Consider the following 72,089-nt stretch of genomic DNA (forward strand, 5'->3'; position numbering starts at 1 on the left):
GATTTGAATAGGAATGGCTCCCATAGACTCAAGTGTTTGAATGCTTGGCCCCATAGAGAGTGGCACTATTAGGAGGTGTGGCCTTGTTGGAAGAAGTATGTCACTGTGGAAGTGGGCTTTGAGGTTGCATATGCTCAAGCTGGGCCTAGTGTGGAATTTACTTCTGCTGCCGGCCTGCAGATCAAGATGCAGATCTCTCAGCTCCTTCTCCAGCACCATGTCTGTCTACATGCTGCCATGTCCGACCATGATGATAATGGACTAAACCTCTGAAACTGTAAGCCAGCCCCAGTTAAATGCTTTCCTTTATAAGAGTTGCCATGGTCATAGTGTCTCTTCACAGCAATAGAAACCCTGACTAAGACAGGGCAAAAAGGGCTTATTTTAGTTTATGGTTCCACAGCACTGTCCATCACTGGGGGAAGTCAGGGCAGGAACCTGGAGGTTAGGAACTGATGCAGAGGCCATGGAAGAATGCTGCTTACTGACTTGTTCCTCACTGATGGACTGTGATGTGGTAATGTACGCTGAAAGAAACCCTTTCCTCCCCAAGTACTTTTGGTCATGTTGTTTTATCACAGCAATAGAAACCCTAACTAAACAGAAATTGGTATCAGGTCATGGGGAATTGCTCAGACGGACCTGACCATGTGTTTTGGGGAGGATTGTGGTGGCATTTGAACCCTGGGCTAGAAAAGCCACTGAGTGCTCAGAGCTTAATGGGCTGTTATGGGAATTTACAAGATAATGCTGAGAGCATCACAGAAGATGAAGGCCTGTCTTGTGATGTTTTGGAGGGAAGCAAAGATTTTACTGGGGCTGTTTGTGTGATAGAAACTCTAAGACAGTACTGTATTTCATGAGTAAGGCTCACAAGGAATTATCTCCTCAGCTGCAAGGCAGTTCATTTTCACCACTTAAAAACAATCTGCTCCTTAGAAAGACAGAGACTAGTAAATGTTGTGGAATATTATTTTAAAGTGTGTTGCATTTTTCCTACTGCTTTTGTTAATAATGCAAAGATATGTTTTATTTGTTTGATTAAATAAAATTAACCTGAGAGGAGGAGGCTCAGTCAGCAAGTAGCTGACACCACGTACTAGGGAGGAACCATGAATAGCAAGGGTTTTTAAGTGGGAGTTGAGAGAAGGACACTGAGTTTTTTGGAAGATGCCAGCAAAGGGAGAAGGTTAGCTACTTGCTATTCATCCTCTCTAAGTGAGCAGAATTCCACCTCAGCCTTTGAATCTTTAATTCTTTAGAGGGATAGAGATTTAGGTAAGTTCACATAGTAGCTTGGAAAGAGTCAGTGCCTAAGGGAACAGAATCCCTTCTAGCTGCGGCCCTTGTGTAGTTGCAGTCTCTGATTAGGACAGTCCTTGCTTAAAAGGGAGCCACAGTTATAAAGAAAAACAACAACTAAGAGCATGAGTAGTCAGGGGCTACAGAAGGTCACATCTAAGTCCTAAGCATAAGACCCCAAACTTCTGAACACTAGAGGAAAACAGGAAATGTGTTAAAGCCTTGATGTCAATCTTTTTTTTTTTTAAGTTAGGACTTGAAAGTACAGGCAATAAAGCCAAAACTGACAAATAGGCTTATATCAAACCAAAGTGTTTCTTTATAGCGAAGGTAACACACTGACTGACAAGATGGAGGAAGGCATTTGCAGTCTTCTCTCTGTAAGGGATTGATTTCCAGAACGTAAAAGGTGCAAACAATAGTAGATCCAGATGACATTTCTAAAAGAAAGAAATGAATGCAGTCAGTAAGAATATCTTTAAAGGCTAGGTGTGGTAGTGCACGCTTTTAATTCCAACACTTGGGAGGTAGAGTCAAGCAGATCTCTGTGAGGCCAGCCTGGCCTACACAGAGAGTTCCAGGCTAGCCAAGGCTACATAGTGAGAACCTGCCTCAAACAAACAAGAATAGTTTTCAAAGTGTTCAGTGGTTGTAGACATGGCTCAGTGGTTAAGAGCAGAGAATCCCAATCTGGTTCCCAGCACTAAGTAGGGTGTTTGACAGTTATCTGAAATTCCAACTCCAGAGGATCTGATGCCCTCTTCTGGCCTCTGAGGGTACCTGCTCTCACCTGTACATAACCCCACACAGACACACATATATACATAATTAAAAATAAAATAAAAGGACTGGAGAGATGGCTCAGAGGTTAAGAGCACTGGCTGTTCTTTCAGAGGTCCTGGTTTCCCAGCAACCATATGGTGGCTCCCAACCATCTGTAATGAGATCTGGTGCCCTCTTCTAGCCTGCAGAGACACATGCAGGCAGAACATTGTATATATAATAAATAAGTAAATCTAAAGAAAAAAATTTAAGCGTTCAACATCACTAATGGAATTGAACGTTCCGAAAAAGAATCTGTGCCTTCAAACTGAAAGCCTCTTCAAGACTGACAGACTGATTAGAATTTCAGTAATTGTGGAGAGTTTAGATTGTTGAAGAACCAGAGCAAAATGTTGAGGATCCAGAGTAAAAGTATAATTGATCTCAGACTTTCTTCAGCCCCCTAAATAGCCATTATTTACCCACTCTGTGTTGGGCATAACATTCTGTGGCTGATAGGTAAAAACCCTTTTGGAATGTGTTAGCTTAAAATGGTAATAACCACCAACAAAGAGCTAAGAATACTGCCGTGAACATCTGTTTTGTTATAACTGGATGTGGAGGTTTGAGTAAGAATGGCCCCCAGAGGCTCATATATGTGAATGCTTGGTCACCAGGAAGTGGAACTATCTGAAGATTGTAAGAATTAAGAAACACAGTCTTGGGGTGGGGATTTAGCTCAGTGGTAGAGTGCTTGCCTAGCAAGTGCAAGGCCCTGGGTTTGATCCTCAGCTCTGGAAAAAAAGAAGAAGAAGAAGAAGAAGAAGAAGAAGAAGAAGAAGAAGAAGAAGAAGAAACACAGTCTTTCTGGGGCAGTGGTGGTGCATGCCTTTAATCCCAGCACTTGGGAGGCAGAGGCAGGCAGATCTTTGTGAGTTTGAGGCCAGCCTGGTCTACAGAGTGAAATCCAGGAAAAGTGCAAAGCTACACAGAGAAACTCTGTCTTGAAAAACCAAAAAAAAAAAAAAAAAAAAAAGAAAGAAAAGAAAAAGAAACAGTCTTGTCAGAGGAAGCGTAGCCTTGTTGGCGGAAGTGTATCACTGTGGGTAGGGTTTGAGGTTTCAAAAGGCATGTTAGGCCCAGTTCTCCCTTTGCCTATGGATCAGGATCAGGATGTAGCTCTCAGCTACTGTTCTAAGAACCTGCCTGTATTTCGTCACACTCCCCACCATAGTGATAATGGACTTATCATTTGAAACTGTAAGCCAGCCCCAATTAAACGCTTTCTTTCATAAGAGTTGCCTTGGCCATGGTGTCTCTTCCCAGCAATGGAACACTGACTAAGATGCCAACCTACTTGATGTACCCACTAATGAGTTGGAGGCAGAGAATGACTACAAGGAAATTATCTCCTGGACACAGCAGGGCAGCAGCACATATGAACTCTCAGCTGTGTGAAAGTATACACCAGACCTGTGCATGCTCCAGCATGGAGAGGGGAGGTAAGCATGAAGTCCCACCCCTAACTGAAGAGCTACTGGCAACAATAGCTTCTGGGACAGGGAGAGTCAGGTTTTTTTGTTTGTTAAGAGTATAGCCCCTGATAAGGGGGACCTATAGGGCCCTGGCTCCCATTTTGGGTAACTGTTGCATTGCTTGATGATCTTGACCTTGATATCCTCCCTATGCTAATTCCCTGAGAGATTCCACCCTCCTGAATGCTTAAGGGAAGCTCCTTGTCTGTGTATCCAGCATAATGGGCATTAACAGCTTAGATGCAAGATTGTAAAACATCAGAATCGGGGGTGGGGATTTAGCTCTGTCGTAGAGCGCTTGCATTAGATCCTCAGCTTAAAAAAAAAAAAAATCAGAAGTGAACTTCCACCCTTCGGGGTTCTCCCATTGTGCTGTAAGCTTGTATTTAAGACCTCCTCCCTCCTTCAAAAAATGGCATTCGGCATTAAGAAGAAGAGGAGGAGGAGGAGGAAGAGGAAGAGGAAGAGGAAGAAGAAGAAGAAGAAGAAGAAGAAGAAGAAGAAGAAGAAGAAGAAGAAGAAGAAGAAGAAAGAAGTCAAGATCATGATGGGGAAACCCACAGAGACAGCTGACCAGTGCTAGTTGGAGCTCACTGACTCTGGACTGACAGCTCGGGAACCTGCATGGGACCGAACAAGGCCTGCTGAATGTGGGTGACAGTTGTGTGGTTTGATCTGTCTGTGGGGTCCCTGGCAGCAGGACCAGGACTTATCCCAGATGCATGAACTGGCTTTTTGGAGCCCATTCCCTGTGGTGGGATGCTGTGGATATCGCTCTGTGTAAATAAAGTTCTGATTGGCCAGTGGCCAGGCAGGAAGTATAGGCGGGACAAGAGAGAAGAGAATTCTGGGAAGTAGAAGGCTGGAGAGAGACACCGCCAGCCGCCGCCATGAAAAGCAACATGTAAAGACACTAGTAAGCCACGAGCCATGTGGCAAAGTATAGACTAACAGAAATGGGTTAATTTAAGATAGAAGAAGTAGATAACAAGAAGCCTGCCACGGCCATACAGTTTGTAAACAATGTAAGTTTCTGTGTGCTTTCTTGGTTGGGTCTGAGTGACTATGGGACTGGTGGGTAAGAGAGATTTGTCCTGACTGGGCCAGGCAGGAAAACTTCAGCTACAGTGGGATACCTTGCTCAGCCTTGATACAATGGGGAAGGGCTAGGCTCTCCTTCAACTTGGTATGCCAGACTTTGTTGACTACCATGGGAGGCCTTACCCACTCTGAGGAGTGAATGGGGGTAGAGTGGGAGGGAGGTGAGGAGGCCTCCTACTCTATATATATATAAAGAGTATAGCCCCTGATAAATTAGCCGTACACCAGTGGAAGGTCACATATCTAAGAGTATATGGGCAGTGCAGATTGACCTTGACTGGATAAGGGAGAAGAAGGATGAAAGTTGGGTGGATAGGGATCTAGGAGAAGTTGAGGGGTAAATATGGTTTTAAAAAAAATGTATCATATGACATTCTCAAAGAAGTAATAAAACAGCACAGAACAAAAACCAAATGAACAAAAATCTAGACACCCTTCTCAGCTCTTGGAATAATGGCATTTCTTTAAAATATAATTCACTTGTCAAAAAGGGTAGGGGGGTCCCAAGGATTGATGAATGATGAGTTATAGTAACAGAAAGATTTATAATTCATTATTTAAAAAGAGAGAACCCACGCCTGCACGCCTGCACGCCTGCACGCCTGCAGCAGCAGTCACTGTAAATTGTCTCAATGTCACCCCAGGCCCCGTCCTTGCCTTTCCCTGATACGTGGAACAGGAAGCTAAGTGACACCTTTCCCGGCTTCCTTTATAGCAAGAACTGGCCTGATGACAGGGGAAATGTAAAAGTGGACGATCACTGGGGTGCAGTGGATGCAGGGGTGTCTAGAGCGACCCATTTTTCACACTGCCAATAAGAGGCACAGGTATCACTGATCAAAACCATACCTCTTATACCACCGTTTCCTTTCTTCCTGCAAGTGGACAAGACAGATGTTCAGAAATGCAGCAGGTGGTCTGCAGCCACAATGGGGCAAGCCACTTTGCAAAGCATGAGGCATACCAAGAGAGTAATTGGAGTTCCTCGTGGTACCAACCTGCCATGCTCTGACCCTTGACTGTGCATCCCTAGAATCCTGTCTCTTGGGACACTGTCACTTTGGAATCATCGTTCCCTAGCCATTCTGCTACTTGCTACCAGTTTATATTCTTGGTTAAAAAAAAAAAATGGCCGCACAATAACACAAAAAGCAGAAGGCAGCTGCTGGCCAATGGTGCTGTTATTTAAATCATTTCTAATTAAACTTATTGAAGAGAAAATTTAACATTCTTTTTTCAAATCAAGTTTATAAAGTCTGGTATCGTGTCCTCATTTCAAGTAGCCAATGGCCAAAAATTAAGAATAAAGAGAAATAATTAGGCATTTATCCTACCTCTTCTTTAAAGAAAAATATGTATATGGGAGGTTATGCACATGACTGGGGTACCTACAGAGGCCAGAAAAAGGCACTGGATCCCTTGAACCTGGAGTTGTGAACTGCCTGATGCAGGCGTTGGGAACCAATCTTGGGCCTTCTGTAAGAGTGAGACCTGCTCCTAACAGGTGAGCCATCTCTCTAGACCTTGTCCCATCATTTCTGTATTAACTGTAAGTCAAGGCCATTAAATAGTTAAGAACAATTTTCAAAATACGGCATCTACTGATGGAAGGTACTGGAACAGATGTCACCATTTAGCAATCTGGAGTGAAATGAGGGAGCTCAGAGTTGCTATCTTTACAATTAATGAAAATCTGGGAGGAACCATTGTAACAAAGCAATGACAAGGATAAGATCTGAATTCTCTATCAAAATGTATAAGTACCTTCCAAAGGAAGGACACTGGAGCTTTCTAGAGTAGTCCTCTCCTGCTCCCCTCCCTCGCCCAAATCCACACTGGCATCTGACCAACCTTTTAAATCTCACTTATAATTGATAAATGTATGTGTCAGAGAACATGGTGACTGATACAGTTCAAGTTGCAATCAGCTAAATAAAATCATGGTATTTTGGAAGGTGGAGACAGCCTCTGAGATGGAGATGACCTCTATCTTAGTGACATTTCCTGTTACCGTAATAACACATATCTGACAGAGGTAACTTAAGGGAGAACGGGCTTATTTTGTTCCATTTTGGGCACAGCCCATCATGGTGGGCAGAGGAAGGCAGCAGGAGCTTGAAGTAACTGGTCACATCACATCTACAGTCAGGAAGAAGACAGTGATAGATGCTGGTGTTAATTTACTTTCTCCTTTTTTATATGGTGCCACTCATAATGGATGGGCCCCCTACAACAATGAAGTGTTTCAAGATAATCCTCTAAAGGCAGACCTGGAAACCTCTTGATGAATCTAGAGATCACCAAATTGACAACTGAGACTAATTAACACAGCCTCTAAATTAGAGAAAACCTCTGAGATGGAGAGGACCCCCGAGATGGAGAGGGCCTTAGATGGAGAGGACCCCCCACCCTCGAGATGGAGAGGACCCCGAGATAGGAAAGACTGCTGAGATGGAAAGGACCTCTGAGATGGAGGGGATCTCGAGATGGAGGGGACCTCCTAGATGAAGAGGGCCTCTGTAGTTTGCAGGAGAGCTTCTAAGATGGAGGGGACCTCTCTATGTTGAAGATAGCCAGGAAGTGTCCAGGTTTAAGTGAAGAACCCCATGACTCCATAATGATGAGTGTGGAGGCCAGACACCTCTTCTTTAAACCTCACCTTATCCCTAGGATTGGGGACTATCAACAAGAATGCCCATAGTCCCATGTCTTAAACTCCCTCATGGATTTTAACTCTAAAGAGTCAGAAGAAGTAGTTATTATTTAAATTTACTTTCCTTTTTCGAATATGAGTCTGGGTATACTGCAAGCACTGACTATAGGAGACTTGATGTTCCCTCACTGAAGGATCAATGTCTGATTATTTCCTCTGTTCTTAATATCTAGCCAAATTCCTACTATAAAGTAGGCATATAGTAAAATTGGTTTTATGGAACTGAATACTTTTAGGGGAGCTGTTATTCAGTAACCAGTCCGTTGAGTCTATTCAGAGAAGGATTTATAGGAAGCATAAAATGCCACTAAGTTTGGCTGGTTCCACTCTGTCTTTTCTTTCTTATCCCTTGGTCAGTACCCTCTCTACTGCCTCTGCCAGGCTATACTAGGGGCCTAAAGACAGGTTCGTAGAATGATGCCCTCGTGTGTGAACAGGAGCCGTAAGCCAGGCCCACTGGAACAAGGTGCCTGCTCTTTAATCTCTACAAGGGGGAAGCAAGGACACCAGTGTCCTCTCCTCAGGACTGAGCAGCTTTCCTGTGAGTTAGAGAAGCACCCCCATCGCCACACTGGTCTTCTGGAGTCAGTTCACTGTGCCAGGACTGGCTCCCCATTCTGCAGTAATTCATTCTCTTGCCGTTTTTTAGAGATGACCCCTATTTGCACAAAGGAACACACAAAACTAAAGGAGCTCAGCAAGACAACTCCTTTCATTAAAAAGGTGTACCAGAACCTAGGCTAGGCTAGCAAGCACACTGGGGCCAAAATGGTTTCTGTCCTTTATCCCCAACATAGGTGATGACTGTGTCTCATCCCATTGGTGGGAGCTCAATTTCACAACCTGACAAAATTGGCTAATTGGTGCAAAGGGGAAGGCTGAGCAATTATGAGTCTCTGCTGGGCTAACTAACTTTAATTCAAACAAACAAACAAACCAACCCTAACTTTTCCCACCCAGTGGGTACAGGCTGACATCACTAGCCAGCAATGGCTGCCTTTGCATCACCTAGTACCATGGTAGTCTCGATGTTACTATGGCAACCAGACAGTGCAGAGCCTCTGTATTTTCATTCTCTGTTGTTGGTTTCTTAAATGTGGATATTTTCTGTGCCACTATTTTCTTAGTTTATTAGTGATATCTTTCTGTCTGAGGCTTGCTCCTCTTGCATTTGAAAAACAAATTCATGGGACCTACAAGATGACTCAGCAGGTAGTACTTGCCATGTAAGCCTGATGACCTGAGTTCGACCCTGGCTGGAATCCACGAACAGGTGAAAGGGGACAACGAACTCCATGAAGTTGTTCTCTGACCTCCACATCATGCACAACACACACACACACACACACACACACACACACACACACACGCACGCACGCACGCGCACACACACGCACATATTGGGTATGGAGGCACAGGCCTTTAATGCCAGCACTGTAGAGACAGAAGCAGGCAGTGTAAGACCAACCTGATCTATATAGCTATAGCGAGTTGCAGGCTAAGTAGTGAGACACTGTCAAAAATAAATAAATAAATAATAAATAAATAACCAAAAATAATAATAAAGAAAACAAACAAGTTTGTGAAAAGTGCTATAAATTATAAACCATAGGAGATAGAAACTGATTTTTGGCATTAAGTGATTTTAAAATTTAGAATCCAAGAGAGTTTTTTTTCTTTGAAACAATATATAGAAAAATAAAATGGTTAATTAAAACAAGATTGGGGCTGAAAATGTAGCTCAGAGGTCCAGTGTTGGCCTAGCATGTGTGGGTTCCTGGGTCTAGTTCCCAGCACAGAAACAAAATGAACATATATATAAAAGAATGCGGTACTAGAATCTTGGTGTGGGAAGAGGCCAGCAGAGGGTAGCAGGGATGTCTCTTGCACTTTAAATGGCCATTGGGTGATCTGTAGGCCCTTTGAAGTTGAGAAGCAGAGTGTGCAGGACAAATGGCTAGTCCTCCTCAGTAAAGCCACTACAGGAATGAAAGGTGAGGGCCAACGAGTCCTCATGAGAAGTCTAAAGGACATGGCAACCAGCATAGAAGGTGGAGCCACCTGTACCCTGATTTTAGCCCCAGAGCAGAGTGGTGATTCCATCCAGTAACCCAACCGTAAAAAGGAAGGATTGGGGGCAGGACTAGCGATACATACATAGTGATATGGTTGTTTCTGCTTTGCTGTTTTGCTTGTTTGCTTTGGGTGTTTGTGTTTGTTTTTGTTATCTCCCCCAGACAGGATTCTCTGTGTAGCCCTGCCTGTCCTGGATCTTGCTCTGTAGACCAGGCTGACCTTGAACTCACAGAGATCTACCTGACTCTGCCTCCTGAGTGCTGGAATTAAAGGGGTGTGCCACCACTGCCTGGCTAGTTCTAGTTTTCTCTCTCTCTCTCTCTCTCTCTCTCTCTCTCTCTCTCTCTCTCTCTCTCTCTTTCTTTCTTTCTTTAGCTGAGGATCGACCCAGGGCCTTGCGCTCTACCACTGAGGTAAATCCCCAACCCTCTTTTTTTTTTTTTTTTTTTTTTAAGACAGGGTTTCAGGCTAGAGAGATGGGTCATCAGTTAAGAGTACTGACTGCTCTTCCCTAGGACCAGGGTTCAATTCCCAGCACCCACATGGCAGTTCACAACTGTCTGTAACTCCAGGGATTCTGACACCCTTACAGACATACATGCAGGCAAAACACCATGCACACAAAATAGTATATATATATAAAGACAGGGTTTCGGGTTGGGGATTTAGCTCAGTGGTAGAGCATTTGCCTAGCAAGCACAAGGCCCTGGGCTTGAGCCTCAGCTCAAAAAAAAAAAAAAAGACAGGGTTTTGTTTAGCCTAGGCTGCCCCCAGATTCTCTATGTAGCCAAGGATGGTCCTGAATTTCTGCTCTTCCAGCTTCAACTTCCTAAGTACTTGAACTGCAGATACGTTTTTTTGCTTGTTTGGTTTTTTGTTTGTTTGTTTGTGTTGGTGTTTTGTTTGTTTGTTTTTGTTTTTTGAGACAGAGTCTCACTATATAAACCAAACTGGCCTGGAACTTGGAGATCTATGTACTTTTGCCCCCTGAGTATTGGGATGAAGTCTTTATTAATTTTTTCTTTTTCTTTTCTTTCTTTTTTAAAAGTCCTTACAGTTTGAGCCTGTAGCATCCCCCCAGTGGCTGGCATTCTGACCCTGCTCCTGGGCTGCTGGTGGTATTGTTTGGAGGCTGTGGACTCTTCAGAAGGTGGTACCTGGCCGGCAGAAATAGAAACAACAGCATACTTGCATCTGGTTCTGCACTGGTTCTGCTTCCTGGTTTCCTACAAAGTGAATGGTCTCTGTCAGTCACCCCAGCTGCCACATGAGCTTTCTTCCCTGTCTTGGGACTAATATCCCCTGAAACTGTAAGCCAAAGTAAACTGCCCTCCATTAAGTTGCTTTGTCAAAAAAAATCTGTCTCAGCAACATAGAAGAATCAAGAGTAGACACAAATACTAAAACTAGTTAATAGATGTAATAGCATCACATGATTAGTTTCAAAATAATCCAGTTAGTGTGTGGAGTAGATGAAAGAATGGGATGGGAGCAGAGAAAACTAAGACAGTGGTTGACCATGAATTGAAAGAATGGTGGGTATATGGGGGTTTGTTATACTGAACATGTTAAATGTACTTGTCTTTGAGTAATGATTTGAGATATTCAATCTTTTCTTACAAACATGTAATGGCTGTGTGCCTGCTTATCCTCAGGTGTCCTCCTCTCCCTGGATGTTAAAATTCCTAGCCACTCCCCCCATGACTGCACATGCGTTAGCAAGATGCTTAGTCAACCCAAGGGCTGAGGTCCTACATAATCCCTGTGCTGCACGATCATGTAATCTATGCACGTGCATGGCGTAGCTATGTAAACCCATATGCGCATGTGCAGGGGAACCTATAAAAGGAGGTTCCACTTACCCCTCCCCTGTCTTCCTGCAAGATCCTTCCATAGGGCTAAGCACCCACTTCTGTTCCCTTCCGTTAATAAACTCTTACAGTGGGTTTTGTTATACCGTATGATTTTGCATAGTAAACAGCACTGCTTAATGAGTAACACTGGGTCCTTAGTTTCTCTTTTCTGGCCACTTTACAAATCAGCCATTTGGGAGTCGTCTGTGAGACTGGACTTCAGCCTCTGAGGAAACAGTCAAGTCTCCCCTTATGCTGAGGATGAAAGCCATAGGCCATCTTGGTGCTGCACGCTTGCTAGCCCAATTTTGGTCACTGTGAAGGGGCCCCAAAATAGCTTGACCCACACAGCAGCCATGACAGGCTCAGGGGCCTAGACACAGCTTCTGTGACAGTCTTACTGGCAGGCAACACCGGAATCCAGGAGAAGCCTTAAGCTGATACCACCCAGGGATCTACCCAGGGGTGAGGAAGTACTTGACCTCCCAAACATTCCAACCATTAGATAAGGCAGCCAGATGTCCCAGAGTCTAGCACACACCTGTTTTTGTTTTACAGATACCTAGACAATTGTCAGCCAATCAGGGTCCTGGACCTGGAAATCCCCTTACCCCAACCTCTGCTATGAAAAAAAAAAAAAAAAAAAAAAAAAAAAACAAACAAACAAAAAACTCTGCCCCACCTGAGTTCAGGGCTCTTTTCTTTCACCGCTGTGCCGGAAAGACAGAGGGACCAAGCTCCCGAGCTTGAAATAAAGGCTCTTTGCTTTCACATGCGGGATTCAGTTTCCGTGATGGTCTTTTGGGGGTCCCCGCCATCTGGGCATAACAGTCACAGCACACTCTTTTCACAAAATAGAAATTGCCTTGCCTGGCTACTTTCATTCTGTTCATGTGTTTCTTTGTGTGACACCAAGCTTGCTCATTTCCAACAAAGGGAACATTGATAAGAAGGCATTAGGACTATATGTTTGCTTGTTTATGTCTTCATTTCTTTTCCACTTGCTATGAGAACTTGCCCTGATTAAAAAATAATAATAATGGCCGGGCGGTGGTGGCGCACGCCTTCAACCCCAGCACTCGGGAGACAGAGGGAGAAGGATCTCTGTGAGCTCGAGGCCAGCCTGGGCTGTAGAGTGAGTTCCAGGAAAGGTTCCAAAGCTACACAGAGAAACCCTGTCTCAAAAAAATAAACAATCGGGGTTGGAGATTTAGCTCAGTGGTAGAGCGCTTGCCTAGCAAGCGCAAGGCCCTGGGTTCGGTCCTCAGCTCTGGATAAATAAAATAAATAAATAAATAAATAAATAAATAAATAAATAAACAATCAAACAAAAAACTAACAACTTAATGAAGACAGGGTTTATTTTAGCTGACAATTTCAGGTTACAGTCTATCATAGCAGAGAGGGCAAGGCAGTAGGCACTTAAAATAGCTGCTCACATCACACCCACAGTCAAGAACCGTCAAGAAACAAAATGCATTCCTTTTGCTCAGCTTACCATTTCCTTTTTTTTTTTTTTTTTTTGGTTTTTCAGAGACAGGGTTTCCCTGCGTAGCTTTGCACCTTTCTTGGAACTCATTTGGTAGCCCAGGTTGGCCTCGAACTCATAGAAATCTGCTTCTTCTGCCTCCCGAGTGCTGGGATTAAAGGCATGCGCCACCACCACCCGGCTCCATTTCCATTTTTATGCAGTTAGGAACCACCTGTCTAGGGAATGGTGCCACCCACCATCAGATGGGGTCTTCTATTGGAATTCCTGGCCGCTCCCCCAGCTATATGACCACACATGTACTGTCCAGATGTTTAGTCATCCCAGGGCTTTACATCCTACATAATCCGTGTGCTGTGTGATCACGTAATTTGTGTGCAGTGTGATCACACAATCTATGGGCATGTGTGGCATAGCCCCATAAGCCCATATGTGCATGTGCAGTGCAGGGGAAACCATAAAAATCGGTCACAAACTCCTCCCCCCTTCTTCCCATAGTGGGTTTTGTTGTGCCTGGTGGCTTTCCTCACATGGTAAACAGCACTGTTTAATGAATAACATTGTGCCACATAAAACCAACATCTTCTCACATCAATCAATGTCATCAAGACAGCCCCCTAGAAACATGACTGACAGGCCAATTGGGTCTAGACAATCTCTGGCTGAGATTCTCTTCCCAGGTGGCTTTAGATTGTGTCAAATTGACAATTAACACTAACCATCACTATTTGCTTTATTAGTTACTTGTGTGTTTTTGTTCCACTTTGTTTCTGTGACAGGTTCTCCTATTATAGCCCAGGCTGACCAGCAATTTACTATGTAACCCAGTCTAGACTTGATCTCTAGGCAACCCTCCTGCTTCAGCCTCCTAAATTCTGAGATTGTAGAGCTGAGTGGAAAAGAGAGCCTCCAGAAGTTCTGTGGGGGCAGAGCAAAGGCAGGAAGAAGAATACAGCACACTGAATCAGACCAGACCCTCCTTGGACTAAAATCATGCCCCTAAGACAGGAAGAACTAAGCTGTCAGACAAAAATCCATGTATCAGAGCACCAGGAAAGAGATATCAAAGATCTTTTGACTACAAGGTCCCAGATGGCTACTCAGTCACAGGATACTTAGGAACAAATATAGAGGTACCATGATAAAGGAGTACTTGGATGGAATGCTTGGTAGACGTGGTGGTGGAGCTGGTCCTCAACTCAAATTGCCACAGTGGTTTCTCAAATCCACCCCCCTTCCTGGACCTCCACAGATAGGACTTTTGACTGAGGAGACGGCTAGCCTCCTTTTAAGAGAGTCCCTGAAATGTGGTCACTCATGTATCCTGCACACGTTCTTACAGCCAGGCATGATGGTGTGTGCCTAAATGCTTCAAACGATGAGGCAAGAGGCTTTCCAAAAGTTCAAGGCCCATCTGGGTTAAATAATGAGTACCAGGATAGTCAGGCCTACACTGTGAGAAGTGTCTCAAAATTCACTACCAAAACAAAAACCAAGTGTGATCTTTCTCGGGCTTCATGCAGAGGGGCTGTGGCATGATAAAATATGGTGACAAAAGTGATTTAAGAAAGGGTTTATTTTGGCTCATGGTTCAAGGGCCAAGTCCATCCTGACAGGTAATCGAGGCAGGAATTTGAGGCAGCTGTTCACATTATGTGTGCATCCAGGAAGCAGAGAGAGATGAGTGCTGATTTCTTATTTACTTTTTTCCTCCACACCTCCTCTTTGGCTAATGTGCATTTTATTGATGATTGATTGATTGATTGATTGATTGATTGATTGATTGAGGAATGGTGCCCAGTACACATGTGGAAGTCAGAGGATAACCTGAGGAGTTAGTTCTCACCTTCCACTTGAAGGCACTAGGGTTCAGACTCAGGATCTAAATTTTGGCCACAAGCACTCTTACCCACTGAGCCATCTCCCAGGCCCCAACAATTTCTCCTTTTTACACAGTTTTGGATATCAGTCCAGGAAATGGTGTTGCCCACGTTTAGGGTGGGTCTTCCCACCTGAATTATCAGCAAGATTCCTTACAAGTATGCCCAGAGGCTAACCAAATATAGACAGTCCTTCATAGCTGTGCCCCGAGGGTTGTCTCCTAGGTACTGTCAATGTCAGCTGTCACAGTCAGGGGCAAGGGAAACTGTGAGAGTCTCAGGTTGGGCTGTCTGGAATGATCACATCCTTTAGACCCAGTTTGGACCTCAGCTGTAGCTGAGCTGGACAGTTCCCATAGTCCTGGAGGACACAGGCACACTAAGGCATCTCCACCCTTTTGCTCCTAGGTTCCAACCCATCACTCAGATGTCAGTCAGTTCTTTCCCAGTGGTCTCTCTGAGGAAGATGTTCTCCAGGATCAAAATGGCCCTCTGAATTCACTGGCTTGATATACTACTATGAGTCTTGGTTTCTTTTCTGTTGTTACTAGCAAAACATCCAGACTGGCTAATGAAGAGTAGATGGCTGCGGATGGCTTTCTTGCACAGCACATGGAGAGTGGCATTTAATGAGAAAGAACCAGAATGTTCTTTTTTGTTGTGCTGGGGATTGAACCCAGGGCACTGTACATGCCAGGCAAGCATGCTGCCATTGAGCTACATCCCCCAAATAATCATCCTCTTCTTAAAACATTATTTTGAATATGTGTCTGTTGTGTGAGAGGGTATGTAGAAGTGGGTGCAGGTACCATTGGAGGCAGGAATTTTGTCCTGGAGCTGAAGCTACAGGTGGTTTTGAGCCACGTGATATGGATGCTGGGAAACAAACTCAGGTCCTCTGGGAAAGTAGCAAGCGCCTTTAATCGCTGAGTCGTCTCTCCAGCCTCCTTTTCTCTGATTCTTCTGCCATCAAAAAGACCTCACCCTCATGACCTCATCTAAACCTAGTCACCTCCCAAAGGCCACACATCCATGGGCTGCCAGCATAGAGTAGCAAGAACAGGTTTTCACCTCCTCAGCTTTTAGGACACACAGTCAATCTACACACCATCTGCTCTGTAATGCAGTCTCTAGATCCCTTCCTCTGCCATCTGCAAACACAGCTCAGGCTTTCCCCCAAACAGCCTATTGACACGTTCCCAGTGAGTTTGCCCCATCCATGGGTCCTCTGGCTCCCTTGCCAGGGAAGTGAATCCTGTGCCCTGACAGTGTCCCAAATCAGTGGGTTCGTCTTTGTCTAGCTGTATATTCTGGAATCCTTCATTCATCTTGTGAAAATCAAACACTTGGAGCCCTCTCTCCATTCCTGCTGAAGTCTGCTCGATAAACCATACAGCACTACAGCTCGTGGTCTGTTTTCCCCCCCTTTCCTTCAGCCAGGTAAGGTTAGTGTCTGAGACTTTGCTCAGTGGTGATGCAGGGACCCATGGCCTCACACACACTAGGTGAACATCCCACCTCTAGCTGTCCCTCTAGTCCCAAACACTTGTTTTGGTGCAGAAACCAGAAGATGAGGAGCAGATACTGAGGGGACAGTGACAAGAGACCTCTGAGGTGGCTGCCAGCACAGGAAAGGACCTCTGCTGCTGTGGGCTTCAGGGGCTTCTCAAGACCCCATGTCCTGGCTTCCCAGGGATGAGCTGGGCTGAGGAATGTGCTTCTGTGTATGGTGATGGGACAATAGCACATTTGGACACCTGCAGGTAAGCTATCCCCCAAGAAGCCAGATGGCTTCAGGAACTGCAAACAGACTTGAGCCCACAAAATGTCACACTTACTATAGTTTCCCTCCACGGCCACGGAAGACAAGTGCTATTTCTGAGTAGCTTTCTAGCAAGGCATGGGTGCACCAGGAGGTCAAGGCCAGCTTCATTACAAACCATATTTGAGGCCAGCCGTGAGACTTGGTCTCACAAAACCAAACAAATAAATGCATGTTTTTTTAAAGGTAGCTTTCTGAGTTATACCTGGTAAGCAACCGAATTAACGTATGGACCTGTGAAGCAAGACATCCATGGAAGCTCAGTATATTGGAGCATGGCTATCACTCAGCACTTGGGCGGCTGAGACACAAAAATGGCCACCAGTGTGAGAACGGCTTGTGCTATAGAGTGACTCTCTGTCTCTGCCCTACACACACACACACACACACACACACACACACACACACACACACACACCATGGGAAAGGACCTGGTTATCTCCATTCCTCTCCCCTGACACTGTCATGTGCAGATGAAGTAGGGATGCCAGGAAACAGAAAACTAAGACTAAATGGCAGATCCTGTACCTGTTCCAGGACGGAAAGACGTTTGCATATTGGGGGATATGGCCCTTGTTCTTCATTAGCTGCCTTCTAAGTTGATGATTTAATATTACAAAAGTCACAGCAGTTTATGGATTCATGATGGCTCCCTCACACTCCAGAAAATTCCAAACCAAAACCATTGAGAATTACCCTGTACTTCCAGCATGTGCGTGAAACAGTCTCTTCCCCGAATTCTACTGGGGTGACTTTGTTCAATAGAAATTAACCACATAGTGGGATCTTCTCTAGAAAATTAGCTACCCCGAGTTTTGCATTTCTGTCAGTCTTAGTGTGCGCACTTACCAAATATTCTGAGGAATGTTAGCAGAATCTTGGTCCCCATCTTAATTTTTTATGGTAACACTTATTTTTGTTTTGTATGGGCGACAGGGTTCATACCATGGAGTGTGTAGAAGTCTGTATAGGCTAGAGGACAATTTGCAGAAGTTAGTTCTCTAATGTGGGCCTGGGGGATTGAACTCGGGTCCATTAGGCTTGGTGGCAAGTGTCTTTACCCACTGAGCCATCTCACCAACCCTATTTTGTTATTGCAATACCAAACACTGAATACAGAGCCTCACACATGAAAGCCATATTCCAATCCAGGACCCCTCTTTTAATAGGATAACACCTTTTTCCACAGAGGAGCTTCACTTGCTGCCTTAGGTTGTATTCTCTGGGGCACAGAATCACAAGCAGCTTCTGCTGGGAACCCTACCTGGGAGAAAAACCCATAAGGAGATAGGGAGAGTTAGATACCAGGGGCAGGCTGGTCACTGTGTGCATGTAATTGGGTCTCAGCCAATCCTGCAGGTACCTTCCAGCAGGAATGACCTGTCAAAGCTATCCCACATTCAGGTAAAGGGAGTGGGACTCTATAGAACTAGGATGGGTTACCCATTGGGACAGCAGACAGTTTGCTAGGGGGATGCTCACTTCTCAAGGAGAAGTCTGTGAGCTCTTGCCAGCTGAAGTTAGGTGACTTAGTTACTTTTCTGCTGCTATGATCAAAATACTTTGGAAGAGGCTCAGGCTGCTGCTGAAGGCCATGTCTGGGTCTGTGGCCCTATAGCAGCCAGGGTCTGGGTCGACATCTCTGGCTTCTGCACCAAGGGCCCTGTGGATGCCAGGGTCAGGCCATCCACTTGAGTCCAAAGTTGGTGTCCAAGGCCATGCTGCAGCCAGGGCCATGCAGACATGAGTGGCTTGTGCTGCTGCTACCCAATGCCATGGTGACATCCAGACCAGAGCTGAGGCTGAGGGCCATGTCTGGGGCCACGGTCTTACTGCAGTCAGGGTCTGTGTTGATGACTGAGGCTCCTGTCACCATCAAAGGTCATGAGGACACCTGAGGTCTGAGTCCATGTTAGTGTCTGAGAGGGCACACTGCCGATAGGGCCTGTGCTGATCTGAGTGGCCTGCATTGCCACCTGGGGTGATGGTGACATCCAGACCCAGCTGCTGCTGAGGACTATGTCTGGGTCTGTGATACTGCTGCAGCTGGGGTCTGTGTTGATGTCTGTGGCCTATGTTGCCTCAGCGGCCATAGGAACCATATATAATGAAATCAGAGTGTCATACTGAGCCAGCCCCACCCTTTGCTGTACCAGAGAAAGCTGGCCCCTACCCTCACAGGAGAACTGGCCCTTGCACTTGGAAGAGATGGACCTACCCTTCACCACAAGGGAGAACTGACCCTGTCTGCATGGGCACAGGGGAGCTAGCTCCACCTCTCACCTGAGTCAGGCAACCCCAGGGGCCTGGACTGACCAGCTCAACTACCACTCATGCCCACCGCCAGGCCTTGGGTTGGTCTACCCTAACATCTACCCCATCTGGGACTTGCTAGAGCTTGTGAAGGGACTGGTCTTGTGGAAGATGCCTACAGGATCTCCATGACTAGGGGTGGCTGCAGGATGTCCCAGAGGAGTTTCAGTGAGGATCCAGTTATGATGGTGTACCAGAAACCAGAGGCCTTGAACCAGATCAATGACTCACTGCAATGAACATTTGCTAGTAAATTGGACACACCATTCCCAATGCCACCAGGATGGATGAAGAGGTGTTGGAGAGGCGGCAAAGATGGAGAAGCAAAGAGGTTTCTTTTTGTTTTTGTTTGCTTGCTTGCACGCTTGCTTGCTTTGTTTTGGTTTTGGTTTGATTTTTTAAAAATTTTTCTAAGGGGTGCGGGGAGGATATGGGGACTGGGAGGTGAGCAGAATTAGGATGCATGATGTGAAATTCCCAAAGAACCAGTAAAGAAATTATGTTCAACTCCTCTACTGTCGGTGGGAATACAAACTTGTACAGCCACTTTGGAAATCAGTATGGTGGTTTCTGAGAAAAATGGGAATCAATTTTCCTCAAGACCCAGATTTTTCACTCTTGGGCATATACCCAAGGAATACTCAATCATACCACAAGGACACATGCTCAACTATGTTCAGAGCAGCATTATTTGTAATAGCCAGAACCTGGAAACAACCTAGATGCCCATCAACTGAGGAATGGATTAAGTAAATGTGGTACATAATCACAATGGAGTACTACTCAGCAGAGAAAAACAATGACAGCATGAAATTTGCAGGCAAATGGATGGAACTAGAAAATATCATCCTGAGTGAGGTAACCCAGACTCAGAAGGACAAACACGGTATGTACTCACTCAAAAGTGAATACTAGATATAAAGCAAAGGACAATCAGACTGCAACCCACAGCTCTAGGTAGGCTAGCTAGCAGGGACGACCCTAAGAGGGATGCATGGATCGCCAGTGAAGAAAATAGAGAGATCTACATGACCGGGGTGACGGGGAGTAATGAGGCAAGGATGGGGATGAGAATAGGGAATGGAGGTTTAGCGAACTGGGAAGCAAGTAGGATACCAGGTAAATGAAGAATCATGGAATAGGGAGAAACAGAGTCAGGGAATTCAGGAGTCACAGGATGACCCACATAGACTTGGCAGTGTAGTTGAGAGGGTGCCTAAGCTGGCCTACTCTGGTGATCAGATTGCTGAATACCCTAACTGTCGTCATGGGGCCTTCATCCAGTGACTGATGGAAGCAGATGCTGAGATCCATGGCCAGTGCCAGGCTGAGATCCAGGAGTCCAATCGATGAGAGAGAGGAGGGATTCTATGAGCAAGAGACATCGAGACCATGGTGGGAAAATGTACAGAGGCGATCAGCCAAACTAGTGGAAATGCATGAACTGTGGACCAATAGATAGGAGCCCCCATGGTACTAGACTAAGACCTCTGGATAGGTGAGACAGTTGTTTGCCTTGAACTATTCAGGGAACCCCCAGGCAGTGGGATTGGGACCCATCCCTGGTGCATGAGCTGGCATTTTGGAGCCTAGTGCCTAAGGTGGGTCACTTTGTACACTTTGTAGGGGCCTGGACCTACCTCAATGGAATGTACCAGGCTCTACTGACTCCCATCGGAGACCTTGCCTTGGAGGAGGTGGGAATGGTGGGTGGGTTGCGGGGGAAGGTTGGGGAGCAGGAGGAGGGAGGAGAAGGGAATCTGTGGTTGGTATGTAAAATGAATAGAAAATCTTTTAATAATAAAAAAATGAAAAAAGCTACAAAAAAAAAAAAGAAATTATGTTCAAGAGTTACCCTGGAGAAGGCAACTTAAAGAAGGGAGGGTTTGTTCTAGTTCACAGTCCCAGGAACAGTCCATCAGCAGGAAGTCACAGAGCAGGAGCTTGACGCAGCTGGTCACATGGCGTCCTCAGCCAGGAAGACGAGAGCAGCACATGCCAGTGCTCACCTCCGCTGTTGCTGTGCTTTGTACAGCCCAGAGTCCCTCTCAAGGAAATGGTCCCACCCACAATCAAAGGGCGTTTCCGTACACCATTAATACAATCAGGTTAATCCGTCACATATTCTCAGCACCTAACCTTAATATAGAGAATCCTGTGCATGTGTTTCTGGAGGCTTGCCTCATAGGTAATCTGACAATTCACACTAACCATCACCTAGCCTCCTAGAGGAGACCAGACAAGGGCAGAGGAAGTGGTCTGGAAGCTCATTCATTACACCCCAAACCTACTGCAGCTTACAGTGTTCTGCCCATCAAGGGCTATGGCACTTCTGCCAAGGTATTCACTGGGTTAGACATGCATCCCACTGTCTGCAAGCGTAAGTCAAGCGTTAAGATCAATCCACACGAGTCTATCTAATGGGTAATGGGGATTTATTAAGATATAAATTGAGGAAATACACTCAGGAATAAAGAACCGAGTAAACAGCTGAAGTCGTCTTCTGTTCTGACTGGGAGTGAATCCACCTGGCAGTTTGATCAGACCAGGAAGCAGGCAGCAGGGAGAAGGGAGTCCCTCTCCCTTTCCTTTAAAGAGCTCACATACAATGGCAAGAAGCACCACCTCCTTCGGACCCTATAGCCCAAGGTCATGAGAGGGAGTAAATACCACTACATTTCCCCTTTTTTTCTAAATAAGAAGGTTTATATATTTATTTATTTGGTTGGTTGGTTTTGGTTTTTTGAGGCAAGGTTTCTCTGTGTAGCTTCAGAGCCTGTCCTGGAACTCACTGAGATCCACCTGGCTCTGCCTCCCAAGTGCTGGGATTAAAGGCGTGTACTACCACCACCCAGCCAATAAGAAGGTTTTAAACTTAATGCAAAATATGTACAATAAGAATGATCATCAAGTATTGTACAGGAACAACAAAGGGTAATAACATAAACAAAAATGGAACTACAACCAACAAGAACATCAAACAAGAAAGACATACTAAATGTCCAGAAATATCCAGATTATAGGTAAATGGCAAATTACCAAGATTACTCCAATAGCTGTCCTATCCTGAAGATTTAACTTTAATATCTAAAAGTTCTTAGCTAAGATATGAGAGGATTATAACTGTAACTATCTAGTCTTCAACTACATCAAAGACCTGAGAAGGAACATAATACCTGAGAAAACAGGAAGTGCAAGCAAGCAATTTCTGAAATTCTTGTGAGAATAGACAGAGACAGCTGGCAGCCTGGACAGTCATCTAAAGTTTCTCAGCTTTTTTGGGGCATCCAATTTGTCTACAGGCCTAGAGTATCTGACAGACTATTTTCAGAAGCAGGAATTTTGAAAGACCATTTTACCCTGTCTTGGCAAGGTTCAGTAGTCGCTTTTCCTTGTGTCCCGCTCATCCAGAAAGGACAGCATTCATACTATCAGCAGTCGAGGAAAGGGCAGATCTTTGCCCAGCAGGCCATTTTGTGCCAAGAAGAAGACAAATTTTCAAATGGAAATGTCTTAGAGGCCCAACATTCTCTCAGGATCAGATCGGTGCTGCCAGGAGCAATTGTGTCTCACATCAACAGAATTCTAAGTTATCAAAACATTTAAATGCCATATTCTCCAGGTCTATGAAGTGTTTGAAGATTACCTATCCATCTGACATATGTTTCTATAAATCTGGAGAACCCAACTAACATAACTATAGAAATGACAAGCATGGGTGACTATAGTTCTGTAAATCTTCTCTAGCTAAATAGCCTAAGGACTAAGGATACACATTAACAAGGTAAACAGTCTGTAAGCAGATGTACTGTATAAGGACAATGACCTAAAAATTGTGACAATACACAAAATATTTTAAACAGAGGTAGAAATGTATAGTGCAAAATGCAATATGACAACAATATCCTTAATATATATCAATATACAAAATATCCTAGACAGAGGTAGAATGTACATATAGTATGACAAATATAATTTTACAATTGTATCAATATACAAAATATTTCAAACAGAAGTAGAAATATGTGTACAACAATTATAGTTTTGTATGTGTATCACTATACAAATTATCTTAAGTAGGAATATAAGAATAGTTTACATTTATATCAATATATAAGAGTCTATATCTGTGCAAATTATCTAAGGCTGATAGTTTGCTAAATTAGTTTACTAGTAGATACAATAATCTACCTTAATATACTATACCTATTCATTCCCCTTTTTCCTTTTCCTGAGTCTAAGTTTTATTGTCCTCCATCCAACCCTATAACCATCCATCCATAACCCTGAGAAAAATGAAAATTTTGGGAGAGGGGCATCATTTTCTTAGAATTGCTTCCTGTTGTTTAAGGGCAATAGCATCTCTGGGGGGGGCCTGTAAGAAAGCTTAAATAGTTAAGTCTCAATAGGACTAGCTAGAGGGTCAGCAGCCAGTCTCAGATGAACTTTGCCAATAGGCAAAACAATCCTTTGAATTTCCTGCTTCACTAAAAAGTCTGCCCAAGACTCTAGACCTGTAGGCTGAAGATAGATGCCCAATGTTACAGAGGAACTTTGGATGACTGTCCAGGCAGCCAGATGTTTCTGTCATTTCTAGAATTATGGAAGTTGCTTGCAATGGACTTCCTGTTTACTTAGGTAATGTTTTATCCTTCTGGAGTCTTTGGTGTAGTTGAAGACTAGATAGTTATAATTTTCCTTGGTTATGATAAAAGATAAATTAGATATAAAACCTTAGAGTTGGGGGTTGGGGATTTAGCTCAGTGGTAGAGTGCTTGCCTAGCAAGCAAAGGCCCTGGGTTTGGTCCTAAGCTCTGGAAAAAAAAAATTAGAGTCACAAATATAGGATAGATGATAGAGTATTTTCTTTAATTTTGTCAAATACAAATAGACTAGATATTTTAACTGTAATTCTCACTTGATAACTGTACTATTTTATGTAATTTTATTAAGCTAAAGTTAAAACCTTCCTTTTTGATTAGATAGTAAAGGGGATATCTTTCTGTATGGTGTGAATATGTGTTGCTCTGATTGGTTGATAAATAAAGCTGCATTAGCCTATGGCAGGGCAGGATAAGGTTAGGAAGTACATTTGAACTGAGGACAAGACAAAGAAGGGTGGAGTCTGGGGAGAGGCTAAGAGCCACCTCCAGGAGAATCAAGATGTGAAAGTACCAGTAAGCCATGAAGCCATGTGGCAATACATAGATTAATAAAAATGGGCTGAGTAAAGAGCTAGATAGCAAGAAGCATTAGCCAATAGGCCATAGAATTAGTAATTAATATAAGCCTCTATGTAATTATTTTATAAATGGCTGCAGAACTGCAGGGCCGGGTAGGACCAGAGAAACACAGGACCATGGGATCAGAGAAACTTACAGCTACCATCAAGGCTGCTACACTGTGCACTAAAATCTGGAGAGCCCAAAGAGCTCTCTTGAACTCCTGATCCTCCTGCCTCTGCCTCCTGCATGCTAGTACTATAGGTGTGCACCAATATACCTAGCTTTGGGCTATAAATTTAAGTGGGATGATTCGGAACACACTTATCTATTGTCTTAGTTAGGGTTTCTATTGCTGTGAAGAGACACTATGACCATGGTAACTCTTATAAAGGAAAATATTTAATTGAAGCTTGCCTACAGTTCAGAGGTTTAGTCCATTATCATCATTGAGGGACATGGTAGCATGCAGGTAAACATGGTGCTGGAGAAGGAGCTGAGAAATTCTACATCTTGATCCACAGACAACAGGAAGTGAACTATGTCACTGGGCATAGCTTGATCTTAGGAGACTTCAAAGCCCACCCCCACAGTGACTCACTTCCTCCAATAAGGCCACACCTATGCCAATAAAGTTACACCTCCTAATAGTGCCACTCCCTTTAGGGGCCATTTTCTTTCTTTTTCTTTTCCTTTTATTTTTTCTTTTCTTTCTTTCTTTCTTTCTTTCTTTCTTTCTTTCTTTCTTTCTTTCTTCCTTTCTTTCTTTCTTTCTTTTGTTTTTGTTTGTTTGTTTGTTTTGTTTTGATTTTTTTGAGACAGGGTTTCTCTGTGTAGCTTTGGAGCTTGTCCTGGAACTCATTCTGTAGCCAAGGCTGGCCTCTAACTCACAGAGATCTGCCTGCCTCTGCCTCCCGAGTGCTGGGATTAAAGGCGTGAGCCACCACCGCCCAGTACCATTTTCTTTCAAACTACCACACCTATTGATTTTTAAAAATAAAACGACTCTATTACATATTTACATAAATGATATGTCTTTGAAAAAAAATATTTTCCAAAACTTGTAATTACATAGTTTAATCTTTTTGTGACTCTCTTCAGACAGCTGGAATTTTGTTTCTGTCCCTTCAACCCATCTTCTGGGAGATGTTCCTTTCTTTTAAGTTGGCAAAGCCAATCCAGTCTCATACATAGCTGCAACTAAAAAATGGAGGAGGATTTAAATATTCTTTTCAGATAATTACAGATATTTTTCCTGTGGTGCTATAACAAAACTCAGTAAGTGCTCATTTCTGAACTGTTTGTACCACACAAACAAACAATTTTAAAAAACCCTATTGTGTACTTTGCCTTTTGAACTGAGTAAAATTCCATTCAGGACATTGTAATGCCACGACCCAGTCACTTGGGTTATTGAGTTGTCCAGACTTTCCAGATAGTGACACATCGATAATGCAGTGTCATGCAGCTGGAGTGATGGTTAAATAGTTAGGAGCAAGTTCTGCTCTTCCAGAAAACCTGAGTTTCGTTCCCAGCACCCACGTCAAGCATCTCATAACCACTTGGAACTCCAGCTCCAGGAGATCTAATGCCTCTGTCCTCCTGCAAACATGAGTATATACCCCCACCACATACACAACATTTTAAACAATCAAATAAATCTTTAAAGAAAGAATTGCATTCATTAACCTTATAATCAAGCTCAGCTCACAGGTCTCTAGTACCTGTAAGCTGCCAGATTTCCAATGGTGGATTCGAATGTTCCAGAATTTTTTTATGGATGAAAAATATTGGCAGCTGTTTTTCTTAAAGGTTTGCTTCACTCATTTGGAAGAAAATATCTGCTTTACATGCAAGGCAAAGAATGGTAGTTTATCTGTCCAATACTTTAAAGAAAAAATTGTTATTCATTGAATATACTTCCAGTTCTTGCTGAGTGGTGAAGCCTGCCTTTAATACCAGGATTTGGGAGGCAGAGGCAGGCAGATCTCTGTGAGTTCCAGGCCAACCTGGTTTGCAGAGCAAGTTCCAGGACAGCTGAGGCTACACAGAGAATCCTTGTCTAGAAAAAGGCAAACTAAAACAAAATCAAAACTGAAACCTTCTGGTTCTAGTCAACATACTAGATGTATTATGATTATGTAAATAGAATCCCTCAGTATAAGCATCTTCCCTTATTATCAGAAGGACCATGTACATGTCCCACATTTGCACCTCCAACATGAGTGTTAACATTGTAAGAAAACAAGTATTACCTTAACATTGTTGCAGAAAGACTTTGACCCCAAGGAAATTCACTGAAAGGGGCTGGGACTATTAAGGGTCAATGGCCATTTGTGTGTGTGCATATGTGTTACATGTGCACATGAACTCATTCATGTGTATACAGGAGCAGAACTCTCTGTGTGTACATGTATGTGTGTGTGTGTGTGTGTGTGTGTGTGTGTGTGTGTGTGTGTGTTTGAGCACACTTGTGTCAATTTGTTTACATGTGCATTGGGGTAAAGAATTAATGTCCCCGTGGTTTTCTTTTAATTTGCTTGGAGATATATATATTTGAGACAGGGTCTCACTGTGTAGCCCTGGCTGCCTTGAACTCACAAAGCTCCACCTACCTTAAGCTCGAATGCTGAGATTAAAGGCTGCACCATCACACTTGGCTCAGTGCCCCTGCTTTTCAAGTGCCATGGGCCTTTTCTTTTTCTTTTATTCTTAAGGATTTATTTATTTTTATTTTATGTATATTAGTGTTTGCTTGCTTGTATGTATGTTCATCACATGTGTACCTGGTGCCTGTGGAGGCCAGAAGTGGGTATCTTATTGCCTGAAAATGGAGTTGCAGCCAGATGTGAGGCACTACCTGAATCCTGGGAACCAAAGCAGGTTCTCTGCAAGGGCATCCAGTGCTCTTAATGGCTGGGTCATCTCTCCAGCTCCTTCAGTAGAGCCACTGGAGAGACTCCTGCAAGCCTCTTTCTAGGTGTCAGGAAACAGGCACCCTAGCTCTACACTTCAGCCTTCTCTGAGAACAGGACAAACAGCCATCTGTTTCCTTCTCTAAGGCAAACAACTCTTTAGGCGAGGACACTGAGCTTACCGACCTAGGAGGCAAGCATGTACTTAAATCTGGAGGCTAGACTGTTAGTTAAGTGCCCCACTCGGGACACTTGTGCACAACACCCATTGGAAACCGAGATGCCGCTCGGGGCTTCAAAATCACCTCGGGGGGGCGGGGGCGTGGGTACTGGAGGAAGGCTTTAGGAAAGTTTACTAGTAAACTGGGTCTCGGCCACTGACCAATTGGTAAAGAGCGACTGGACCTTGGACAGCCACCAAGCTGCGTGCTGGTGTAGGCGGCAGCACCGTGGACAGCGCCAAGCATCGCCGCTCGGGCAGCCAGGGGCGGGGAGAGGCGGCTTTATCAGCTGATGCCTTACGTAGCGCTGGATCCCCACTTTGCTAAGGCAGGTCCGGGTGGACGAGCCAACGTGCGTTTTCCGAGTAGCAACCCCAGGCATGGTGGAGAGAGGCCAGGGAAGGGCAGAAGACCATCTCTAGAAAGCAAGTACCTGCGTGGCTTCTTCAGCATCCGGCTGTTCCCCAGGGCGCCACTGCCTGGAGAAGGGGGTGGGGGAGCCGGCAGGGAGCAATCCTGGACCAGCGACTGTTCTGACGCACCAGCCGGGTTCCAGGCATCCACCGGCAGAGGCGATCCCAAGGATGCTCTGCTGCGGGCGACCAGACAGCGGTCTCCGCCGAGGTGAGGAAACACAGGCATGTGATAGATTAGGCGGTCCCTGGCTTCTAGACTCAGCCCCTTGAGTCCGCTTTCCAAACCCCCAAGGATACCGAGACTGTGCGGCTTGAAGCCTAGCTCCTCTCTGCCACCGTCTCCTCCAGACTCTTACTGATTGGAGATTGGGGCCAGAGTCACGGGCTCTTGGCAGAAACCTCTCCACTAGTCAGTGGTCGCAAGCATTTCTAGATTGACTCTGGTCGGCTCGGTGACTACACTGAATCTGAACGCAGGTGTCCTGGACCAGCGATGGATCTGCCTGTAAACTTGACCTCCTTTTCTCTCTCCACTCCCTCTTCTTTGGAACCCAATCGCAGCCTCGGTGCGGAAGACCTGCGCCCTAGTCGGCCTTTTCTCTCAGTTTTCCGAGTGCTAGTTCTGACCTTGCTAGGTTTTCTAGCCGCGGCCACATTTGCTTGGAACCTGCTGGTGCTGGCCACCATCCTCAGGGTACGCACCTTCCACCGCGTGCCACACAACCTGGTGGCGTCTATGGCCATCTCGGATGTGCTGGTGGCTGCGTTGGTCATGCCACTGAGTCTGGTGCACGAACTGTCCGGGCGGCGCTGGCAGCTGGGCCGGCGGCTGTGCCAGCTGTGGATAGCGTGTGACGTGCTCTGCTGCACAGCCAGCATCTGGAATGTGACAGCCATAGCCCTGGACCGCTACTGGTCTATCACACGCCACCTGGAGTACACGCTCCGCGCCCGCAAGCGCGTCTCCAACGTGATGATCGTGCTCACCTGGGCACTCTCTGCAGTCATCTCTCTGACCCCGCTGCTCTTCGGCTGGGGGGAGACGTACTCTGAGCTCAGCGAGGAGTGCCAGGTCAGTCGCGAGCCTTCCTACACCGTGTTCTCTACCGTGGGCGCCTTCTACCTGCCGCTGTGCGTGGTGCTCTTCGTGTACTGGAAGATTTACAAGGCCGCGAAGTTCCGCGTGGGCTCCAGGAAGACCAACAGCGTCTCCCCCGTTCCCGAAGCTGTGGAGGTGGGTGCTACAAGGATCGCTAAAAATACTTCACTTGCATCTGCAAAGGCTCTCTTCTCAGCAGACCTCCCCCAAAGTCTGTGGAAGGTGAAACTCTCGAGTTTAGGAAGATGTAGGCAAGGGAGGGCGCAAGCGCCAGAGGCTCCCTTTGCTGTAAGCTCTGAATTACAGAGTGTCTGGTGGGTCGTTTTCTCATGTGGAAAGTGTAGGGTTTGTGATCCTGTCCTATCGGGTCCACTTTGGCACTAAAGCTCTGTGGATGGACAGCATCCCTTACAGAACATCTGGAGAAGCTGGTGTGTGGAGGACACTGGCTCAGTGCCCCAGAAAAAAACCAAAATGAAAAAAAACCTGCCTTTTTCTGCATTAGTCGTGAGTGAGGGTCCGAGGGAAGATTAGAATGATTGACAGGATGATTGCCACACACTGCAGGCATATCGGTTGTGTTATGTTCTAGGCTACTTTGCAAATTATTATTTCTAGGTTGACATTTATCATTCTTCAGTGTCCTGTCTAATCACCCCCACGCCAAAATTAAAGACAACTGTTTACTGCCATCTTGGTGCCTGCGTTTGGTGTCTGCTTTCCTTGCCTTATGGTTGTACCACTGCTTTCTGGGCCCCATCAGACCATGGGCACCACTGAGGATCACCTGGCCTATCTGCCTTCCCTTTGAGTAATATGCAGGAAGAAATTCAAGTTTCAGAACAGATAGCTCCTCCAGCTCCCTATGGCTGGCATTTGAAGCAGACAATCTCTACAAGGAAGTCCAGCTTCTATCCTCTGCCACCCACAATTCCCTGTCTGCCTCTTCTTAACTCCTGGAAATCTAATTTGGTGATTCAATGTTCTCAAGCTCCAGGAAAAGGAGCCAGCTCCCTACCCATTGCTGAGGGCCTCACTTACATACTGAAGTTAGATCAGACAAGGATGCAGTCCTGGTTTTCTGTTGCTGGGCTCTGGGACAGCAGAGTACTTTAACTGAATGTGCTGAGTGTGTTGTACTGGCTTGATGTAAAGGTAAGCCTAAGTAAATGGTGGTTCTTTGTGAAGACCTTGTCAGTGTGGCTGCATTCCTAGTCATCCAAGCTTAGGGCACAATAGGTTGACAAGGTCGGGGGAGGGGCAAAGGGAGACATAGCTCCCTGTTCCTCCATCTAGAGCAGTGGTCCTCCACCAAGGATGATGTCTGGACTGCCTGGTGATTCCTAATAGCATGGGATGGCCCCACAACAAAGAATTTCGAGGACCAGAATTCATTGAACTGAATTTTGGAAACTCTACTGTATCCACCAAAGAGCCCAGAGCTAGGTTCTAAGTAGCCTTAGGTAACTGAAGCATGGGTTCCACCTCTGTTTCCCTGGTAACAGAATGCTTTGCTTTTCCTTGGAATTTAAATTACCATTAAAAAAAAAAAAAAAAAAAAAAAAAAGGTGAAGGTTGTTCTGTCTCTAGCCTGAGTGGAGACCTGGCATTTCAAGCAGCCAAAAAAGGAGGTGGAAGGAATAAATTACCCGTAACGAGACAATGTACTTTTCCTTTCCAGAGGCCTCTCCTCTGGCGCAGCCCCTTTCAGGATTTGCCTGGTGTAACTTGCCCCATTTTCTTCTTTTTATCTATTTCTTTCTTTCAGACACCGGCCAAAGGCCAAGTGTGCTGTCCTTGGTTCTCCTGGCGGCTGTCTCGCCTTCTCTCTGAATTCTCTCTTTTCCCTTGCTGGCTGCCATTGCAAACAGCATGGCTCTTGCTCTCCCTCTTCCCCAATTCCCATCCATTGGCACCTACGGAGAGTCACAGCTTCCCCACCCTGCTGTTTTCTTTTAAACACCAATAAAATTGTCCCCAACTTCCTTTCTAGTCTGCTTCTAAATTCTTTTATGAGTGAGTGATGAGACTGACAACCTAAAAGGTGAGCCTCAGTTTCCCCAGGAACACATTCAGATACCAATTACGAACCCCTTTGGGTGTTCTTGGTCTCATTAATAAAATAACTTAGGAATAGACTCAAATTGAAACACAAAGGCAAGTTTATTATTTGAAAGAAAATCTCAAGGCAGGCAAGCCTTAAAACCTCAGCTGCTGCCCAGAGAAGGAGGAGAAGAAAGGAAAGTCATTCAGTTTAAGCCTGTTGTAAAAGGTAGACAGGAGGCCACGGGGTGGGGAGGAGGCTTTAGGAAGAATAAGGAAGTCTAAAATGTTGGGGAAGGGAGCCCAAAGTGTTAGGAAAGCATGCTTAGAAAAGAGACAGAAAGGAGAAGAGAAGAAGTTACAGTTAGAAAAGGAGCAGGCAAAACAATGTGGTTGTAGCCTGGTAAGCTACTGTGTGGGGACCCAGGGAAGAAAATCTCAGTATCTCATTAAAGGACTAATTACTTCACCTACCTCTGCAGCATGGCTTAAGGAAGCCTTCGTTCCTAGGGGTGGTTTCTTGGCCAACTGAATGATCCTGCTCAATTGAATGTTAGGTCTCCATTCAGGCCAGAGACTCTAGTCTCTTGATCACTTTTCTCCCTCTACTCCAACAATAGGGAGATGCTGGGTAGGTCCATTGATGATTGGGGGGTGGGGCTCATTACTAGCAGTGACAGAAGACTACCAGTCAAAGGCTTTGATTACTGAACTGAGGCTGGGGAGCATGGCTCAGTCAGTGTGTATGTTATGTCCAGCTCATGGGGACCCCCAGAAGACTACCACAGAGACTGAATCCCACATGTAAAAGCAAAGAGCCTTTATTTCAAGCTCCAGAGCTTGGTCCCTCCATCTGTCTGACATACTGATGAGAGCAAAGAGCCCTGAACTCAGGTGGGGCAGAATTTTTATCATAGCAGAGGTTGGGGTGAGGGGATTTCCAGAGTTCAGGACCCTGATTGACTGACAATTGTCTAGGGGTATCTGTAAAACAAAAAATAGGTATGTGCTAGACTCAAGGACATCTGGCCGCCTTATCTAATGGTTGGAATGTTTGGGATGTTATGTACTTCCTCACCCCTGGGTAGATCTCTAGATGGTATCAGCTTAAGGCTTTTCCTGGATCTGAGTGTTGCTTGCCAGTAAGCCTGTCACAGAAGCTGTGTCTAGGACCCTAAGCCTGTCATGGCTGCTGTGTGGTCAAGCTATTTTGGGCCCCTTCACATGTACTTAAAAAAAAAAATTATTGGAGAACTAGAGAGATAGCTCAGTTGTTAAGAGTACCCGCAGTTCTTCCAAATAATCTCAGTGGGATTTTCAGCACCCACATCTGTAACTACAATTCCAGGGGATCAAATGCCCTCTTCTGGCCTCTGGAGGCACTGCATGCACATGGTACACAGACATAGACAGAGGCAAAACACTGAGATAGTAAATAATTAAATACAAGCATTTTGCAAGTGTCCGTGGAGGCCAGAAGAGGGTGCCAGGTCCCCCCCAGCTCTCTGTGGACTGATCTCTTCTTCCTAGTGTGGGGACTGGAGGTGTAACTCATAGCAGAGGTTGAGTTTATTTGGTGCTCAAGATTGTATCTGGGGCTTGTGCATGCTGTAAGCATGCTATCAACTGAACTAAATCCCTAGCCTCGGTAAATTTTTTAAAATTTTATATGTATAGGTGTCTGTCTATATGTATATCTGTGCACCACATGTGTGTCTGGTGTCTGTGGAGGCTAGAAAAAGGTGTTGGATCCCCTAGAATAGAACTGAACTTAGAAATGGTTGTTTGCTGCCTTGTGGATACGGGATTTAACCCGGGTCTTCTGGAAAGGGATCCAGTGCTTTTAACCACTAAGCTATCTCTCCAGCCTCCTTGGCACACTGTTATCAGTGTAAAAGGGCAGGTTTCTGGGGACTCTGATGCGGCGTGTCCTCAGGGACTCCAGGCCCCTTGCTATCTTTTTGGTAATGCTCTAGTCTACAGTGTAAGTATGCTTAGCTACAATCTCATCACGAGTGGCAGCACAGCTCATTTGGAAACAGCCAGTACTCATTGAACTCTAGGAGAGTCACAGATGAGAGGGGCTGTCTTCTCACCACCGGCACCCATGTTCTCTCAAGCCTTGGAGAAATGTAGTGCATAGCTGCAGATCGGTCTTTCATTTGCTCTTTATCACCTGGCACAAACGAATCATTTTGTCTGTTTGTTATTTGTTTGTGGTAGGGTCTTCCTATATAACACAGACTAGCCTGGAATTCCTTATGTAGCCCAGGTTGGCCTTAAACTTGAAAATCTTGCTTCCTTGGCCTCCAAAATAGATTATAGCACATACTATGCCCAGCAACAAAGTATTTTGTTAAAGAAACATTTCCCTATGTTTACTTTTTTAAATTTATTGCAAACCAGTTTACCTTTGCCTTTCAGATATCTTGTCTTTTCATTGTTTACATTTTGTGTGTGTGCCTCTGTGCACATGTGTAAATCAGAGGACAACTGGTCGGAGTTGGTTCTCTGTTTCCATCCACTGCATTCCAGTGCTCACACTCAGGTCATCAAGGTCAGCAGTAAATGTCTTTATCTGTTGAGCCGACCAGCCATTCTCAGGTAACTTCTATTTCATTTTTTTTAAATTATTTTATTTTATGTGTTATAGGTGTTTTGCCTGCATATATGTATGTACACCATGTGCATGCCCAGTGCATGCAAAGTCCAGACAAGTGTTGGATTCCCTGGAATTGGAGTTACAGATAGTTGTGGTCTGCTATCTGGGCTGGAATCAAACCCAGGTCTTTTGGTTGAGCAGTTGAGGAGTGCATACTTTTTTTTTTTTTTTTTTTTTTTTTTGAGACAGGGTCTTTTTATGTATCCCTGGCTGTCCTGGAACTCAGTGTGTAGACCTGGCTGGCCTCAAATTTGGAGACCTGCCTGCCTCTGCCTCCTCAGGGCTGGGATAAAAGGCATGGAGCCACCACACCCAGATGAGCAGCTAGCACTCTTCACCTGCTGAGCCGGCTCTCTAGCCCACCCCCAAGTCACTTTTAAATTATATACCAAATGAGTTAACTTTCTATACGTGAGGATTAAAGGTAGCTTTAACTCAGTACAAACAAGCAGGGCAGCTACAGTGTAGGCAGATGTCCTCTGAAGTTGGAAGGATGGGGACTTGGTAGGCGATTATATCCCCACTGGAATGACTTTAGTGAGCAGATTTTGGATAGTGACTTTTTCAGTTAATGTGAGATATTGATTATTAATTAATTAATTAATTTATTTATTTATTTATTTATTTTGGAGACAGGGTTTCTTTGTGTAACAGTCCTAGCTGTCCTGGAATTTTCTTTGTAGACCAGGCTGGCCTTGAACTCACAGAGATTCACTTGCTTCTACTTCCCAAGTGCTGTGATTAAAGGCATACACCTCCACCACCTGGCAATTATTTTTATTTTTATTAATTAATCAATTAATTTTTCCCAGCCCAATCACAGTTTCTCCTCCCTTCCTCCCTCCCTCCCTCCCTCCCTCCCCTCCCTCCTTCCCTTCTCCCCTCCCAGTCCCTCTCCCAAGCTCCCCCATCCACTCCCTCTCTCTTCCCTTCAGGAAAAGGCAGGCCTCCCATGGATACCAGCCATCCATGCCATATCTAGGAGCAACGAGTGTAAGGGTTCTGTCCTTAAATGCATCATCAGCCTGCGACAGTGTCCCAGTTTAAAAAGCAGGCAGGCCCTCTGTGTGTTCCTTTTTCTCTTTCTGCTCTCTTCCCTCTTCGTGGTCTCTTTGTCTCTCTGTCTCTCTCTCTCTCCCCCCTCCCGCTCTCCCTCTCTCCCTTTCTCTCCCAATAAAGCTCTAGAAAGGTAACCATGGCTTGTGACTTTCCTCCAGCACGCTCCTCTGCCAGCATGGACCAACAGCTTCTCTATTGACAGGTGGGCTAGGCAGCAATTTATGAATATAGCAGAGCATCATTAAGAATCATTTTATTGCCAGGTGGTGGTAGTGCACGCCTTTAGTCCCAGCACTCAGGAGGCAGAGCCAGGAGGATCTTTGTGAGTTCGAGGCCAGCCTGGGCTACCAAGTGAGTTCCAGGAAAAGTGCAAAGCTACACAGAGAAACCCTGTCTCAAAAAAACCAAAAACAAAAGAATCATTTTACTGACTTTTTTTTTTTCTTTTTTGCCATTCATGTTTGGTTCTATCCTAGGACTCTGGGCTGTCCAGCCTCTGGGTCCTGGCCCTCCAGACATTGTTAGAGGGGGCTCCCTCTGATAGTATGGGTCTCAAGTTGGATCAGTCATTGGTTGGCCACTCCCATAACTTCTGTACCACCTTTGGCCCACCATATCTTACAGGCAGGACAAATTGTAGGTCAGAGATTATGTGCCTGGGTTGGGGTCCCAGTCCCTCCATTGGAGATCTTGTCTGGTTACAGGAGATGACCAGTTCTAGCTCCATATCTCCCATTACTCAGAGTCTTAGCTAGGGTCACCCTCATAGATTCCTGGGAGTTTCCACTGCACTCGGTTTCTAGCTTGAGAAGTTGATTCTTTTTTTTTTTTTTTAAAGATTTATTTATTTATTATGTATATAGTGTATGTATTCCTGCATGCCAGAAGAGGGCACCAGATCTCTCTATAGATGGTTGTGAACCACCATGTGGTTGCTGGGAATTGAACTCAGGACTCAGGAAGAGCAAGCAGCCAGTGCTCTTAACCTCTGAGCCATCTCTCCAGCCTGAGATATTGATTCTTTTAAGGTGCCTTCTGCTAATAATTTATAAAAGATATAGATAAGTGATAGATGACAGTGGTAGATGATAGATAATAGATGACAGATAATTGATACATGATAGATATAAAGAGATGAAAGAAAGATAACTTATGGATAACCTATTAGTACATGGGTCTTATCTAGTCTTCCACATTTCTGGGTACAGAGGCTTAGCCAGGTGTATTCAGAAAACTGCATCTCACATACAGATCGCTGGCCTTTACTTTTTAAGGCTATTTGGAAATGTCTAGCCTCATATCGAGTATTTTCTAAGTTGCTAGGTTCATTGTTCCATTTGCTTCTTATTTTTTAGTCCCTTTATTGAAAAAAAAGACTGAGCCAGGCATGGTGGCAAATGCCTTTAATTCAGTACTTGGGAGGCAGAGGCAGGAAGATCTCTGTGAGTTTGAGTCTAGACTGGTCTGCATAGTGAGTTCCAGTGCAGCCATGGCTACACAGAGAACCCAGTCTCAAAAAGACAAACAAAAAAAGAAAGAAAGAAAGAGAGAAAGAGAAAGAAAGGAAGGAAAGAAAGAAAGCGAGAGAGGGAGAGGAAGGAAGGAAGGAAGGAAGGAAAAGAGAAGAAGACTGGGCTCCAGCTAAGGCTTCATTCCATCAGCTGTGGGCTTCCGTTCTACACAAATGCTGCATGGATGCCAAATCTATTCTCTGTCTTTGTTTGCTTTGCAATTTTGCACCTTTGTTCAGTCATTCCATGCAAGGGAAGTTTCTGAAAGCACCTTATATAATCCATATTCTGTAGCTGGAGAGCTTCTCTCCAGGTGCCACCAAGCCCCCGGCAGTCCTACAACCCATGTATAAAATAATCATACAGACACATATTATTTAAACTGCTTGGCCATTAGGTCAGGCCTACCATTATCTAGCTTTTACTCTTATATTTAGCACATTTTTATTAATCTATACTTTGCCACGTGGCTTGTGGCTTACCAGTGTCTTTACACATTGCTTCTCATGGCGGCGGCTGGCAGCGTCCCCTCCCAGCCTTCCTGTTCCCTGCCTTCTCCTCTTCCTTGTCCCGCCTATCCTATCCTTCCTGCCTAGCTACTAGCCAATCAGCACTTTATTTATACAGAGTGATATCCACAGCAATATTCTATCTTTATGTTTAAATTTTCACAATTGGCTTAGATAACTCTTTTCCTGTCTGTCCTTCTTTTAAATATTTCCAAATATGAAGAGATGTCAACTCAGGCTGTGACAGATCCTGGTAATATCATTTGTTTGATAGTCTAATGAAATCCTGAATTCCACAACACATTTCTGCCCTTTTCTCTGAAGTTTAGGAAAAATTTTCCCCTTTGTCCCTGACTCTGGTGTAGGCTTTGAATTTACAGTTTATAGATCTGACTTTATATCTAGTGAGTTTAGAGAATGCTTCAATTTTTCATGAACAAAAACATCTTGAAGAAAGGGCAGTTCATTTAGGAAGTTGATACAGCTCCCAGAACATGCTAGAGAGAGACCCCAAGTGGGCAATGTTGTAAGGACTCTGGATACCAATTAAACAAGCCGACTGGGGCTAGACAGAGATGGCTCGGTGATTAAGAGTACTTGCTGTTCTTGTAGAGGACCTGAGCTCAATCCTGGCACTCATATCTGGCAGCTCACAACTCCAGCTCCAGGTGACCTAATACCTTCTAATAGACTCTGAGAGCACTTGCATGTAGAATGTAGATACACATACACACACACACACACACACACACACACACACCAAATCTTTAAAACAAAAAACAAGCAACTGTAGATGCTGCAAGTTAATTGCACAGCATGGCAGTGTCTGTCAGTACTGCACTCTGACACCAACTACACCTTATCCCAAGATCTAATCCAAGACCCAAGAGCAGACTTCTAGCTGAGGCTCTAGCTACTTGAAGCAAACACCTCAATATGGTGATCTGGCACAAAGACATTCTTATTTGCAAATTCTGGGATAGCAATAGGAGCCCAGGGGCCCAGCTGGAATCCAAGGAACCAGGAGTACCTGAACAAAAGGTACCTGGAGCTGGGGTCCAGTGAATGCCTTTTTGTGGGAAGATATCATAGCGGGTCCTAGAAATGTTCTCAGTGTTACCTTTAAAGTTGGCCAAGGGTGGCATAGCTATGACCTAGAGGCTGAGATGAAAAGAACTAGTGAATCTATGGCCTGGGCAGTAAGAGAAATGTAACATGAATTCTAAAATAGGTCTTTTAATGAAAAACCCAGAGTGGGTGTAAATGCTGAACGATCAGAGAGACAAAGGAACAAGCCACAGCCACCTCACCGACTCCATGAATCCTCTGAATGTCTCTGAAGCTCTCCAGCTGAAAAACCTTTAGTTCCTGTCTCCTCACGCCTTATATACCTTTCTCCACTCAGCTGTATTACTTACTTCCTAGTACTGGGATTAAAGGCGTGTGTCACCACTGCCTGACTCTGTTTCTCTCCTAGACTGAGTCAATCTCATGTAATCCAGGGTGGCTTTCAACTCACAGAGATCCAGATGGATCTCTGCCTCCTGAGGATTAAAGGTGTGTGCCACCACTGCCTGGCTTCCATGTTTAATCTAGTGGCTTATTCTGTTCTCTGATCTTAAGGCAAATTTTATTAGGGTACACAAAATATCACCACAGAGAAATCCTGTCATCCCAAACTGTTCCTAGGACAAGGGAAATCATGATTATCTCTGTGAATTCAGAATGATCAGGCTCAGGGTGGGTGGTCATTCTGTGGGGGCAGAGGCCAATGTCATCTGTAGAGTGTGAGTGCTAAAAATGATTGGTTCTCAAAATCAGGTTTCTAGGGTGACTCTGACTTGATTGGCTGGCTCCTGAGTGAAGGCTGATGATTACTGGTTTGTTTACAAGCATGTGCTCTGGGAACTGCATTCTCCTTGGTCAGAGGAAGAGGTTTAGACAACTAGCAAGTCTCCTTGTTACCATAGCTACAGCACAAGCAGTCTGTCCCTGAGTCACCACCATGGAGAGCCTTCTTCTAATCTGAGAATCTGTTTCTTGAGTGTTCTGGCAGGTCCAGGTGACCTGTCTTGCAAATCAACTGAACCCACCCTTTAGAGCTGAGAGTCTCTGTCCCCCAACTTCAGCACCACAAAGCAGTGGAAAGAGCACACTAGATTTGAAGTAAAATCACAAACAATTATTTAGCATATCAATATTTTTAAAAACAAAACAAACAAGCAAACAAGACCCAAGAGCTTTAGCAAGTGGTACCTGTCCCCAAATAACTCAGTTTTGAAAGATGAAAGGCTGGTAAAGCTGGAAACTTTTCGTGAGTCTGAAATTGTGTGACACCTGCTCTAAGTGTGTGTAGAGTTGAGAGGCTCTGCTCTAGCTTGGTCTGACTGCTCACTCTGTGTTAGCCTTATTCTCTCTTCCTGAGATCTGCTAGTGAGTACATTAAACTCTTATGGTAATTGGTACCAGTCATCGTACAGACTCAGCTAAGTGCTTCACTGTAGCCATTGACCGGCAGAGAGCAGACAGCTAAGAGCAAGACACCCTGGGAGGCAGGGTGAGCACACAAAGCCGAAAACGAGAGGAAGTGGAAACTTTCAAACAGCCAGGATCTCTTACCAATGGACCTAACAGCTCCATGGACAGTGATGTCAACCATTGAGCCCACTTGCAGGGGGTGGAGGAGGTGCTGGTGTTGAACACAGCACCAGAACATGGCCTGGGAGAAGGATCCCTGTTACACATGGAAGTGTGTCCTGGTTAGTTGACATCACCTGGAGTGACCTGGGAAGAGAGAACCTCAATTGAGAAACTTGCCCAAATCTGATCGCCCTGTGGCCACGTCTGTGAGGGAAGGTCTTGACTGACGAGTGATGTGGGAAGGTCCAGCCCACAGTGGGCAGCACCACGCCTAGGAAGGTGAGCATGGGCTGTATGGGAAAGCTAGCTGAGCATGAGCCTGTGAGTCAGCGATCAGCACTCCTCTGTGGTTTCTGCTTTAACTCCTGCTTAGGTCCTGCCTTGACTTTCTCACTGATGAAGAGTGACCTGGAAGTGTAAACTGAAATCAACCCTTTCCTCTCCGAGTTGCTTTGGGTCGTGGTGTTTATCACAGCACCAGAAGGAAAACAGAATGTGGGGTGGGGATGTGCTTTTCTGAGAAATATGGAGCTCTGTTACGAAACTCTGAAGAATTCCTGATGCAAAATCCCAGTGTTTCCATGTCCCCAGCACCCCTAGTATCACAGCACCCATCTTTCCAGTGTCCCCACTCTTGTTATTATCCTCATGCTGCCAGCAGGCCTGTGGCCACCAGCAATGCCCAGTTTGGCCCATGGAAATAAAAAGGAGTGATGAAGACTTCCTGAGGGAGGAAGAGTCAGAGGGAGGACCTGGGAGTCCTGGGGGAGTCTGTTCTCTCCTTCTATAGTGAAGTCTACGGGGATAGAACTCAGGTCGGTAGGCTTGGTGGCAAGCACCTTCACCCACTGAGTCCCCACACCTGCTGTCTTAGTGAGGGTTTCTATTGCTGTGAAGAGACACCATGACCACAGCAACTCTTACAAGGGAAAACATTGAATCGGGTGGCTTACAGTTCAGAGGTTTTAGTTCATTATCATCACGGCGGGACATGGCGGTGTGCAGGCAGGCACGGTGCCGGAGAGGAAGCTGAGAGTGGAAAAGGAGCCTCATCTTGATCCTGTGAGTAACAGGAAATGCTCTGAGTGTCACAATGAGTGACACTTGAGCAAAGGAGACCTCAAAACCTACCTCAACAATGGGTCCTCTCTAATGCTGGGCAGCAGCACTAAGCCATAGCTAGTTAGCCTCCAGATGGCAAAGGAAAATCACTGACCTCCACAGGGTGCCACATAGCTGGCTGGGTTAGGGTACCTGGTATGAGAGATACAGTAAGTGAATTTTCAGTCTTTACTGTTTCGTTCAGGGCAGGGAGGTCATGGCTGCAGGAGCTTGAGGTAGCTGCTCACACTGTCTGTGTAGCTGGGAAGCAGAGCGAGGCCAACGATGGTGCTCAGCTCACTCTCTCCTTTGATTCAGTGTGGACCCCCAGCCTATGGGATGGTGCCACCCACACTGAGGATGTGTCTTCCCTCACAGACAAGCCTAGAAGTTTGCCTCCCATGTGATTCAGACTCCACCCAGTTTGTGGTCCCGTCCTCTGTGTCTTCGCCACCAAATCCACATGCCTCATGCTCTAGTTTCAGATGTGTTGCTGTAATAAAGCACTCAGACCAAAAGCCACTTGGGAGAGGGGAGTTCTATTTTAGCCTACAACGCCAGACCACAGTCCATCATTGAGGGAAGTCAAGGCAGGAGCTTGAAGACAGGCCTGCTTCCTAGCCCACACAGCATTACCTCCACCTGAGGAACTCACTGCACAGCCCAAGAAGGACAGCAGGAAACATGGAGGATGCTTCTTGCTGGCTGGCTTGTAAGATGGGTTAGTCCAGTGGTTCTCAACCTTCCCAGTGCTGCAACCCTTTAGGACAGTTCCTCACGTTGTGGTGAACCCCAACCAGAAAATTATTTTTATTGCTACTTCATAACTATAATTTCACTACTGTTATCCACCGTAATGTAAATATTTTTGGAGACAGAGGCTTGTCAAAGGGGTCACGACCCACAGGAGAACTGCTGGCTGAAACTCCGCTGGTTTTATTATACAATTCAGGATGACTTGCCTAGGGATGATATTGCCCATAGTGGGCTTGGCAAATACACACACACACACACACACACACCACAGGCCAATCTGATCTAGGCAATTTCTCAATTAAGGCTTTCCTCTCAGATGATTCTGCCCTATGCCAAGTGGACAAGTTGACAGCTAAACAGGACACCCCACGTTCTGCTTATTTTTGCTGCCCCTTTAGCTGATGAGATAGTCACAAACTCACCTGCGCTGAACTCCGTGTGTTGCAGCATCCTCCCTTTTCCAAGATGCAGACACACTGGCGCTGCCATTGCACTTCTCTACCCCTAGTTTATGGGATGCCCCACCTAAACTCCAACACTCCCTTTGGAGCGGCTTGTGGGGCTCAGCCCCCCCCCATACCTGGGTTCAGCTTGGCCACCACCTGGCCGGTGTGAAGAGTCTGTTCCTTACAAAGTGTCTGTTTGTACCTTGCAGGTGAAGGATGCTACACAACAGCCCCAGATGGTGTTCACGGTCCGCCACGCCACCGTTACCTTCCAGACAGATGGCGACACGTGGCGGGAGCAGAAGGAGCAGAGGGCGGCCCTCATGGTGGGCATCCTCATCGGGGTGTTTGTGCTCTGCTGGCTTCCTTTCTTTGTCACAGAGCTCATTGGTCCCCTGTGCTCCTGGGACATCCCTGCCCTCTGGAAGAGCATCTTCCTGTGGTTGGGCTACTCCAACTCCTTCTTCAACCCGCTCATCTACACAGCCTTCAACAGGAGCTACAGCAGTGCTTTCAAGGTCTTCTTCTCTAAGCAACAGTGAGGGGCCATCTGGCAGTGCCTTCTTCCCGTAGCTCAGTGGACTGTCCTGTCCCATGAACCTTTGCAGTCTGCCCAGCAGTCCTGAGGACAAGATCCATCTGCCAAGGGCACCAGGGTCACATCAGAGCTCAGCTCACTTCACGTCTGTGCTCATAGGTTGGGAGTTGTCTTCTCCTGAAGGCTCTGGTGGCTTATGTCCCCAATCTGGAGACTCTCCCTCACTCTGTACCAGCAGCCACGGACCTGGTCCACAAAGTGCCCATTCCTCCTCTAAATTCACTCCAGCGTGGCCATGAGAAAAGCAGACAGGAGGGAGGAGAGAGGGAGTGAACCAGCTCAGGCAGGTAGAGAGAGGCAGAAAGAATGACAAGACCTAGAGCTGCTGGAGATCACACACACACACACACACACCTGGAAACCCAGCACTCAGGAGACTAAGGCAGGGCAATCTCAAATTTGAAGCCAGCTTGGGCTACATAAAGGGTTCAAAACCAGCTTGGGCTATCTAACAACAACAACAAAATGCCCCCATGAGGCTGCAGAGCAGCAGACCATACAGCCAAACTTCCCAGAATAGCTAGTCATCAGGTCAGAGTTCTGTTCTGTGGTTCTAGAGTGTATGCCCTGATACTTCCTGAGTCCTTCCTAATATCCGACCACAAAATTCTGTCCCTAAACATATTAAAGCACGGTCCCACTTATGAGGACAGTGATTGCTGTCTTTACTGTTTGTTCATGGTAAACACACACACACACACACACACACACACACACACACACACACACACACACACTGCAGAAAAGGACAGTTTTCAGGAAAAATCAACTCAGTCCATCATCTTGGAACTGAAAAAATGAAATATTTCCTTTCATTCTGAAACAACTGTTCATGAAAAATAGAAAAATCTACTAATGTCACAGAATTTGTCAAAATTATTTATATGCTGTAGGTTTTTCTTTTTCTTCCTCTTCCCCACTCCCCCCCCAGAGCTGAGGATTGAACCCAGGGCCTTGCACTTGCTAGGCAAGCGCTCTACCACTGAGCTAAATCCCCAACCCCGTGTAATTCCTTCAAATGTTTCCGGCCTTAGTGTTTCATCCCTGGATAAATAAGACTCCAGGTTAGTGATAGCTATGAACTCTTGACTTCTCAATACAGTTTCACAGCTGGTGACTACCAGGGTCTGTCTGTCCATCACTAACACTCAGTAATAGGAGTGCTGGTCACTTGGTTGTGGTTTTGTTGCTATATGAACCTGACCAATAGGCTGTAAGATCGGCAAACCAGGGTCACTTATGGACTCTATCAAGTTGGCAATGTAACCGGTGAGGCTGGAGGGTCTAGTAAAGACATGGTGTTTACATGGTCACAGAAAGCCTTGGCTGCACCCACACCTCCAAAGGTAGCCCGAGGAGCTCTGAGAGCATTATCAAAAAAGCTAAAGTGAGAAAGAAGAGATAGCCACCTTTCCAGAACCCTGTGTGTGCTGACTTTTCCCGCAAACTGAGGGTGGAGGCATCAGAGTCCACAGAGCTGTGGACCCCTCTCTGCACTCACAGAAATCCTGAGTGAGCAAAAGCACCCACGCTTTAGGTCACAGCAGTGAGAAACATTATGCTGCTTTTACAGACATGGAGGGGCTGTTTCCTGAAGACTCCTCATCCAGGGAGTGGACCCTCAGAGCTGGCCAGATGATGATGCCATTGCAGAGAGCTGGTGTGCTTCTTCAGTTGACTGGAAGTGCAACACCTTCATTCTTAAGAGTTTTGGGGGTTTGTTTGGTTTTTGTTTTTTTGAGATAGGGTTTCTCTGTGTAACAGATCTGGCTGGCCTCAAACTTGGAGAAATCCACCTGCCTCTGCCTCCTGGGTGCTGGGATTAAAGGCGTGCACCATCATCGCCTGGCTAAGAGTTTTTAAGTATTCATTTATGTTTAAGAAAGGGCCTCACTAAGTAGTCTTAGCTATCCTGGAGCCTACTGTATAGACCAGACTGATCTTAAACTCACAGAGAGCTGCCTGCTTCTGCCTTTCCTGAAAAAGTGTGTACTACCGTACCTGGACCAAGAGTTTTTTAAGTACAAAAATTTTCCAATACTCTGGGGCCCTTTTTCTGGGAGCAGCAGCCTGAACCAGTCACACATCCTGCACTAAGGGACTGGGTCTAAGCCAGGCTGGAAATCAAACAGAATGGCTCATATATCTATGACTGTTCTCATAACCAGGGTTTGCTAAGTGTTTGAACAAGAGCTTTACTTTTTGTTTTTGTTTTTGTTTTCTGGCTTTAGTCACAACTGACAGGATATAAGAAGTTTTTGTTTTTGTTTGTTTTTTGAGTCTGAGTCCTATGAAAATGATGCACATAGAATGTTCTAAACTGAGCAAATTCTGTGCTGTGTCCTTCACTATCCCCCTCAGCCTTTAGATAGGAGGAAAGTAGCAGTGTCCTAGTCTCTCTCAACTTCTCTGTAGCTGCATGTGTAAAGATATCTAGCCACTGGTGACTGCCCACTCAGCTGCATGCTGAGGTCCCAACAGTCACTTTATCCCATCCTTACCCCCCAAAGGCTTCTGACTGCCACCCCTTTTATCATCCCACGGGGCAGCTTTGCCCATAGCACCTCAATTTAAGACAAACCTCTTACTCATCATTCAAAACATCTACAAACTCTTGGGCAATAAAACTCCATTATATTCCGTGTCCCTGATTCCTCAAGTGCACAAATTAAAACTGTGTATTGTAACATGAACGTACAGGCATATTATACTGTATATAATAAATTATACTCATCAACATTCCTAAATAGAAAAATTGTGGTAATTTCTTTGTGGCTTTGACATGAAGTTATCTTGGATTTCCTGCAAAGACAACCTTTATACAAGAGTGTGAACAGATCTAGGGTGTTAGACAGCCAGCACCGTGACTGCAGACATGCTGAATGTGGACTCCTGCCTGTATGAATGCAATGGAGAACTTAACTGGGATCTCCTTGAATTTTTCTTAATTCTGTGTGTATCTTACTTGACATACTAGACCCATAGATAGTTTAAAGTACAGACTTCCTTCCTTCCTTATTTTCTTTGTCCCCAAGATCACCTGGAACCAGGGGGATCACTGGGCATTATTGCTTTTCATTGTTATAATGGGGGATGTGTATGTTGAGTGCCCACAAGTAAAGGAATGGGCACAGCATGTGGAATCCAGTGCAAACTGTACCGTGTCTGTCTGTTTGAGATTCCTGGTGGGATTTCTCATCCAGTTCCAAATTTCGATATTTATCTTACTGGTTTTTCTTACAGGTTTATTTGAGGCTGGAGAGATGGCTCAGTGGTTAAGAGAACATACTGCACTTGCAAATCACCTGAATTCTATTCCCAGCACCCACATCAGGTGACTCACAACCACATGTAACTCCATCTCTATGGGATCTGATACCTCCAGCCTGAGTAGGCACCTGTACACATACACACATGTGCAAACCTACACATAGGCACACCAAATTTTCAAAATAATAAATATAATGATTTTTTACCTTTTTTTAAAATTTGTATGATATTTGTCTACTATGTGGATGCAGTGCCTGAGTAAGCCAGAAGGCAACCAAATCTCCTGGGACTAGAGTTAGAGCTGGTTTTAAGCCACCATGTAGGTATTGAGAACTGAACTCAGGTCCTCTGGAAGAGGAGCTAGTACTCTTAACCACTGAGCCATCTCCAGCCCCAACATTTTTTGAGGTTCATTTCTTTTAAACCTTTCATTAAGACTGAAGGAGAAGTGAGATCTAAGTGCTGCTCACTGCCCCGTGATTCTGTACACTCTAGTTAGAAGATGATATGATCAAATTAACTGAATCTCTAACTGAGGCTATTATTAGTCTCTTCATAAGATGAACTTGTACATTGTCATTTAGACGTATTTAGTATCTCCCAGACAACACTTAAATCATACACACTCTGCAAATGTTACCTAGGGCATGGAGACACAATACACAAGGAGAAAATAGCAATTAATTATTGTGCTTTTATCTCAATCTCAATGCAAAGATGTATTGACAAACACATCACAAGGTGCGTATGTCGATTTGTGTCTCTAGTATGCAATTCAAATATTTGTGGAGTGCTTCCCATTACTCTTTTAAAACATTTTTTAAAATTATATGTGTATGTGTGTGGGCTTGTGCATTGAGTGCAGCAGACTCCTTGACTTGAGGCTGGGGTTATAGGCAATGGGGAGCTGCCTGATATGGGTGCTGGAAACTGAACCCAGGTCTTCGGCAAGAGCAACAAGTGCTCTTAACCACTGAGCATCTCTCCACCCTGTTTCTATTGCTCTTGAGTGCTAGTATGTGGTAGGGTTAGTGGTCCATGAAAGCCACAGCTGAAGTCAGTCACTAGGAACACCAGGCCCGTTCCTTGGGCCCTTACTGTCAGGATCACTTTTCTCAGACAGGTTGAGGAGGCCGAGATTCTCTGTAGGTCCTCTTGAGGGTGAGTAGGAGCATGCTTACAGAACCGAGAAAGAAGTCACAGCCCTGCTGTCCCATTACAGACAACACACTAAGGGGATATTCTCCTGTGACGGATGACCTGAGTCTCTTTGATCATCTGAAGGCTCGTATTGTCCAGGTACAGTAGTGACATGGAGAAGATTTTTCTGGGTCTATCAGCACTGGGATCATTCGGTGGACTTTAAAAATATTTGTTTTTTTTTTTTTTGTTGTTGTTGTTTTTTTTTTTTTTTTTTTTTTTTTTTTTTTTTTTGTGTGTGTGTGTGTGTGTGTGTGTGTGTGTGTGTGTGTGTGTGTGTGTGTGTGACGTGTGTACAGTCCCCAAGAAGGCCAGAAGAAGGCATTGCATCTCCCGGAGCTGAGTTAGGGGTGGTTCTGAGCCAGCTGATGTAAGTGCATGGGCTCTAAACTCAGGTCCATCGACAGAGCAGTATGTGCTCTTACTTGCTGGGTCACCTATCCAGGCTCCAGACTTACCCTTGAGATGAACTTGGGATCTGTCGTTTATTCCTAGAGGAGCACTTTAGTTTCTGTGTGGATTCTGTTGAGATCATGATACTGTCCTCATACAAGGGAGTGTGAGTACCACACCGGGCCAGCCACGCAGAGACAACATGGGTCGGGAAATGTAGCGGGGAACGAGGTGTTGTCCCGAAGTCTGTTCCATACTAGGCAGCAGAGTCCCTGCTGTTCTTCCTTACCAGCCTCTACCTGATACACAGGGCAGTTCCTGTGATGTCTGTCTGTCTTCCTACAGGGCACCTACTCAGGACCTGCAACCTCCTGTCTTCCCTGTGCACATGAGGCATCAGAGCCAAGGGCACAGTCACAATGGGTAGATGGAGTGGCTCCACTAAAACATGTGGATCCCAGCTACTGTTTCTAGCCATCCTCCTGGGGAGAAAATGGCTCCCTTCCCAAGATGGATGAAGATTCTTGGGATACAATTGATTAGGTACCTCTAGTGTACCAATGGCACCGGGTCCCCTTCCCATCGTTTTTGAAGCCTTAGCCTAAGATTCCCCCCCCCACCTTCTGCATGTGATACTCACTCTAGAGACTAGAGTCAAAAGCATGCTTGCTGCTCTTCCATGCATGGCTCAGGTGTGGCTGCAGCTCAGACACACTTTCTGCCTGAGAAGCTGAGGAAGGAAGAGGGAGGGCTGTGAGCAGCTGCCTTTTGGAAAGTCTCACCCCTGGCTCCTTCAGGACACACTAGCTGAGCTCCCCTCACAGCCATAAACCTCTGAGCTCCTGTAGCTCAGTAATTTTTAAGCTTCCTGGTTTCCCTCTGTCAAGAGGTGGTGACTACTTCCTTAGGCACCAGTTTCATGCCAGGGCCAGGTGTTCTGTATTTGGGAACCGATCCCAGAAAGCACAACAGAGGAGGGAGGCCAGCCTGTGTGCTGTGGTGTACTCCAGCAGGCACCAGAAAAGAACTGCAGACCTCTAGGGACCTCAGCAGTGACTCATCGAGGACAAGGGATTTGGGACAGTTGTACAGGAATTTGCTATTGCCCTCCAGAGTGTTTAACTTCTGACATGTCCAGAACAGGTCAAAAGGTTCCCTCCCCCAGTGTGGTGAAAGATACAGAACTCACATACAGAGGCTATTGTGTAGAAATGGGCTAGATAGCCAAGGGGTGTGGGTGGGGAGATGGTCCATCCAATACTGGGACCTCTCAACATTGCTTCCTGGAGGCCATAGGATAGTTTGTCTCCATCCAAGCAAGCTTGTGTAGGACTTTTGCCAACTCCTACTCTTAACCCCACAGGGCAAGAGTAAGACCACTGTCACAGTTTTGAGCCAAATTTGAAGCAAGCTTAATTAACCTCTGGCCAGTGTAGGCTGACTTTTCTGTCCTGCCAGCCAGCTCCCAAATAATCACAGAGAGACTGCTTATTAATCATGAAACCTTGGCTGATAGCTTAGGTTTAGCCAGCTCTTATAAGTTAAATTAACCCACTTCTATTCATCTATGTGCTGTCCTGAGGTTCGTTTACCTCATCTATGTATTGCCCACCCTTCTCGCTGTGTCTGGTGGTGTCTCCTTATGACTCCACCCTTCTTCCCAGCATTCTCTCCACCCTGAGAATCCTGCCTCGCTATTGGCCAGTCAGCTTCTTATTAAACCAATTAGAGTGACACATATTCACAGTGTACAAAAGGATTATTCCACAACAGGCCAGAATGATGGAACTCTGACCAGGTCCTTTCCTGGGTTCCCAGAAAATAGCAATGAGTCACATTTTGCAGAGGCTTAAAAAAGTAGCCCCATAAGGCCACTGTATTTCCCATCAGGTCCAATCAGGAACAAGCGTATATCCTGATATATTTCCTGTCTGCATACGTCACCCCTACAGGTGATCAAGCACATCAGGTGTAGCTGGGTCAAACAAACTTGTTTAGGGGAATGAAAACATGTGGCTTGTTATCCCCCACAAACAATAGCCTCCAGCATTTCAATAGCCATCTGTCCTTGGGCAAGGGACTTACAGGTTAGAGGCATTTTGTTTCATGGATCTCTTAGGCACAGTAATTAAAATTAAATTAATTAAAATTAAAACACTGTTGGCTCCCACACTAGAACCACTTACAAAAAGTACTTTCAGCTTCTCTGCAGCTGTGGTAAATGTTCCTGCTTTCTGGTATAAACCCCAAGGGAAAAGAGAGCAATCAGGACCTGAGGTGGGTTTTTTGTTGTTGTTGTTTTAAAGGAAAGGTTTTTATTTATTTATTTATTTATTCGTTCGTTCGTTTGTTTGTTTATTTATTTATTATGTATCCCTGCAGGCCAGAAGAGGGCACCAGATCTCATTACAGATGGTTGTGAGCCACCATGTGGTTGCTGGAAATTGAACTCAGGACCTCTGGAAGAGTAGCCGGTGTTCTTAACCACTGAGCCATCTCTCCAGCCCGTTGTTGTTGTTTTGTTTTGTTTTATTTTGTTTTTCTTCTGGTGAGAACTGGCTATTATGCCCAGATCATGACCCCAAGGAGACCATCGAAGACCGTGGATATCCAGAATGCAACAGCAAAGTTTATTTTGTTTAAGTTTACAAGTCTAGATAGGGAACTCATTCCTACACCCAATACAGTGAGGCAGAGAGGAGTTGCTCTTTCATTGTATGGCTAGCTGATCCATGTCTGGATCAGTGGCCTTACTGAGGTCCAGTATGTGTTGATATTGGTGGCCCATGTTACCACCAAAGGCCAGGCAGATGTCTGTGGTCTATACAGCAGCCTAAAGCCATGTTGGTGTCCATGGTCCCTGCTGCATTGGAGGGCCTTGTCTGGGTCTATGGCCTTACTGCAACTTGGAGCCCTGCTCATGTTCTGTTCTGATGCCAGAAACCATATGTAAGCCTCTGATCTACATTCCCTAAAGAGCAAATAAGCTACTTTGGCAGTGATATCCATGATTACAGATTCATAGTGAGATGAAGGACATGGAGGACTTCTGTGACAACACCTACCTGCACCCCAACCATCCCCCCCCCAATAGTAACAGCCTAAACAGGAAGTCATGGAAGGGAACTCTTTTTTTTTTTTTTGAATGCCGAATGCCATTTATTGAAGGAGGGAGGAGGTCTTAAATACAGGCTTACAGCACAATGGGAGAACCCCGGAGGGCAGAAGTTCGATATTGATGTTTTACAATCTTGCATCTAAGCTGTTAACATCCAATATGCAGGATACACAGACAAGGAACTTCTCTTAAGCATTCAGGAGGGTGGAATCTCACAGGGAATTAGCATAGGGAGGATATCAAGGTCAAGGTCGGCAAGCAAGGCAACAGTTACCCAAAACCGGGGGCCAGGAACCTACAGGTCCCCCCTTTTTCTAAAAAATGAGCTTCTGACTTAGGTTGCATGGGACGTCAGCAGGTCACCTTACCCATATTAGAGACACCTGCCCAGGCCACACAGGTGCTCTGTCTTAGGTTGGTGAGCTCCCTCCAGGCTTTACCCATCTCTGAATACTCATTATCATACAGGCTTAATCATGTGTGAGCTGGAAGGGAACTCTTAAAAACTGTGATAGGATGCTGAAGTGTCTCTCTCCATGACAGATGGCTTCCAGCAGAGGGAGAGAGGGGAAGGACTAGCTCTGCTTAAGGGGCAGGCCACCAAGAGTTTGACCATGCTCCAGTGAGGATAGAGATAACACAAATTGGTTGTTGCTGTTGTGTTTTGCTGGTGTGGTGGTGGTCACAAGGGTGGGGGTTGGAACAGGAAAGGGAAGGGAATGTAATAGGGGTGTATGATGTGAAATCCTCAAAGAATCAATAAAAATATTATGTGGGGGGGAAAAGTTGTCTTTAAAAAAAATGTTGGGCTGGATGGAGAGATGGCTTAGAGGTTAAGATCATTGGCTGTTCTTCCAGAGGTCCTGAATTCAATTCCCATCAACCACATGGTGGCTCACAACCATTTATAATGAGATCTGGTGCCCTCTTTTGGCATGCAGGCATACATGCAGGCAGAACACTATACATAATAAATAAATCTTTTTTTAAAATGTTATGAAAGGCCTTTGATTTTTAAGGTTCAGGGACTAATAGAAAAATACTTCCAGCAGGGCATGGTGGCATATACCTTTAATCCCAGCACTTGGGAGGCAGAGGTAGGCAGATCTCTGAGGCCAGCCTGGTCTACAAAGTAAGTTCCAGGACAGCAAGGGCTAGCCAGAGAAACCCTGTCTTTGAAAAATAAATATAAAAATAAGTAAATAAAAAGAAAAGAAAAACACTTCCTCCAGGGGTTCAAGGAAGGAGAAAAATTGACCCCTCCAGGCTATATGTAATTTGTTCCCGCCTTCCCCGCCCCCCAAGCAGAGCATAGTGGCACAAACTTGTAAGTCTCAGCACTTGGGAGTCTGAGATAAGAGAATAAAAGTGCAAGGCCAGCCTGGGCTCCACCCTCTGCCAATCTTGTCTGGACATGGCCTTGTGGACACTTCCAGAGATATGTCTCCCTAATGTGCTAGGCCTTCCTTAATCTGGGCCTGGTTATGAGTTAGGCAGGCAGCCCTCAACAGGAAGCACAGCCTCCACAATTTTGATCCATGGCACTGTTATGCCCAGATCGAGGGGACCCTCAAAAGACCACCATGGAGACCAAATCCCACATGTAGAAGCAAAGAGCCTTTATTTCAAACTCCAGAGCTTAGTCCTTCTGTCTGTCTGACATAGCAGTGAGAGCAGAGGGCCCTGAGCCCAGGCTGGGTGGGATTTTTTTATCATTGGGGTGAGGAGATTTCCAGGGTTCAGGATCCTGATTGGCTGACAATTGTCTAGGGGTATCTTTAAAACAAAAATAGCTGTGTGCTAGACTCAAGGACATCTGCCCACCTTATCTAATGGTTGGAATGTTTGGGATGTGGGGTACATCCTCATCTCTGGGTGCTGTGGGATGCTGTGTATGTCAAATGTGTTGCTCTGATTGGTTAAAATAAATGAAGTGCTGATTGGCCAGTAGGCAGGACAAGAAGAAGGAGACTTGTGGGAAGTGGAAGGCTGGGTAGAGAGATACTGCCAGCCACCGCCAAGACAAGGAAGGAGTAAGGTAATGATAAGCCACGAGCCATGTGGCAAAGTATAGATTAATAAAAATGGGTTAATTTAAGATAGAAGAAGTAGATAACAAGAAGTCTGCCACGGCCATACAGTTTGTAAACAATGTAAGTTTCTGTGTGTTTACTTGGTTGATTCTGAGCCTCTATGGGCCTGGCAGGTGAGAGAGATTTGTCCTGACTGTGGGCCAGGCAGGAAAACTCTAACTACAAATGGCGCCCAATGTGTTGGCAAGAGTTTCCACCTAAAACCTGAGAAAAAAGATTCTAAAACGGAGCTAAAAACAACAGCTTCCTAATTGTCTCTCTCGAGTTAGCAGCAGCCTGCCAGTTTGAGCTACTATGGCGGGTTCCTAGCGTGTGTGTCTGACCTGCAGTGTGGTGGGAATGAGGAGTCTACAAACGGCACTTTACTCTGCTGCATGGTGGATTTAGCCTTTGCTAGTTTAAAAAAAAAAAGTTTCTGGGCTATGTACTGCTTTGATAGAACTGCTTCTAATGGTACACATGGCTCCAGACCCAGAGCTGGTGGTAAACTGTACCACTGCCACTTTGGGAAGCTGAGGTGTGCAGAGCCAGCAGCCACAGCAGTGTTTCAGTCTTACAAAGATGGATATTACACAGAGAATCTGGTTTATGTTGTCTTTGGGATTTTTAACTACAGAAAAAGATTTGATCATAAAAGCGGTTGAGTTAAACAAATATGTAAATTTTAAAGGTACCTTGACTTCAAAATTTGGATATAAGGATATGTTGCTTTGGAAAAGAGTCTCTGCTTTTGTTTCCACAGAAATCCAGAGGCTGTGGATTTGTTCCAGATTAAGATACATCAGGTTTGATCAGCCAAGACCACCTGAAAGGTCTCTGATAACACCATGGCCCAGATGATCCAACATCCAGAATGGTTTCAAGGCAACTGGCTCAGAGGTTTATCCTCACAGACTACTCCATAATCCTAAAATTTTCTTTATGTTCCCATAAGATACAGCGCCCCCCTCCAGCAGGAAGTAGTAAGAGAAACTATGCCCACATTCCCAAAATTATCAAGCTGGCTTTGGAGATGGAATTGGCTCACTCCTTCTCTAAACCCAGACATATTGCTAAAAGAAAAGGTTAAGAGATTCTTGTGTCCCAAATCAAAAGAACCCTCTGGTGTGGGACAGAGAGAAACCAATATTTTTACTTAAATCAGGTTGATTATAAATGTGATCTCTTTCTAAAGAAAAAAAAAGGGCATATGATATAGATATAATAGGATGAAAGGGTAGATTAATGAACTTACTTTTAAAGAACAACAACTTGTTTAAAATGTTTTACATTGGTATAGATTTTAGTCTATTCATACAAACCTAAAGTTAATTTTGTTATACTGTGTATATATTTCTACTCTTGTTTAAGGTATTATGTTTGTACAGCTCATTTAAAACTGTAATGGATAATTAAAAATAGATTAATAATTGTCATCTATGATAATCATACTTATAGCCATGTTAGTTAAGTCTTCTAGGTATACGTAGATATATTTCAGATACATAGGTAATCTTCAAATACTTCAAAGACATACAGAATATGGCACTTAAAATATTTTTTAAAAATTTAGACTTTCTGGACAGTGAGACATGTCTGCTCCTGGCAGCACCGATTTACTTCAGAGAGGAGGATGGGCACTGAAGACACTCTATATAGAGTTTATCTTCACCTTGGCAAAAATAGCCATTTGGGCAAGAAACTGTTCTTGCCTGGACTGCTTGATCAACTGGACATGCAGGACCCATAGGAAGGTGACCACTGAACTTTGCTTGACAAAATGGTCCTTCAGGTTCCTGCTTCACAGAGGAAACTGCCAGACATTCTATAGGACACTGAGAGAAGTGACCGAGAGACTCTAGCCCTGTGGGCTGAAGACAAATGCCCTAACTTTACAAAGGAACATTAGGTGACTGTCCAGGTTGCCAGCTGTCTCTGTCTACCCTACAAGACTCCCGAAAGTTGCTTGCATCCTTCTCCCAGTTCTCAGGTAATATTATATCCTTCTGAGGTCTTTGATGTAGTTGAAGACTAGAAAGGTATAATTTTCCTTAGTTATGGCAAAAGATAAGTTAGATATAAAACCTTAGACTCATAAATATAGGATAGATAGAATATTTTGTTTAATTTTGCCAAACAAATAGACTAGATATTTTAACTATAATTCTTGCTTGATAATTGTTTTGTTATATGTAATTTTACTATATAAAAGTTAAAACCTTCCTTTAAAAAAAAAAAAAAGAAAAGGGGAAGTGCTGTGGATGTTGCTCTGTATAAATAAAATGCTGTTTGGCCAATGGCCAGGCAGGAAGTATAGGCGAGACAAAAGAGAAGAGAATTCTGGGAGGTGGAAAGCTGGGGCAGAGAGACGCTGCCACCCACCGCCATGACAAGAAAGATGTAAGGTACTGGTAAGCCATGAGCCACATGGCAAAGTATAGATTAATAGAAATGGGCTAAATATAAGAGTAAGAGCTAGACAATGGTAGGCCTGAAGCTAATGGCCAAGCAGTTTCAATAATGTAAGTGTCTGTGTGTTTATTTTATAAGTGGGTTGTTAGACTAACCGGCAGGGCTTGGCGGGAGCTGGAGAGAAGGTCTCCAACTACACCTGGGTGGATCCCTGTGTGATATCAGCTTAAGGCTTTTCCTGGATCTGGGTGTTGCCTGCCAGTAAGCTTGTCACAGAAGCTGTGTCTAGGCCCCTAACCATGCCTGTCATGGCTGGGGTGTGGTCAAGCTGTTTTGGGGCCCCTCCACAGCACCTAGTTTTCAGTTGCTTCATGTGACCTCTCCATGGTGCTGACCATGGCTGTCTGCACAAACCATGCCCTCTTGTGCTGACCGATACCAGCCCTGCTTACCCACAGCACAAATTGGGCACAGACTTTTCAAAGCAAATGCTGTCTCCTTCCTGGTCACCAGGGCATCCCTCTACCTGCCAAAATTCCAATTCAATTGGAGCAGCACCATGGCAGAAGTTTTGTAAAGACAAGGTAAGTCCTGAGAGATCTGATAGGAAAGGACATCCTAAACTCCTCTGCCTTTCAAAGGCCACCTCTCTCCTTCTCTCTTAGGTCTCATGTAACCCAGGCTGGCCACAAACTTACTGTGAAGTCCAGATTGCCTTGAACTCAATCTTCTTGCCTCTACCTCCCAAAGTGCTGGGTGTCACAGCCAGTTACTCAATTCTATTTCAACAGAGCCTTGAATGAGTGGATCACACAATAAGCTCCTGTCTGGGCCTCCTTCCTCCGCAGCAGGGAGTCCCCATGCTCGGAATTGCCTGCGATGATCACAGCTGTGTTTGAAGACTTTGCTCACATGCCAGCTAAGAAGCCAACCTGAGATGATTGACATCTCTAGGAAGCCTCATCTCAGTTTTCTTGTTTGATTTCTGTACTGCTGAAGGTAAAGGCTGGATGTTACCCTGAGGGAAGGGACTTTCTCTTTCAAAGGAGACTCAGGCTGTGCAGCAAAAGATAAGACCACCGAAGTGAAGCTGATTCCGAGAGCCTAAGTGATATTGTATCATAGTGAGAGATGAGCCTAAGAAGCAGAGAGTAAGGTGTGTGTGTGTGTGTGTGTGTGTGTGTGTGTGTGTGTGTGTGTGTGAGAGAGAGAGAGAGAGAGAGAGAGAGAGAGAGGCAGTGTGTGAGTGTGTGAGTACGGGCATGTTGCATATGTGTGTGTGGCACATGCAAGTACATGAATGTGTGATGAATGTGTGCACATGAGAGGTCAGAGGAGAACACTGGGTGTCATCTGCCACCCCTCCCTTATTGCTTTGAGAATGGCTGCTCACTGAGCTGAAAGCTCACTGTTTTGGCTAGATTGGCTTGCCAACAAACTCCTAGGATCTACCCATCTCTGCCTCTCAAGCCTAGGGTTACAGTTACACAAGCCAGTCTCTGACGTTTTACTTGGTTTCTAGGGATTCGAACTCAGGTCTTCATACTTGCACAGAAAACATTCTTACTAACTAGGCTGTCTCCCAGTCCTAAGACAATAATTGTTTTGGTTCCAGAAAGAAAAAGAATGGCAAAAGCAGGGATGTCTCAGCAACAGGGACCCCACTTTACAAAGATAAGGTCAAGCTCCTGACAGAGATGCTAGTGGGTTTTGTCTTACTAGGAGTTGTGTGTGGAGAGCATGACCAATGGTCTCTGTGGGGAGAGAGAGAATCTAATTTGAAGGGAACTCAGTTGTAGGAAAGTAAAGCTTTCAAAAAGTGTTAGTGAACCCAAGCCTGGAGTTAGTCAGAATCTAAGAAATCAGGGGTAACATAGTATCCCCAAGGGACAGCAGTTGGGCAAAGAGTACCCTGAGCAGACAGCAGGTGGCCACAGAGCCTCTAGTGGGCAGAGTGGCCTGGAGGACTCAGGGGCCACGGTGAGGCACCAGGCAGGCTGAGAAGGTGCTGGGGTGCAACCTTGGAGGCCCTTCTGGGCTTGTGTGGCTGCTTGCTACATGGTGCTCTATGGCTCCCCCTGGTTCTAAGTCCCAGAGAAAGCCTTCCCTTATCACTTCCTGGTTCAGAAAAATCTTTCTTTGATTACAACAACCAGATGGGTGGGGCTCTCCAGCTCTCTGACCCCTTCACAGAGGCTTACTGCATGCCTGCTGGGGAACGTGACCGATGTTCTAATTAGTTGTTTTTTCAGAAGGATGCCAACCCCACAGGGAATGGGTCTAGACATGGCCATCCGGTCACCCATTCTTGCTGCTTCTGCTTTTGCAACTCAACAAAGAAGGACAAACAGGACCCGTGGAGAGATATTTAAGGTCACGGCCATTGGTCAGCTGACCAGAATGAGGATAGGTCAGGGGACAGACGTTGCTGCCAGGATGGGGGACAGAGACAGGGAAGAGAAGATGCTGGTCACTAGCAAGCTTGCCCAGCATGCCAGAGGCTTCCTTCCTACCTTCGACAGGACCTTGCATAGCCTAGGCTGGCTTTGAATTCACTATGTAGCGAAGGATGACCTTGAACTTCTGATCCTCCTCCTTATATGTCCAGAGTGCTGGAGTTGCAGGTGTGTGCCTTATATGGTTTACAAGACGCTGGGGATTGAATCCAGGGCTTTTGCATGCCAGTTGTGTGCTCTACCAAATGAAGTTGGGATGTGTTTTAACTGTTTGCAGTAAGAGAAAAACGGAGACACAACTTCACTACCAACCAGGAGAGAGCATGGAGCATCACTAAGCACCAGTGAAGCCCAGGTGCTTGTATAAACTATGAAAAAAGGAGATTATAACACATCTCCCTTTTAAGGAATTTATGAAAGAAGGAAACACAGCATGATGCTACCCTATGATGTCGACCTCATGATATCACCCTCACAATACCACTTATAGCAACGTTACCTTCCTGATGCCAGTCACATGACGCTACACCTCGAAATGTCACCCCTCAATGCTACCTCATGATGCCACCCTCACAGTGCTCCTCCCATGATGTCACCCTCAAATGCCACCCTCACACTACAACTCTAGAGATGTCACCCTCACAGTACCACCCCCGAAATGCCACCTGGTGCCAATTTAATGAGGATCTGATGACCTACGTGTCCTCTTCTACTCAGAAAGCTTCAGGCCACACAACTGGAGCTCTCCTCTCTGGGTTACATTCCAGGTCACTGGCCAGGTTCACTTTTAAGATATTTTCTGACGCTCTTGTCAAGAACCACATTTCAATCAGAAACAAAAGTGTGTTTGTAACCTTGAGAGCCACCTGAGCTGGAGACCAAGCTTTGAGTGGCAAAGGGCCCTTTTAAATGTATTTCAAATAGACTAGTTTAGCAACAAATTTTTGGTCCAATAATGACAAAGGCAGCCAAATGTTTCTCTTTGAAGTCTGGCTGGGAAAGTGCTGTGTGCTTCCTGATGAGTCCCCCCGTGGTTTATTAAAGTAATCAAGGCTTGTTATAGAAAATTCCAGCAAAGTGTGTTTTATTATCTTTCGCAGGGTGAACCAAACAAGGCATGTGGTGCCCATCTGTCTGCTCCGGGTGCAGGGACTTCCAGGGCGAGGGGAGGAGGGGACTCTCTCTGTCCCTTCTTGCTATGTAACCCTCTTGATGGGTAGACATGACGATGCACCATGAATTATTAATAGAAGAAGCTGTGAGGCCATAAATATTCAAAGGGGTACATCTGGCTTCCCCAATGCCTTATGTAAGGCAGAAAACACACATTTTCACTGAGGCAAACAACTTGTCAACCCCAAATCTCTCACTTGCCTGGTCCCAAACACTACAAGGAGAAAAAAAGAGTCTCTGACACATCCCATAAATGTCCAGCTGAGACACACCGGTGTGGGAGGGAGAACAGGATTCAGGCTGGAGAGACAAGAGCCAGCAATGTCACCGCGTCCCCCAGGGGATGTGAAGCTGTCTGCAGGGGCTCAACAGGGGGGCAATCTTCCCTCCCCCTGTAAGCAGCTTGTTCACACAGGTGCAGTATGACATTTAGGAACACTGTGTGAAACTGGAGAAGAGAGATAGAGAAGGGCAGCTCCCAGGGGAGTTTCAGCATGAGGAGCAGGCAGGGATTGGGGGCCCCTCAGGACATTGGCAGAGTCACAGTACTGTGCTTCTGCCCATCACCCCCCACCCAGACCCAAAGATGGAGCATACAACATTTCTTCTGGTGCTAAGAAGCCCATTGGTATCTGTAGGTCTTTAAAACAGTGTGTGTGTGTGTGTGTGTGTGTGTGTGTGTGTGTGTGTGTGTGTGTGTGTGTGTGCAGGTGCTCCATGGGCCAAAAGAGGGCTTCAGATGCCCTGGAACTAGGAACATTACAGGCACTTGTGATTACAGGCCAACTGATTTGGGTGCTGGGAATTGAAACTGGGTCACCTGTAAGAGCAGCAAGTGAGCCAACAGATACTTTTAAGAAAAGATTTACTTATTTCTATTTTATATGTATGACTGTTTTGCCTAGTATATATGCACACTGAATGCATATAGGGACTGCAGAAGCCAGAAGAGGGCGTTCAATCCCCTTGGGTCTTTTTATTGTTGACAGATACAGAACTGTACATATTTGGGGTTACAATGTGCTCTTTCAAAATGTATAAATACACGTAGCTATATATAAGATGTGCAATGATGTCTTCAGGGTAATTAGCATAACTGTCATCTCAAATATTGACTCTTTGTGTTAAGAACATTCAAAATGTCCTTTTCTGACTGCTTTGAAAAATCCACATGCACATGAACCCCGGGCATCTCACACATTTGCTATGGACACGGGAGCTTACATTTTCAGCCTGTGGGTGGGAATATGTGCGGTTTATGTTTCTGTATTTGGGTTCTTCTGCTTGTTTGTTTTGAGACAGAGTCTCTCTACATAGATCTGGCTACCCTGGAACCAGATGGAGACCAGGCTGGCCTTGAACCCATGGCGTTCTGCCTTCCTCTGCCTCCAGAGTGCTGGGATTAAAGGCAGGCAACGTTATGCCCAGTCTGTGTCTGGCTTCTTGGATTCCCTCCAGCTCCACTCATGTTGCTGCTAATGACAGGATTTCTTTCATTCTCTATAGCCAAGTAGCATTTCTTTGTACATACATGTCGTGCTTTCCTTATCCACTCATCTACCAGTGAATTCTGGGTTCACTCCAGAGTTTGGCTATTGCAGAAAATCTTGAAATGGGCGTGGGAGTGCAGATGACATCCTGGTCCTCTTTCTGGCCCTGACACTGAGCAGCAGGCTTGCTGCTTTGGTGGGTGCTGCAGACTGCTGTGGGGTACATAGGCACTATGAGATTGCTGATTCTTCCAACACACAAACTCTCAATGGCCTTCCATTTCTGTGTGTCCTTGCCAAGGCCTTTCCCCAAGAGGGAATAGTCCTTCCTTCCTTCCTTCCTCCCTTCCTCCCTCCCTTCTTCCCTTCCTTCCTCCCTCTCTTCCTCCCTTCCTCTGTCCCCCCCTTCCTTTCTTCCTTCCTTTCTATGTAAGATAAATCTGTGGGGGTTTCTTAACTAGGTTTGCAGAATTCCTCCTCCTCCTCTTCTTCCTCTTTTTCTTCCTCTTTTTCTTCCTCCTCCTCCTCCTCCTCCTCCTCCTCCTCCTCCTCCTCCTCCTCTTCTTCTTCTTCTTCTTCTTCTTCTTCTTCTTCTTCTTCTTCTTCTTCTTCTTGTTTTTTCAAGACAGGGTTCCTCTGTGTAACCCTGGCTGTCCTGGAACTCACTCTGTAGATCAGACTGGCCTTGAACTAAAAGTGCCACTACAACTCTGTACAATACTTCTTAAACCAGCCATTTTGCCTGTGTCTTATAAAACCCTAGTTAGTCCCTAGAAGATGGCACATTACTGCAATGGTTCTACAGCCAAGCTCAGCCCACCCACACCCTCAAACAAGGGACAACCATGGAAGTGGGTGACTACAATGGGGAGGGAGTTGAATAAAGAGGCAGTGTGCTGTACTGTGGATTCAGTCACACAAGGAGGGTGAGAGCATTCCTTTCAGCATAGGAGTGGAGCAGAGGAGTCTGGAACACAAGGTGGATGAGCCGAGCAGTACTGCCCTGCAGAAATGGCACAGTTCCCAGGGATCAGTTACAGAGAAAACCCAGCAGCCACTTAGCTATAGTTATTTACACACTGTATTTGGCTAGAGCTCACTCAAACACTGCAATGTTCTTAAGAAAACAAGAAAGTGGGCGCTGGAAAGATGACTCCAAGGTTAAGAGCACTTGCTGTTTTTGCAGAGGACCCGGGTTCTGTCCCCAGTACCCACATGGAAGCAGAGCCAGAACAATAAGCTTTTGGGCCAGCCAGGCTAGGGTCCACAGAGCAGCAAAAACAACAGAGACTTTGCTTCAGCACGGTGGAAGGAGAGAACCAACTCCCCAGAGTTGTCCTCTGGATTCCACATGCACTCCATGACATGTGGAATGTCTGTGCCTGTACTCACACATGCCATATGCACTCAATAAGAAGCAATATTTAAAACATTGTGATCTAGCTGCCTTCAAAGCTTTGTAAAATGCTTTATTAGCATTAATTATGTATGTATAATAATGGGTTTTGTTATGCCATTTTCATATATGTATGTAATGTATTTTCGTAATATTCACCCCATCACCCTCTTAAGTCCCCCTCTTACTCCTGCTGAACCCCTTCTCTTCCCAACTAGCTCCCCTTCCACTTTTATGCCTTTTTTGTATGTGACCCAATGCATTCCATTAGGGTTGCTCACAGGAACATAGTTGAAGGGCTATTGTCAGGAGCATGGGCACCTTACCAGTGGATACACCACTAAGAAACTGTTTCCCTGGCAACCATTAACAGCGCATAGATCCTCAGGGAAGGGTAGGGCCTTGTGAACCCTTCCCACTAGCCTTTTTATTTTTAATTTTCAATTTTTGTAAGAGCCAAAGGTGGTAGATAGGAGGGAGGTGCTTGGCCCAAACTTTCCCCATCTGCCCCTATATGGCACTTCAACATGGGGCTGGAATTTCTACATGAAACCTAACAAAGCTTTAAAAATGATTTTAAACACAGAAAAATCAAGCCAAGAGCAATTTCTTAGTCTTATGTCGCTCACGCCTGCTGCGATACAGAGACCCATCTCCTGGCAACTGCCAGCACACCATGGGCTAAGCCACATGGCGGGGTCCCTCAGTCTCACACTAGGCATGGTACAGAGAGGCATCTCCCAGCTGCGTGCACAAGCACCAACTTTCCATGACTTTCCATGACTCTGCTTTCTCTGATAAGGAGGCACGGAGGCATTTTGTTGAGTGGCCATGCCTTGAGGACAGACTCATCTTCTCCTTGGGCACTGTGGAGACAGCAGGCTCTTAACAGATGCTGGGCACACACTGCTGAATACTCAGGAGCAGTGGGAATCCTTCTCTCCTCAGGAGCACCATGAGCAGTTTCTTCAGTGAGGAAGCTAGTTCGGAAGTTAGGTGTGGATGTCAGGTGGATGTCAGCATTTGAGAAGCCTGGGTCACAACTCGGGTGCTTCCCCAACACCTCCTGCACTTATAGTTCAAGCCCCCTTCCTCAGGTGGTGGTTCCTTTCACCAGCAGAGCCTCCCCCAGTGTGCAGGGTAGGGCATGAGCTGTGCCCGTCCAACCTCCGCCAGAGTCCACTAGGGGAGGGAGTCAGACAATCAGGAAAAGAACTGTCATACAGTGCATGGCTGCCCCCTTTCCTGCACCGTGCTCAGGGTATAGAAACCTCCATTCTGCAGCTGCAATCTTCTGCAGCTGCAATCGTGGGGCTCAGTCCCAGCCATCTGACCTCTCATGACCTGGAGGACTGTAGTGAGGTACAGGTACCTGGCTCTGTTCTTTGGTATGATTTCAACTGGGAAAAAAAATAAAAAAATAAAAAGCTCAGGGACTGGAAAGATGTCTCAGCAGTTAGGAGCATTTACTGCTCTTGCAGAGGACCTGGGTTTAGTTCCTCAAACCCACATGGCTTCTTTGGAAGCATCTCTTCAGACTTTCTGTTCGTTGTTAAATCATGTTGTTTGGTTTGCCATTCAGCTATAACATTTCTTCACATGTTCTGGAGACCACGTTATTTTTTCTCCCCCTCCTCTCCCTCCTTCTTCCTCTTTGCCCCATTCTCTCCTCTCTTCTCTATAATCTCCACTTTCCTCTCCTTCAGAGGGAGCCATGTAGCCCAGGCTGGCCTTGACTGTAGCTGAGGATTTCTTTGAACTTATGATCCTCCATCCTTCACCCTTCCTTGGAAAGACCTGGTCTATGTGGTACCAGAGACTGGACCCGGGGCTCTGTGGATGCTATGTGAGGGCTCACCCACCCAAGCTGCATCTCCAGCTTCTCTTGTTTCCCTCTAAGAGTGTCAGAGCTTTACTTTTGGTATTTGGGGTGTCAGTTCATTTTCAGTTCAGTTTGTGTGCTGAGGTAGGAGCCTAGTTTCCTCCTTTACCTGTGGTGTCCAAGTCTCCCGACATGTTGGGGCATAGATTTTCATACCATTCTCGGGGAACCCTGAGCTCTCTATGTGGCAAGTCATTAGCAGTGAGCCTGAGCCCAGATGCTCTCCGACTGCTTATTTCAAAATGTGATCCCTTCCTTCCACATGTACCTGTCATTGTGATGCTACCCCACCAAAGGGTCCTCACCAGAGCCTGGCTAATGCTGGCATCATGCCTTCAAGCCCCTAGACCCACCTGTGAGCTAAACAAACCTCTTTTCTCCATAAAGTTAGCTTGCCTCAGACATTTCATTATGGTAATGCAAAATGAATTACTATATGTATGTTGTGTTTGGTGGTACCCAAAAGAAGTCTGGTAACAGAGCAGGGGACACAAGGATCCCTTTCCTCTGCCTGCTACTTGCTCTGAGGAAGGACAAACAGCTTGGATGTGAGAATCAGGATGAAGACGTGGACTATCTGTCTCTGTGCAGAGGTGGCCCAGGAAAGCCACCAGGGACAGCAGCTGGACTACAGTGAGTGGCTTTTCCTTGTCTACTCATTACACCCAACTTTCAATAAGACAGCAAAGGGGCATGCTGCCCCCATCTGCTCTGTGTGTCCTGAGGTCACTGTGAGCCTTGGACCCATACCCCAATTCTTGCCCAGCATCAAGTTTCAGGGCTGCAGCTGAGTTTAAAACTGTGTCTGCTGCCAGGACTGCCCCCCCAAGACCAGTCTATTTTTCACTTTTCACTGGAGAATCTTACCTCACCCTGCAACATTAAGTGACAAGATCATTTACTCCTTTGCCAGTCCAGGACACTGTGACATTTCTAGGAGCTACTGCTCAATCCTGAGGGAGCAATTAAAATTCCAGCAGGGATCCATTGGGGCTGAACAAGGGAAAGGTGTTGTCCTCCATCTGGGTGCGGGCTGTCAGGAGGTCTGGGATAGGCTTGCCTCAATAGCTTCCTTGTAGCTGGATTTCACGAGCGTGGTTCCTGTGTGAAGATGCTAATGGATTCAGGGTAGGGACATTTTCAATACAGTGAGGAGTGCCCATCAATGAGGGGACACTAGGACCAGCATTAGAATGACAGCCTCTTGGGTTTTGCCTGGAAACCCTAGCTTCCTGAGTCAAGAGGGGGGCTTGGAACAGTGGGGAGCCTGGTACATTCTCACCCTCATTTGCCTCTGAAGTCACATCTAGACTTTACGGTCAGATTCACTACCAAAAGTAGCTATGAGACAGAAAAGACTCAACTTGGGTTATATTCAGCAATGCTAAAGCCACCCTCCAGGTACATCTCCACCCCTTGGTGCTGCAGAGTCCACTCAGGTCTGGTTGGTTGATACAGAGGCGCTGTGGGAACACACCAGTGTGCGTCTAGGAGGAAGTGGACTTGTCTCCTGAGCCTCCCATAAATGACTTCTAATAAGCCGTCCCCCGGGCCTCAAAGCTGCACGGTCCCCTCCTTAGCGCCTGAGCCTGGTTTGTCCCCTGCTCACAGATCAGAGCTGCCTGGCCCAGAATGACTCTGCTCCTCTTTGACTGAGAATTTATTTAATTATAATGACAGAATTTGACCAAGATCAGATTACAGTAAGAGACCACTGGTGCCTGAAGGGTTAGAGTATGGACACAAGTGGTTTCTTTTCGTTTGGTTTCTGTGTAATGTGTGTGTGTGTGTGTGTGTGTGTGTGTGTGTGTGTGTGTGTAGGTGCACTTTCCCATGAGGATGGGCAAGGGAGCCAGAGCTTGTTGAGTATCTTCCCCAATCAGTTCTCCAACTCATTTTTTAAAAATGTATTTATTTATTATGTATACAGTGTTCTGTCTGCATGTATCCCTGTAGGCCAGAAGAGGGCACCAGATCTCATTACAGATGGTTGTGAGCCACATGTGGTTGCTGGGAATTGAACTCATGACCTATGGAAGAGCAGCCAGTGCTCTTTACCTCTGAGCCATCTCTCCAGCCCCCAACTCATTTTTTAAAAACCTGTGTCTGTTGCCATTCTTTACACATTTCCATTACCTTTATTTATTGTGTGTATACACAGATATGACGTGCATGCCCAGGGGAGTCAGAGAACAACTTGCAGGAATCAGTTTTCTCTTACCATGTGGGATCCAGGATTCAAACCCAGGTCTTCAGGTTTGACAGCAAGCACCTTTGTCCAGTGAGCCATCTCACTAGTCCCTCATTTGAGACAGAGTCTCTCTTTGAACCCGGAGCCCACTGCTTTGACTAGGCTGGCCAACAAGCCCCAAGCTTGGATCTGCCTGTCTTTGCCCCCCAGCACAAGGGTTCCAGAAGTGCTGTCACACCTAGTTTTTATGTGGAAACTGGGGCCCCAAACTCAGGTCCTGTGCTTCACTCATTGAGCTGTTCCCCAGCCCCTCACTTTTAAACAACCTTTTTATTCCAGACCAGATTTAGCTTTGGAAAAAAAGTTGCAGAGATAGTACAGAGTTCCTGATTGCACCATCCATCATTTCTCCTATCTTAGCACCCCATATCAGTGTGTTCTACCCCAGTTACTGGACTCATGTGACTTGTTACCAACTAACGTCCATACTTTATTCTTTTTTAATTAAGTTTTTGAATTGTTGTACCCATTTTGAGAAACCCCCAGAGACCACCAAAGAGCCAGTTTCTAATTCAAACACATAAGGGTCCTTTTATTGTCAGGTTCAAACCTGGGCCACTGCATGGCAGATGGAGGGAAATGTGGTAGTGGTGGAGGGCCCAGAGGTAGAGAGTTTTTACACGGAAAAACTGCAAGCTGGGAATTACATGCTTTGGCATCCTGGGATTGGGTAGAAGGGCTATGGGACAAGGTGATTTTTTTGAAACTATTTGTCTAGACTTTTGGCACAAAACCATATTTGAAACTATTGGGTTGGACTTTTGGCAGGGAACCACAACTTGCTGAGCAGGATTATCGGGACTGCTCAGCAAGATTATCTGGATATCTTCAAGGGCCATAAACCACAGACAGGATGTCTGCAGGAGCATACTGCTGGCTGTATTTCTCCTTTAGAATGAGCACAAGCTGATCTTCTAGGTGACAGATACCAGGCAGCACAGTGAAGAGGACCGGCTCTCCTTCGGAGTCTTCGTCACACTTCTATTACTATGATAAACCCCGTGACCAACGCAACTTATGAAAGAAAGAGTTTATTTGGATTTATGATTCCAGAGGCCTAAAAGCCCACCACCGTCTAAGTAGGGAGGCGGTGAGATGGCAGGAGCAGCTGCTGAGAATTCACATCTTGAACTACAAACACACAGTAGAGAGAGAGAGACCAAGAGAGTCCAGGGAAGGCAAGGTCTTAAGTGCTCAACACTCTGCCCCAGTGGCATTCTCCTCCTCCTCCTCCTCTCCTCCTCCTCCTCCTCCTCCTCCTCCTCCTCCTCCTCCTCCTCCTCCTCCCCCTCCTCCCCTCCTCCTCCTCCTCCTCCTCCTCCTCCTCCTCCTCCTCTCCTCCTCCTCCTCCTTGTTTTTGTTTTTTTTCCGAGACAGGGTTTCTCTGTAGCTTTGGAGCCTTTCCTGGAACTGCTTTGTAGACTAGGCTGGCCTCGAACTCACAGAGATTCACCTGCCTCTGCCTCCGGAGTGCTGGGATTACAGGCGTGCGCCACCACCGCCCGGCCATCCTTCTTCTAACAAGACTACATGTCCTAAAACTACCCAAATGGCACCACCAACTGTGAAACAAGTATTTACATGTCCAAGACTGGGAGTGGCATTTATCATTCAAACCATCACACCCAGACAAGAGAGGAGTTTGTGGGTGTCTATGGCCTTCCCAGTGATCACCTGGGTGCTATCCTGTAGGGGGCAGGGAGGCAGGACTCACCAGAGAATCCTGCAGCTCAGGAACTAATTCTCCACAACTCCCTCTTAGTAACAAAATGTAAGCGAAGCAGTGGTCAGACAGGGTTTGGAACATCTGCCCCGCCCTCCCCCAGATCACCGCTAGGGGAAAAATGGACTTCAGGATGGGAGGGCACTTGCAGTCCTGTGGAGCGTCATCATTTGGTAAGGATGCCAACAGACACAGATGAATTTGGCATGTTTTGGAAAGTATGAAAGAAGCAGACTCCTCAGCCTAGTCAACAACCAAGGCATTGTCAGGGCCCTTGCTGGACCTCACAAGAGACACAGCCATCTGTGTGTGTGTCACTTGACCCCAAGAAGCTGTGTGAGCTAAAGTGTTTACTAAGGCCTTAAGACCCTGACTGGATGTTTGGTATGTGGTGACAGTCAATGCACTGAGCAATTGACTTCCTGCTGGCTTGAGACATCACCTTCCTGTTTGCTAAGTGTTTATCTCCCCCGGCCTGAGTGAAATATGGAGCCTTGCTGTAATTTTTTAATGCCTACTTCCCTGTATAATGCGGTCTCAAAACTTGCGTCATTGTATGTATTGTTTTGTTTAACTTTGTAAACTAAACCTGAGGAATGATGACCAGGTTTCCCAGGAAATAGACTCTGAGATGAAGATTTGCGTGTGGAAATGTATTAAGGTATACCCCTGGGACCAACATCTTTGGGGGCAGCAGGGTCAGGAAGCAAACCTCACTGCAGTGTGGAGAGGCCAGTCCTTCACTAGCATGCCCAAGTGACCTAAGCAGACAGTACCTTTGCATCCTCTGTTGGCCAGACATGGATGAGGGGTTGTCTTTAGGGTTACAGTGATGGCTAAAGAGTCATCTTGTTGAAACAGCACTTTCGTGCTAAGGGCAGTACTGAGGAGAGAAGCATTGGGTGACACTCCCAGAAGCTCCAAGACACTCCGGCCATGTCCTGCAGAGGGGCTCAGCAGCATCCGCATGACGGCATGTCTTCAGGCTCTGTTTCTCTGTCCCTTCTCACTCTTAGCCTTTCTGGCAGGTTACAATCCCGAAAGGCCTTGCCACATGAGTCCCCTTGGTTCTGGACACCTCAGCTTTCACAACTGTGAGAACACATGTCTGCTCATCACTAGTTACCTCATTTTTTTTACAGCAGCATGACACAGCCTAAGACAACTCCCATTGCCAGGACGGTCATGTACAAATGCAGCAGCAGCTGGCTTCCTTGTCTGCCTTGCAGTGGGAATACCCAGTTTGCATCGTTAAGCATGGTGCTGCATTGGAGCTGAGTTAAAAATAGTCTGCTGTCTTAGTTAGGGTTACTAGTGCTGTGATGAAACACCATGACCAAAGGCCCAAAAGCAACTTGGGGAGGAGAGGGTTGATTTTGCTCACAGTTCCATATAACAGTTCATCATCAAAAACAGTGAGGGCAGGAACTCAAGCAGGGCAGGAACCTGGAGGCAGGGACTGATGCAGAGGCCATGGAGGAGTGCTGCTTACTGGCTTGCTCAGCCTGTTTTCTCATAGAACCTAGGGCCACCAGCCCAAGGTACCACTACCTACAATGGGCTGGGCCCTTCCACATTAATCACTAATTAAGAAAATGCTCTAATATCTGGGGATGGTGGTGTAAACCTTTAATCCTAACACTCGGAAGGCAGAGGCAAGCGGGTCTCGGAATTTGAGGCCAGCCTGGTCTACAGAGCAAGTTCCAAGATAGCCAGGACTACACAGAGAAACCCTGTCTTAAAAAACAAAAAGAAAAACAAACAAGAAAATGCCCTACAGGCTTGCCTACAGCCTGGTGTTATGGAAGCATTTTCCTAATTGAGGTTCCCTCCTCTTAGATGACTTTAGCTTATGTCAAGTTGACATAAAACCAGCCGGCACATCTGTTAACTAATTTTTAAAGCACTTTCTTTCGTATTTTATTTTTATTTACATGTATATGTCACCGTGGAGGTATGTGCATATGATTGCAGGTGCTCGTGGAGGCCAGAGGTGCTGGATCCCTCGGAGCTGGAGTTACAGGTGGCTGTGAGTCCCCTGATGAGGATGTTCGGAACTGAACTCTAGTCCTCTGCAAGAGCAGGACAAGATCTTTAACACTGAGTCATCTTTCCAAGCCCATAGTCTGCTAATTCAAAATAATATCCATGATGGAATTATGGCTCCGTGATAGAGCACTTACCCAGCATTCACTAGTGTAGATGTAACCGGCTTGTTAAATAAGAAACACAGAACCAATTGCAGAGTTAAAAACCACAAGGTCAGAGCAAGAGCGGAAAACCTGACCCTTCACTGCTTCTGCTGCTCTTCCTCTCTGCAAGAGAGCTACCTCTCTGTGTCCTATCTTTTTTATAGATTTTCTGTTCTGTTTTCTCATTGGTTGTAAACCCAGCCACATGACCTCCTCGTCACTGCCTGTTTGTACAGACCTCCAGGTCTTCTATGGTTGCTATTGAAATTAAAGGCATGTGTCTGCCATGCTGGCTGTGTCCTTGAACACACAGAGGTCCGCCTAGCTCTGCCTCCCAAGTGCTGGGATTAAAGGCGTGCACCACTACCGCCCAGCTTCTGCTCTGGCTTGCTCTGACCTCAAGGCAACTTTATTAACATATAAATAAAATCACATTTCAATACAAATAAAATATCACTATACACTAGGTTCTGGGTTTGACTTCCACAACAACAACCACAAAAACAAACAAACAAACCTCCTGTGAGGCCTGCAGAGATGACTCAGCAGTTAAGAATACCTGCTGCTCTTGCAGAGGACTCCGGTCCAGGAACCAGTACCTACCTGGTGGCTCCTCATAGCCTGTAACTCCAGTTCCAGGGGATCTGACCTCTGAGGGCACTGGGTATGAGCGTGGTACACAGACATACATGCAGACAAAACACTCATACACATAAAATAAAATAAAATAAATAAATCTAAAAAGTAAAATTAAAAGCAAAATGCTGATAACCTTGATGACTAAGCAACAAGATGAATCTGAGTTATGTTTTTTGTTTGTTTGTTTGTTTGTTTGTTTTTTGTTTTTTGTTTTTCTTCCTCAGCCTTGCGCCAGCATCTCAAAGACACCCATAACATTTTAAAAGCACACAGAACTCAGGACTTCTGATGGACTGCTGTAATATCCCCAGTGATGACCTTGAGACAACCCACACAGTGACAGGGAGTCTGAGTGGTTGCTAGGCGCCGCATCTGATGACCTAACCCCATGTGGGTCCCTCACCTTCCTGTGGCTTACAGGTTTTTATCTTATGAAGGAGAACGTGTGGCTCACCAGATGCCTGCCTGGTGCTCATATGATATACAGAAGTAATAACTACTCCTTAAACACTCCTAAACTATTTATGCCAGTTGTCCCAGTGGGCACTGCCACCCTGATGGCTTATTCAATGACTTCTGCAAGCACATAAAAATGATATATATTTATAATTTGGGTGAAAGAACACGAGACAAAGGAGCACTAACGGGAGGGAACCCTGGAGGGTGATTTGTGTTTTGTTTTAATATTATGGGGCCATGACGTCACCATGTTGGTCCACGGACATGAAAGGACAGGGTTGGAGAAAGGGAGGAGAGGGCTGTGGCCACCCAGCAGGGACGGTCTCTGGATTTTGATGTAGGTCCCATCATGCCCTATATCTTTTCTGATACCCAGGTAGCCCATAATCTCAGTGGTGATGGGGTTTTGGAAAGGATTCTCACCTCCAGTCTATTTAACATATTAATGTTTGTTGGATAGGGAAGAATTGGGTGTGAGCCTTGACGCTCTCATCAAGAGGAGTGGGGTATGGGAGAGTGGTTAGCTCCCATTATTTTAAACACTGTGAGAGGCAGTCAGTCTCCAGCATCTCTAAGCCCCAGTATCCCTTTGCATAAATCTCACCGAATCCCAGTCTTCCCAAGCTCCAGTATCCCTGAGTCTCAGCATTCCTGAGCCCCAGCATCCTGGTGGCTTCTCCTCCTGGATTCAGATTCAAGCTTGGGGCCGGTATATCCATTGGTAGTCAGTCACATGCCTGTGCTGACTGCAAGAAGGCTAGAAAGGAACCAGAGGGATATTTGGTACCTGTAATAGAAGGCAACTCTGGGCCTTGTAAGGAGATAAATGAATCCCTGGGGTGGGACAGGTGTGGATTCTAGGAAGCCTGAAGTATGAGAAAGGTTCACCAAGGCTGGGAATCTGAACTGATAATTTCTGTATTCTCTCTTTGTGAGACACTTTCAATGGATAAAACCTAAGTTTATCCACGAGGCTTTGAAAGCAGCTGAAGTTGCCCCTCATGCGCAGAGTACAGAACCAGCCAAGTGGAAATAGCCCTGCAGACCTATACTTACCTGTAAGCATCACCCCAGGCCCCTAACAGTATCCAACTAAGTGCAATGCACAGAGGTAAAGTGTTTATTGTGAGCCCACTGTTTGTCCAACTGCTCCCTGGAAGCTTGGCAACATCCTCCAACTGCAGACTAATTCAAAGGCTGAAAAGATACTGGATGGGCTTTGTCTCACCGTCTTTGGGGCCAGAGAGAAGAGTGATTCCAGGACTGAAAAGCACTCACAGGCAGCTGTTCCCATCAATGGCTGTCTGGCTAGGGTGACCCTACTCTTAGGAGCCACAGCAGAGTGGGGTGTAGTCTCCCAAGATTAGCATTTAGCCAGCTATCAGGAGCAGAGAGCTAGGCTCACCCCACATGCAAAGGAGAGCAGCCCAGTCTTAACTAAATAATAAAGAGCCACATCCCAGGGCAGTGGGCAGGGACCGCCTTGCTTACAGTGCTGACAAAGGACCAAGTGCTGTACAGCCCCTCCCAGCCTCTGCCTGCCCTGCGGATGCTGGCAGTAGTATCCTCTGAGCATCTGGAGTTGAGGGTACCCAGGAAGAATCAAGGTTAGGGAAAAGACCCAGCTTCCAGCTTGCCCAGGGAAACCATTGTTTCCTTCCTTGCAAAGGATCGTCAGCATGCTACACAGCCTAGATGCCATGGTGGGGTGACACTCTGGGTATAAGGGAACTAGTGGCTTTCACATACTTCTGAAGTTATGCACAGTGAGCTGTAACTTTTACATTTGGGGTAGTGGTGGAAAATAACAGACAATTAACAAATTTTCCTGGAACTTATAAGAATTCTGGTATTTTCCACCATGCTCTAGTCCATATTTTGAAATTTATTTTTTATATTGTGTGTATGTGTGTACCACA

The 72,089-nt window shown here is 45.6% G+C and overlaps 1 protein-coding gene across 1 annotated transcript; it reads left to right on the forward strand.

Annotated features, from left to right (window-relative positions):
* Nucleotides 1–27,486: 27,486 nt before the first annotated feature.
* Nucleotides 27,487–42,425, forward strand: Htr5a (5-hydroxytryptamine receptor 5A). Its single transcript, XM_036180590.1, has 2 exons — nucleotides 27,487–28,854; nucleotides 41,656–42,425. The coding sequence occupies exons 1-2, from the start codon at nucleotides 28,114–28,116 to the stop codon at nucleotides 41,986–41,988; spliced, it is 1,074 nt and encodes a 357-aa protein (XP_036036483.1). The 5' UTR covers nucleotides 27,487–28,113; the 3' UTR covers nucleotides 41,989–42,425.
* Nucleotides 42,426–72,089: the final 29,664 nt, after the last annotated feature.

The sequence above is a fragment of the Onychomys torridus genome, chromosome 3 (genome assembly GCF_903995425.1).
Source record: "Onychomys torridus chromosome 3, mOncTor1.1, whole genome shotgun sequence".
Classification (NCBI taxonomy): domain Eukaryota; kingdom Metazoa; phylum Chordata; class Mammalia; order Rodentia; family Cricetidae; genus Onychomys; species Onychomys torridus.

Coding starts and splice junctions, on each gene's coding strand:
- Htr5a (XM_036180590.1), top strand. CDS start 28,114: ATGGATCTGCCTGTAAACTTGACCTCCTTTTCTCTCTCCACTCCCTCT. Junction 28,855..41,655: donor CCGTTCCCGAAGCTGTGGAG/GTGGGTGCTACA, acceptor TGTACCTTGCAG/GTGAAGGATGCTACACAACA.